Source organism: Oncorhynchus mykiss, chromosome 5, assembly GCF_013265735.2.
Source record: "Oncorhynchus mykiss isolate Arlee chromosome 5, USDA_OmykA_1.1, whole genome shotgun sequence".
NCBI lineage: Eukaryota > Metazoa > Chordata > Actinopteri > Salmoniformes > Salmonidae > Oncorhynchus > Oncorhynchus mykiss.
The window spans coordinates 31,615,390-31,687,478 of NC_048569.1; positions in this window are offsets into that span (position 1 = coordinate 31,615,390).

The following is a 72,089-nucleotide window of genomic DNA, read 5'->3' on the forward strand; positions in this document are numbered from 1 at the left end:
ACTGCCCACCCAACTCACGCCCTGACCATACTACATAAATACAAAACAGAAATAAAGGTCAGAACGTGACAGGTTAGAAGTTTACATACACTCAATAAGTATTTGGTAGCATTGCCTTTAAATTGTTTAACTTGGGTCAAACATTTCGGGTCGCCTTCCACAAGCTTCCCACAATAAGTTGTGTGAATTTTGGCCCATTACTCCTGACAGAGCTGGTGTAACTGAGTCAGGTTTGTAGGCCTCCTTGCTCGCACAAACTTTTTCAGTTCTGCCCACACATTTTCTATAGGATTAAGGTCAGGGCTTTGTTATGGCCACTCCAATATCATGACTTTGTTGTCCTTAAGTCATTTTGCCTCAACTTTGGAAGTATGCTTGTGGTCATTGTCCATTTGGAAGACCCATTTGCGACCAAGCTTTAACTTCCTGACTGATGTCTTGACCTCCTCATAATGCCATCTATTTTGTGAAGTGCACCAGTCCCTCCTGCAGCAAAGCACCCCCACAACATGATGCTGCCACACCCGTTCTTCATGGTTGGGATGGTGTTCTTCGGCTTGCAAGCCTCCCCCTTTTTCCTCCAAACATAATGATAGTCACTATGGCCAAACAGTTATATTTTTGTTTCATCAGTTGAGGACATTTCTCCAAAAAGTACACTCTTTGTCCCCATGTGCAGTTGCAAACCATAGTCTGGCTTTGTTATGATGGTTTTGGAGCAGTGGCTTCTTCCTTGCTGAGCAGCCTTTCAGGTTATGTCGATATAGGACTCGTTTTGCTGTGGATATAGATACTTTTGTACATGTTTCCTCCAGCATCTTCCCAAGGTCATTTGCTGTTGTTCTGGGATTAATTTGCACCTTTCGCACCAAAGTACGTTCATCTCTAGCAGACATTGCAGATCATGCAGGCAGAACTAGGGACTGGACATATGAAAAGAAATCAGCCAAGACCTCAGAAGAAAAATTGTAGACCACAAGTCTGGTTCATCCTTGGGAGCAATTTCCAAACGCCTGAAGGTACCACGTTCATCTGTACAAACAATAGTACTCAAGTATTAACACCATGGGACCACACAGCCATCATACCGCTTAGGAAGGAGATGCTTAATACTTGAGTACTATTGTTTGTACAGATGAACGTGGTACCTTCAGGCGTTTGGAAATTGCTCCCAAGGATGAACCAGACTTGTGGTCTACAATTTTTCTTCTGAGGTCTTGGCTGATTTCTTTTCATTTTCCCATGATGTCAAGCAACGAGGCACTGAGGTTGAAGGTAGGCCTTGAAATACATCCACAGGTACACCTCCAATTGACTCAAATGATGTCAATTAGCCTATCAGGAGCTTCTAAAGCCATGACATAATTTTCTGGAATTTTCCAAGCTGTTTAAAGGCACAGTCAACTTAGTGTATGTAAACTGCTGACGCATTGGAATTGCGATACAGTGAATTATAGGTGCAATAATCTGTCTGTAAACAATTGTTGGAAAAAATGACTTGTATCATGCACAAAGTAGATGTCCTAACCGACTTGGCAAAACTATAGTTTGTTAACAAGAAATTTGTGGAGTGGTTGAAAAATGAGTTTTAATGAATCCAACCTAAGTGTATGTAAACTTCAGACTGTTCTTCAGAGAGATAATCTTTAGTCGAACATTATAGGACCTCTAAATAGTCCCTTTTCATGTAGGAGCATCATTAGATCTCGTCTCAAGACTGTTGACTACAGTAATGACTTTTCCATTCATATTTAGTATTTTAAGGGTTTATTGAACATCTCCATCATTTCCAATCGTTTATACATTGTCTAAGTGTTGATTTAGGCACACGTCTCTCTTGGCACATATGTCCAGTCCCTAGTTCTGCCTGCATGATCTGCAATGTTCCACTATTAGCATATAGAATAAAAGAAGAAGAAAGTGGTCATTAGTTTCATTTATACCCATAATGCAACTCTTCCAGTTGAGAAATTGATTATGCTTGATATATTGGATTAATATTTCCATAATTGACTCTGAAGTCAACTTGTGTTGGTGGATGTTAATGTAATAGAAGTATTTCGAAGTTCTTTGAAGACAAATCTTGCAGAATCATCGGAAAATTCCTGTCTTGACTGAATCGTTTTACGATTATAGTAAGGAATCATAGTACAGTAGCTTCAGACCTGGCATCCCGCGGCTATTGTTTGCCTTGACAACTGGGTGTCAAAACACATTGAATTTAAAAACTTCTTTGGTATAAGCAGCTTTGAGTGTTTACTCACTTGCAATGTGTTTGTTGGCCAAGCTGTCAGTTGTTTTAATTTCACCAAATAAAACCAACCCAGACAATTATTGTCTGGAGGTGAGCTTTCATCAAACATAGTTTATAATCCTCATTTTTGGGTTGAGAAAATGAACAGATAATTGGAATCTGCAGTTATTTCTCCCTCACTCTCTCTCCTTTTCTTTGTGCCATTTTATCTCTCTGACCTAATTACATTGAAAAGGAGAACTTTGACAAATGGAATTGTCATAGCCCACAATGTCATGAGCTACATTTACATCAATAAGAGCGACGTAATCAGTGATTGCACCAATATATAATAATAAAGTACAATAGAGTAAACTCAATGAAGTTACAGATAAGTTTATTTGGCTTTAAGCCTAAAATACAACACACTGACAATACATAAAACTTTATAATGATCTAGATGAATGTATCATCACGTTCCCACTTTTTATTTCCGTCATTTTTCTATTGGCCATTGTCATACTAAGTGGGTCTGTCTTAATGCAGCTGTCTGGCAGTGTGCCTCCAGGCTGAGTTGTTGAGTGGCAAGGTCAGAGGCCACAAAGGAGCATGTCATGCCACTCATGCTCAGCTGTTCCTCTGCCCACTACCATCTCTCTCTGAGGGTATAGTTAGCTTTGATTAATCCCTTTCCGTAACAATTGACTTGGGATCAGCTTTTTCTAAGTCTGTTTGAACTGCAACTATGATAAACTAAGAGCACTGGCCCTGTTGTTGAGGGGATACAGTAGCCACAGGGGCTCTGTTAACACTCAGCAGTAGTGTATCCATTTGCCCTCTGGTGTCCACCCTGGCCACTGTGGAAGGGCATGTTGAGTCAGGATCTGCTCCAGGGGTGCTAAAGTGCTCCTAGAAATCTGTCCAACACTGAGGGGAAAGGCACATCTCTTGTCCTGCAGAGTCATTTCAGTAGATCGAGAGACAGAGAAACATTAAATTTAATCACAGAGATTTTCTTCTTTATAAAACGTATTATTTCCCTTATTTAGCTATTATAAATGATCCCTGAGTCACATACATGGAAAAGTATAAGATGTATGTAGAAGCAATAAACTCCTCGCCCAAGCCTTTGGGTTTCTTTTAATATCACAAAATTGTCTACTTTGCTCAATTCCAGCGGGTTTCTAAGGAGCAACGGCACATTTGGTTAATAAAGTGAGAAAACGTACACATAATTGTGTGAAGGTAATTCGTTGCCAAGCAACTGTTTTAAAGCTGCCATGTTATATCATACTAGGTGTGTTAGACATTAGACTTTGGGGTAACTCACTAACAAAAGGTATAAAAAGGGAAAATGACTTGTGTACCACCAATATACAGTAGGTGCTTAACTTAAAGGGTAGGATTTAATGGTTACACTTATGTAATTGTGAGGAAACATGACATGTGGTGATGAGCTGATGGACCATCATTTCTAGTATGAATTTACAATAATTGACACATTTACAAACTGTCACTTACTGTAGCTTCTTATGTTAAAATATAATTATCTAGAGTCTAAGATGTGTGTGTGGGGGTGGGGGGGTTAAGGGGGTGGGGGGATTATATTGGTTTTAAGAAGTCATACTATGGTTCATTTAGCTATTTGATTTAGAATTGTACGACCCTTTAGGTATCTAAAGAAAATCGAAACAAATTATTTGATAAAATATTGAATTTGCCATTTAGTACAAAATCCCTTTGAAACGCATTGAATAACACATTCATAAATGGCAAAAAAAAGACAGTCATAAATGTATTTGAAGTCTGTCCTATATCGATGAGATATAAGAAAGCTCAGGAAATATTTGTGTTTTTTGGATACATATTAACCCCATCTTCTGGGTAGGCACAAAACTACTTCCATACTTCCATTCGTTTTTTTAAAAACTGGTACCGATTACCTTCAGACGAGTCCTGTGACACTTGTGGGGGTCATGGAGCAAAACGTAGAACACCATCGTGTGAGTTTGTAGGCCAAACAGTTCGGACACTATAGCCATTGTTGTGAGAAGACCGATTTTCAGGATGTCTCATGGTCTGACAAACACCGCTGTAGCTCGGCCACCTTCCAACGCAGCTGCGAAAGGCCGCCATGCGTTAGATTGAGACTCAGCCCATCTTTAACTGACAGATTTTTGATGGGGATTGTTTTATTGTGTTACTTATATTGACGCACCGTCAATAGACTTGGAGGTTTAAAAACAATAACAGGCATGGTTTTTGGAATGACCGCATATAATTTACAGCAGTAGAGGCTGTATTATTTTCCTCACCTAAGTTAGCCTTACTCTACAGCAATGCTTTTTAAGCAGGTTAACCCTCCCCATATGAATTCATTATTTTTTCTACACTATGAAGGAGTGAGTAAGGAATAATGGCCCGGGATTCTTGGCATGAATGGGAAATGACTGGATTTACATAACCAGCCTAATTTAAAAACATGTAACGTAAATCCACCTAATGCATATTGCATTTACACATAAATATAAGCAGGCTCAATAGTCACAGATCACAACACTTTGTTCTAATATGGCAGCATGGTATTTTCCTCAGCTTTCCCGTGTGTGGGCTAGTCAATACTAATAGTATGAATAACATATTTATGATATTAACGAAGTGAAGTGGATATCTATCCCCAACTTTTTGCCCATCTTAATATTGTGTCAGTTTACTAGTTTGTCTAGAATAATTAAAGCAGGCTAAGGCACTTCAGTATTTCTAAAAGCATTTTTTGTATATCCATGTTGCTCTTCAGTTATTTCATTCAAGTTTAGTCACACACTCTTCACTACCTCTCTGACAATAGCTCTTTGGTCAATAACATAATTGGTTTGGAAGCAGAGGTACACACGTTTCATTACTTTGCATAATAATACAAATGTCATGTCATTAGAATGATTAATATTAAGATACTGTGCATTCTTACCCCTCACAAGTAATTTCGCTACACTCACATTAACATCTGCTAACCATGTATGTGTATGTGACAAATACAATTTGATTTGATTTGATTTGCACACATCCCCATGTTTCCTGTCAATAGACCGTGGATAGGACTTATTTCAGTCAGTTTTTGATCTTAAATTGCAAACCCCTGTGTATTTTCAAAGAGCTCATCTGAAGTTTAACACACAAAAAGAGAGAGGGTTACAATGGGTCAGGAAGAAATATGTCATAAGCGTTAAGCCTCAGATCAAAAGGTAACTTGGGTAAACTCCGGATCTGACGACATACTTAAAAAGTGTTTATTTCAGTCTTGCAGCATTTGTAAAAAAAATATTTAAAAAACACAGACACAGACAAAAAAAAGAAGAAGATTGCAATCCCAATATATGTCTGGGCATTCAATACAACTCATTCTGAATGGAAAAATGTTTAGATTAGTTACGTAACTATTTTTAGATAACTCTAAACCCTCAAGTCAAAGCCAGCTTTCATCCAAAAATACATTGAGTCAACTGTCAGATTGAAAGAAGAAGAGTACTTTTTTCTCCACTCTGCATGGTGGCGCCAACCCTAAGAGGAAAGCCTGTCTTGCTGTCTTGTACTTCGGCTGAGATAGGCAGACACAGCATGAGAGTTGGCAGAATGAGTGAGATCTTGCTGAGCTTTTGAATATGCATCTGCATGTGACTTGTCGTTTCCCCCCATGTGACATTGACTGTCCGATTCTCAGTAAATCCTCTTATGCGAAGGGACAAGACCCTCTCTCCAAGTATCATCTGTCGTGAAACCTCAGTAGGCTAACTGCTGGAGAACGTGTTGACAGGTGGAGCTTGGGATTACTTTTAGTCACCAATAACTGTGTCTTGCTTTCCTAATAAACATGGACATTTACACCATAGCCAGAAGATTTGAACCACATACCATGGTTCAAGGATTGACCGTAGTATGGGGTCTACATGGATTATAATTGAAAGCAAAGATGATCCATAAAAATATCCAATATGAAAACAGTAACTGAAAGCTAACTATATCCACTCGCTCCACTCATACTGCTTTCCTCTATAATTAAAAGTTGTAAAAACAAAGTGGTGGAACTTTAAAGTGTTTGTGACTGAGAACCCTGCACAGTTCACCAGGCCTTTAATGCTAACAGCTGTTGATTAATCACATTGGGGGTGAAGTGCTGGCTTGCTTTCATCTGCCGATGGAAGAGGAAGCCCAGTGCAATTAGACCTTCCTTCGCATGTACTTGAAAACAATTATGGTTTATGGGCCATGTTCTTCTGGTGTCTCTATATTAACCTCTGGAGTGTAGCTGTGTGTTTATGCTATTGTTGGGATTAGTGTTGTCGAATCAAGGTCAAATCAAATCAAATCAAATTGTATTTGTCACATACACACGGTTAGCAGATGTTAATGCGAGTGTAGCGGAATGCTTGTGCTTCTAGTTCCGAACAATGCAGTAATAACCAACAAGTAATCTAACTAACAATTCCAAAACTACTGTCTTATACACAGTGTTAGGGGATAAAGAATATGTACATAAGGATATATGAATGAGTGATGGTACAGAGCAGCATAGGCAGGATACATTAGATGGTATCGAGTACAGTATATACATGAGGTGAGTATGTAAACAAAGTGGCATAGTTAAAGTGGCTAGTGATACATGTATTACATAAGGATGCAGTCGATGATATAGAGTACAGTATATACGTATGCATATGAGATGAATAATGTAGGGTAAGTAACATTATATAAGGTAGCATTGTTTAAAGTGGCTAGTGATATATTTACATCATTTCCCATCAATTCCCATTATTAAAGTGGCTGGAGTTGAGTCAGTGTCAGTGTGTTGGCAGCAGCCACTCAATGTTAGTGGTGGCTGTTTAACAGTCTGATGGCCTTGAGATAGAAGCTGTTTTTCAGTCTCTCGGTCCCAGCTTTGATGCACCTGTACTGACCTCGCCTTCTGGATGATAGCGGGGTGAACAGGCAGTGGCTCGGGTGGTTGATGTCCTTGATGATATTTATGGCCTTCCTGTAACATCGGGTGGTGTAGGTGTCCTGGAGGGCAGGTAGTTTGCCCCCGGTGATGCGTTGTGCAGACCTCACTACCCTCTGGAGAGCCTTACGGTTGTGGGCGGAGCAGTTGCCATACCAGGCGGTGATACAGCCCGCCAGGATGCTCTCGATTGTGCATCTGTAGAAGTTTGTGAGTGCTTTTGGTGACAAACCAAATTTCTTCAGCCTCCTGAGGTTGAAGAGGCGCTGCTGCGCCTTCTTCACGATGCTGTCTGTGTGAGTGGACTAATTCAGTTTGTCTGTGATGTGTATGCTGAGGAACTTAAAACTTGCAACCCTCTCCACTACTGTTCCATCGATGTGGATAGGGGGGTGTTCCCTCGACTGTTTCCTGAAGTCCACAATCATCTCCTTAGTTTTGTTGACGTTGAGTGTGAGGTTATTTTCCTGACACCACACTCCGAGGGCCCTCACCTCCTCCCTGTAGGCCGTCTCGTCGTTGTTGGTAATCAAGCCTACCACTGTTGTGTCGCAGTCGTGGGTGAACAGGGAGTACAGGAGAGGGCTCAGAACGCACCCTTGTGGGGCCCCAGTGTTGAGGATCAGCGGGGTGGAGATGTTGTTGCCTACCCTCACCACCTGGGGGCGGCCCATCAGGAAGTCCAGTACCCAGTTGCACAGGGCGGGGTCGAGACCCAGGGTCTCGAGCTTGATGACGAGCTTGGAGGGTACTATGGTGTTGAATGCCGAGCTGAAGTCGATGAACAGCATTCTCACATAGGTATTCCTCTTGTCCAGATGGGTTAGGGCAGTGTGCAGTGTGGTTGAGATTGCATTGTCTGTGGACCTATTTGTGCGGTAAGCAAATTGGAGTGGGTCTAGGGTGTCGGGTAGAGTGGAGGTGATATGGTCCTTGACTAGTCTCTCAAAGCACTTCATGATGACGGAAGTGAGTGCTACGGGGCGGTAGTCGTTTAGCTCAGTTACCTTAGCTTTCTTGGGAACATGAACAATGGTGGCCCTCTTGAAGCATGTGGGAACAGCAGACTGGTATAGGGATTGATTGAATATGTCCGTAAACACACCGGCCAGCTGGTCTGCGCATGCTCTGAGGGCGCGGCTGGGGATGCCGTCTGGGCCTGCAGCCTTGCGAGGGTTAACACGTTTAAATGTCTTACTCACCTCGGCTGCAGTGAAGGAGAGTCCGCATGTTTTCGTTGCAGGCCGTGTCAGTGGCACTGTATCCTCAAAGCGGGCAAAAAAGTTATTTAGTCTGCCTGGGAGCAGGACATCCTGGTCCGTGACTGGGCTGGATTTCTTCTTGTAGTCCGTGATTGACTGTAGACCCTGCCACATGCCTCTTGTGTCTGAGCCGTTGAATTGAGATTCTACTTTGTCTCTGTACGGACGCTTAGCTTGTTTGATAGCCTTGCGGAGGGAATAGCTGCACTGTTTGTATTTGGTCATGTTACCAGTCACCTTGCCCTGATTAAAAGCAGTGGTTCGCGCTTTCAGTTTCACGCGAATGATGTCATCAATCCACGGTTTCTGGTTAGGGAATGTTTTAATCGTTGCTATGGGAACGACATCTTCAACGCACGTTCTAATGAACTCGCACACCGAATCAGCGTATTCGTCAATATTGTTATCTGACGCAATACGAAACATGTCCCAGTCCACGTGATGGAAGCAGTCTTGGAGTGTGTAGTCAGCTTGGTCGGACCAGCGTTGGACAGACCTCAGCGTGGGAGCCTCTTGTTTTAGTTTCTGTCTGTAGGCAGGGATCAACAAAATGGAGTCGTGGTCAGCTTTTCCGAAAGGAGGGCGGGGCAGGGCCTTATATGCGTCGCGGAAGTTAGAGTAACAATGATCCAAGGTTTTTCCACCCCTGGTTGCGCAATCGATATGCTGATAAAATTTAGGGAGTCTTGTTTTCAGATTAGCCTTGTTAAAATCCCCAGCTACAATGAATGCAGCCTCCGGATAAATGGATTCCAGTTTGCAAAGAGTCAAATAAAGTTAGTTCAGAGCCATCGATGTGTCTGCTTGGGGGGGGGATATATACGGCTGTGATTATAATCGAAGAGAATTCTTTTGGTAGATAATGCGGTCTACATTTGATTGTGAGGAATTCTAAATCAGGTGAACAGAAGGATTTGAGTTCCTGTATGTTTCTTTCATCACACCATGTCTCGTTAACCATAAGGCATACGCCCCCGCCCCTCTTCTTACCAGAAAGATGTTTGTTTCTGTCGGCGCGATGCGTGGAGAAATCCGCTGGCTGCACCGCCTCCGATAGCGTCTCTCCAGTGAGCCATGTTTCCGTGAAGCAAAGAACGTTACAGTCTCTGATGTCCCTCTGGAATGCTACCCTTGCTCGGATTTCATCAACCTTGTTGTCAAGAGATTGGACATTGGCGAGAAGAATGCTAGGGAGTGGTGCACGATGTGCCCGTCTCCGGAGTCTGACCAGAAGACCGCCTCGTTTCCCTCTTTTTCGGAGTCGTTTTTTTGGGTTGCTGCATGGGATCCATTCCGTTGTCCTGGGTGAAAGGCAGAACACAGGATCCGCGTCGCGGAAAATATATTCTTGGTCGTACTGATGGTGAGTTGACGCTGATCTTATATTCAGTAGTTCTTCTCGACTGTATGTAATGAAACCTAAGATGACCTGGGGTACTAATGTAAGAAATAACACGTAAAAAAACAAAACACTGCATAGTTTCCTAGGAACGCGAAGCGAGGCGGCCATTTCTGTCGGCGCCGGAAGTAGATCACCAAGTCAAGTTTTACAACAGATATGAGAATGTATGTTCACTTCGATATGTTGTTATGTTGCTCTGGTGTCTGATGGATTCACATGCTAAGATTACCATGTCCAATGCCCAAAGTGCCCCTACCCCCCATTTTTTTTTAAATTGCTCTTTGTTGCATATGATACCACAGATATCATGTCCAGACTGACAGTCACACTGTGAATTCAATCATGGTAGACAGAGTGTTATCTCACATACAGCTGTGTATCTAACATGCAACAGCATGGGCTGCTCAAGATAAGGACCACATTTTGATAAGATAATGTACATAGCAGGGGCTTATGTATTGAGGTAAGATATTCAAGATTTTCTACATTTGATGTTTACAAACTGTCTATCGTCAGTTTCCAAAACAAGATTTGTTCAGGATGCCAACACCATATGTTATTGTCCTTCAGTTTCCTCTGCTGAAATGTGAATCTGGTTGAAGATATACATTCAGTATAAACAGTGCAATTTATTTGATGGACAAAGAGAGGAGAGTGTGGCGATAACAAGTCTTAACCAATTGTGGCACACCTGCACCATCAAACACATGCCAATGCCAGAGAGATATACAATTTATTCAAATCACCTATATCAGTTGGGGTTTTACACAGCACTTCATAAAAGGGTTGGAGAATGATCTGATAAACGTGCAAGTCTATCAGAATAGGGTTTCACTCTTATCTGGTTTAAGGGGACACCACTGGCCAGAGCCCTGGATGGAGCAGACATCTCACAACACAGGAGATGAAAGACATCCGAGTTGTTAAAGTGACAGTGTACTTTTCAGAGAAACAGACTGATAGGCATATATGTGGATAGCATTACACTCCTGTGTTCGAATTACAGTATGTATGGGTAATAAGGTGTAAACTGGGAATGCTGGTGCGAACAATGATTGGTCTTCACCTGTTGGCTGCAGTGTACTGTGGCAGTCGAATGATGATGAAAATTTGAGTATACAACCTCAAATCAATTAAACAAAATGCTAAGCAAAATGCTTATGTTTCTAGCTCCAACAGTGCTGCAATACTTAACACACACAAATCCCAAATAATGTAAAGAAAGACATTAAGAAGTCCAGGCTCTGTCGCAGCCGATCTCGACCGGGAGACGCATGGGGAGGCGCTCTCCCGAGTCGGTATGGGAGTTGCAGCGATGAGACAAGACGGTAACTACCAAGTGGATACCACAAAATTGGGGAGAAGTGGGGTAAAAAAAATAAAACAAAAAGACATTAACCTTTTAACCCCTGAGTTCCAAATCTCTCTAATGGTCGCCCCAGCGTGAGTTGTTTTACACACGTGATGTCAGAATGCACTCACTGTTCCAACAGGACAGTAAACACGCGCTGTGTGCTAATTATCTATAGGCTATGTTTTAACTTTAAAATAATTTTCTTATAAGGCCACAAGGCGAGACCCAAATGCAGACACAGGAAGCAGATGGTCGAGCTCCGATATTTATTATAACAAAGGGAGTAGGCAAAAGAAGGTCGGGGTCAGGTGAGAGTTCATAAACCAGGTCACACCAAACAGTAACAGGCAGTCTCGAAGTCAGGCCAGGAAGGGGTCAGAAACCAGATCTGAGTCCAAAACAGTACAAGGGGATAGGCAGGCTGGTAGTCAGAACAGGCAGAGTGGTCAGGTAGGCGGGTTCGGCGTCAGGACAGGCAAGGGTCAAAACCAGGATGACTAGAAAAAAAACAGAGACTGGGTGAAAATAGGAGCAAAAGGGAAAACCATTGGTTGACTGGGCCAACAAGATGAACTGGCTAAGAGATACAGGAACCACAGGGATAAATACACCGGGATAAAAAGCGAAACAATCACAAGGACAGGTGAACCAGATCAGGGTGTGACATTTCTAACAAGTTGTATTTTCTAACAACAGTTTGAATTGAGGTGTGTTCCGCCTCCTCATTAATTCACATAGAAGTAGTAAATTTCAGCGTTGCGGACAATTTATCCTTTAGGCTTTACTGAGGCTTTACTGAGCTGGATACACTTCTCTCTTCTCGGAGTACCCACCGTACTTCACTCATGTTTGCGCAGATCAAGTATGCTTGTTTGTAGGTGACCAAATACTTATTTTCCACCATCATTTGCAAATAAATTCATAAAAAATCCTACAATGTGATTTTCTGGATTTGATGAAATGATGGAAATTATGAAAATTACAGGCCTCTCTCATCTTTTTATGTGGGAGAACTTGCACAATTGGTGGCTGACTAAATACTTTTTTTGCCCCACTGTATGTGTATATATATGTATGTATGTATGTATATGTATATATGTGTATGCTTATATATATATATATATATGTGTATTTAGTTATATATATATATATATATATATATATATATATATGTGTGTGTATGTATGTGTATATATATATATATATATATATACATATATATATATATATATATATGTATGTGTACGTATGCGTATATATTGTATTTATGTATGTATGGAGCATAATATTCTAACGACCCTGGGTTTATAAGCGAGGAAATTGACCCTGCCGCATGAGCATGCTTTTGTGGCACAGTCGATAGCGTGCCGGACCTCGGGTCGTTACAATATATTTACAGTTTTAATAAAGTTTTCAATTTCTGGTGTCAAATAATACATTCCGATTATTGCATATATTGTAATGAACGCCTATGATATGTGTAAAATACTTTTTTGAAGGTTGTACTGATTTTAATGAGCTAAGCTATTTGCCAGCTATGTGTGGTGCCATGTTTGTTGACATCATACAATGCATTCTGGGTGTCACGTAATCTGCCAGACCAAAAATGCTATAATGAGGTGAAGGAATGGTTCACTCATCTTTTGGGTAAACTTCCAGAAGTGAATGAAGGGAAGTGGATGATTGCAGATGGCACATCCCCTTCAACATGCATACTATACACAGACCAAACTCACCTTGTCTCCTCTTGTTATCTTTAGTTGATGCAAAAAAAACACTTATGGTGGTGCGCACAAACTACCCATCGTCAGATTACTTTTGATTCCTAGAAAGTGTATTACTCAATTATTTCGATCAATGGTGAGCTCACACGTTTTAAATAGTATTTTCTATTCGCTAATTCATATTGTAGTTCCAGTCAGCCGAGAATTATAAAAATATGACCACTTGTGTTAAGTCAATCTTTCCTCAGTCAGCGTTAGGACAAATGTAGCCTACATTTTCCGGTTTGGATGATTGTGTTATGCTCTAGTTACTTCTGTGAATGTCTGAACATTGCATCCAAAAATTAACTGGTCACCTTCTGGACATACCTTTGTAAGGACTGTGTTTGTGCAAAATGTTTCTGTGAAAAAAGTGTGGCCAGCTCAAATGCGGATTGTTGCGTCATTCAAAACGGGACTTTCAAAATATGCATTCTAATCACACTGGTTTTGTTGTATGCTACAGGGACCACGGTAAAATCTCACAACTTTGTGTTTGTACTTGTGAAAAGGTTAAGAAATATCAGAACAAGCAATGTCAGAGTACGGAATATAAATATACGCTGACCAAAAATATGAACACAACGTAAAGTGTTGGTCCCATGTGTTATGAGCTGAAGTAAAAGATAGCAGAAATGTTTCATACGCACAAAAAGCTTAAAATGATGTCGACAACTTTGTTTACATCCCTGTTAGTGAGAATGTCTCCTTTGCCAAGAGAAATCATCCACCTGACAGATGTGGCATATCATGAAGCGGAATCAACAGCATGAACATACCACAGGTGCACCTTATGCTGGGGGAAATAAATTGCCACTCTAAAATTACAGTTTTGTCACACAACACAATGCCACAGATGTCTCAAGTTTTGAGAGATCATGCAATTGGCATGCTGACTCCAGGAATGTCTACCAGAGCTTTTGCCAGAGAATGTAATGTTAATTTCTCTACCATAAGCCGCCTCCAACGTCGTTTTAGAGAATTGGCAGTACATTCAACCGGCCTCACAACAGCAGACCATGTGTATTGCATTGTGTGGGCGAGCGTTTTGCTGACATCATTGTTGTGAACAGGGTGCCCCATGGTGGGGTTATAGTATGGGCAGGCATAAGCTAAGGACAAAGAACACAATTGCATTTTATCGATGGCAATTTGAATGCACAGAGCTACCGTGATGAGATCCTGAAGCCCATTGTTATGCCATTCATCCGCCACCATCACCTCATGTTTCAGCATGATAATGCACGGCCCCATGTCACAATTCCTGAAAGCTGAAAATGTCTGTTCTCCATGGCCTGCATACTCATCAGACAGACAATGTTTGGGATGCTTTGGATCGACATGTATGTCAGCAAGTTATACAGGAACTTGACAGAACCATTGAAGAGGAGTAGAACGACATTCCACAGGCCACAATCAACAGCCTGATCAACTCCATTCGAAGGATATGTGTCACGCTGCATTAGGCAAATGGGGGTCACACAAGATACTGACTGGTTTTCTGATCCACGCCTCTAACTTTTTTTTAAAGTTATCTGTGACCCACAGATGCATATCTGTATTCGCAGTCATGTGAAATCCAGGGCTTAATTGTCTGATTTCCTTATACAGTATGAACTGTAACTCAGTAAAATCTTTGAAATTGTTGTGTTTATATTTTTGTTCATTTATATGTCTATGAGGGAGTTTCTAGACAGTATGGGTAGTATATTAACAGAAAATGTGTGTACAGCAGTAGTTATATAGACAGCCTTGACTAGAATACAGTATATACACTTAGTTGCCTATTTATTAGGTACACCCATCACTCTTTGCCTCCAGAACAGCCTGCTATCACGGGACCTAGGGTGTGCCAGGAAAACATTCCCCCACCATTACACGACCGCCACCAGCCTGTACTGTTGACACCAGGCAGGATGGGGCCATAATCATGTTGCTTATGCCAAATCCTGACTCTGCCATTAGCATGATGCAACATGAACCGGGATCCGTTAGACCAGGCAATGTTTTCCACTCCTCAATTGTCCACTATTGGTGGTTGCATGCCCACTGGTGCCGCTTCGTCTTTTTTTTAACTGATATGAGTGGAACCCGGTTTGTTCATCTGCTGCAATAGCCCGTCCGTGACGAGGAACGACAAGTTGTGAGTTTGGAGATGCCGTTCTGCACGCCACTGTTTTGCTGTGCCGCTATTTGCCTGTTTGCGGCCCGCCTGTTAGCTTGCAGATTCTTGCTATTTTCACCAACAGGACTGCCACTGAATGGAGGTGTCTTGCTTGTCGCACTATTCTTGCTAAACCCTAGACACTGTCGTTAGTGAAAAGCTCAGGAGGCCGGACGTTTCTGAGTCTGGCGTGTATGGCACCAATGATCATACCATGCTCAAAGTTACTTAGGTCACATGTTTCGCCCATTCTAACGTTGAATCGAACAGTAACTGAATGCCTCGATGCCTGTCTGCCTGCTTTATATAGCAGGCAGACAGGTTTATATAGCAAGCTACAGATGGGTGACTCACTGTCTGTAGGAGTGACCCACCAAGGTGGTGTACCTAATAAACTGTGTACATATGAAGTGGGTAAAACAGTATGTAAACATAATGCTTGTCCACCGCTGTTGTGGTACCTGGAGGAGAGCCCGGTCGGCCCTCCTTAAGACCATGTTCAGGTATTGATGACAGGCAGATCGCCATCGGACCCCGGCATCATCTCGGGCAGAAGGTATGGCTATCCACCCGGGATCTGCCCCTCCTGCAAACTCTCCCCCCGGTTTATCAGCCTATTTCCCATCTCCAAGATTATTAGCCCCTCTGCTGTTCGTCTTCTGTTGCCCCGTACCCTTCGTATACATCCCACCTTTCATGTGTCCAGAGTCAAACTTATGTCTCACAGCCCTTTGTCTCCTGTTTGCAAGCCCACATCTCTTCCCCATCTCATCGGTGTTTACAAACACTACAGGAACAAGATCATGTTTTGATCACCTGTATTGCGCCATGTAGCATGCTTCTGTCTATAATGAGCGGCTCAGTATGTGTAGGTAATCCTTTCTAACGCAGATTTTTTTTAAAGATAGCTCTCCACTTTCTGGAGGACCGAGTTTAAAATCAGTGAAATGCCCGGTGCAAGCAGAGTATGATAGCTAAGGAGATAGAGAAACTTCAGGCGTATGATTGCAAATACGGAGGGAGTATGAAAAAAACCCCAAAGGCTGTTGCATAAAACACCTGTCTCCGGGTTACATGTTAAAACTAAGGGCAACCTTGGCATAAGAAACATAGAGGGAGAAGCATTCATTCATGTATACTGGTTAACTACCTTTTCAGATATTATACAATTCAAATTTTCTCAGAAAGTAATTTTCATTGCAAGTTAAATCATACTGTACTTAATGATCTTGTTATGAGTTTATTTTCCTTTAATAATGAATGACAAGCATTTCAAATGTTGCTACATAAGACCGAATCGAGCCGGTCGGTCACATGTAGTGCAAGTAAACAGCGAACCTAGTTAAAAAAATAATAATTAAAGCAGCACCTGAAGGCACAATGCCTCTCCCCCATGTGACCTACTTGTTGTGTGTATGTGCTGAAATGTATGTGTAACTGATAGATGTGCACACACACATGCTACATGTTAATGTTTTTAAATGTATGTCAATTGTAAAGTATTTTGTCTATAATGTATTTTTCGTGTCGGACCCCAGTAAGACAAGCTTTTGCCATTGGGGATCCTAAAAAATAAATACAAATCTACCCTGCTAACAACAATGTTATTATGGTTTGTTCAAACAAGTGTGGTTTTCAAACCTTTTAAACACTTGCTTCAGCATCTGGCATTGTTGAGCCCAGTGTTCCAACTAGTCTATTACATGTCACCAATCTGATCACTGAAACCATTTTGAACAGTAGGTTGGCAGTGCTAAAAGTCTCCATAAGGACAGTATGGAGAGGTGTGACAAGGATGTGCTCATAGACTCTGAGGTGGCAATATCGGCACACCATCTGTAGTCAATCCACAGGAATTTAAGCAGCACCATTTAATGCAAATATGATTATGGGGAGGCATGCTGTTTATTTTACAAGCCATCTGCTCAGAAGAAGCTAGAAGAGATCTTGTATAAAGAAAACAGCCACAGGGATGCTTGACACAACATTGTAACACATAAACCTTATTTATAACTGCATTTAACACATGATATCCGTACTACATATCTAGTATACCTTTTGTCTTATGACAGTATTGCAACACTCACTAAGGAACTGTCAATTAATTTGCTACACTCTAGCGCCAGGTGCTTACATCTGACCCATAACACTAACATAACACCATTATGTCAATCCAAATGTCTTTAATATGATTTCATCACTTTCTGGAAATGTGCCTATGCACATTTCCAGTTGGTTGAGGAAAGGAATAAAAAGGAAATAGTGAAAGAACAATGTGAAACCGTCTGACAAGAACAGATAAAACCCTTTATGTGTCTTCTAATCTGCCCTCCACCCGGGGCAATCTGTCATGATTGACATTGTGTGTTCAGTGCAACAACGCAAACATTCAATCTGACTGCTGAGGCCCCCAAAGGTATTTAATTTCCACCAAATTGCAGGCTCGGGAGACAACTCAGTGATTACAGGTGCGACAGAGTTCAAGTTCAGCGCAGCAGGAGGTAGCTGTCTGGTGATTTCCCCCCATTAACATCCAAGACACCCAGACGATGTGAGCACTGTCAGCACTTTGAAAACTTCACACACAGGCGCCGGGACAGGCATTCTGATCTGGGGCCAGGGGGCTCACACCGCTTGCACATTCTCTCTGTCAGATTTGCACGCTGTCAACCTTCAGCATTGCTATTAGTGATGGGGCCCGCTTCCTTCAGCATTGCTAATAGTGATGAGGTCTGGTTTTTGTTGGTCTTGAATGAGCTAGAAATACATTTTTGTTATGGTTCAGATTACTCTAAGGCCGTGTTCTAATACCCATATTCTTGCAGTCTAAATAGTCAGCTTTTTGGGTATGCAAAAACAGAACGTTTTATAGTTCTCAGAACTCAGGATAAGACCCAGATCCAGACAGCTAGAGTCACAAATGTTTACTGACCCAAACAGGGGGCAGGCAAAAGACAGGTCAAAGGCAGGCAGGCAGGCTGTAATCTGTAATCCAGGGCAGTCAATAAGGTACAGAACGGCAGGCAGGCAGGCTCGGGGTCAGGGCAGACAGAATGGTCAGAACCAGGAAACAGAACTTGAGAAAGCAGGGAGACAGGAAAACATGCTGGTAAGACCTGACAAGGCCAACAGACAAACAGAGAACACAGGTATAAATACACTGGGGATAATTGGGAAGTTGGGCGACACCTGGAGGGGGGTGGAGACAATCAGAAGGACAGGTGAAACAGATCAGGGTGTGACAGGTAGGTAAGTTAATAACCTGAACCTGATTACAGACACTGGTTACAGTGAGAAGCTTCCTCTTGAGCGGACAGCTTGATGAAAACCAGTCAATATTCAGGTCCCCCAAAAAGTACACTTCTGTTTACATCACATACACTATCAAGCATTTCACACATATTATTTAGATACTGACTGATAGCACTTGGTGGCCAATGTCAACTCCCAAAAAGGGATATTGAGGAAGATGGGCAACACCTGGAGGGGGGTGGTGATAAGCACAAAGACAGGTGAAACAGATCAGGGTGTGACAATAGTATGTGAAATTCTGAAAATTGAGTAAGCTTTTCTTCAAGTAGCACACTATTGAGGAAAATAATAATATTTTAATAATCTATTTAATACTATTTGTACACAGTATGTAGTTTAAGTAGTAGGCAACACATATTTTGGACACAGCTTACGACTATATAAGATGATGTTAAATAAAGTCACTGTTAACACAGCCAAGGTCTCTTTACAATAGATCATGTACAGAAATTATAAAATTGATTACATTTCTGAAATGAACAATTATCACTATGAGACACCATTATCCTCCCTTGTACAATATATATTTCTCACTTCAGCAAAGACATGTCTCAAGTTTTTAATGTCACATGCACAAGTACAGTGAAATGCCTCTCTTGCAAACTCTGTGACAGGAGGGATGGGAACAGAGTTTACTCAAAATAACAAAATGTATCTGTTAAGTGCGTCATTCGCTATTTCAGCAGTGGTGAAACATCCCAGAGCTATAATACAACACTGAATCAAATGAGGGCAATTAGGATGATTTAAGTACACGCTGCCCTTCCAGTCTCCTTCGCTGACTCGACCTTTCAAGATTTTGGAGAGCGACTGTGTCCCTAGACCTGTTGTGATAAATGAGCTTAGCATTTTTTATAAATATGGATGGATGGCTGACTCAAGGGACAATGTTTATGCAAATGTGACCGTAACCTTTCGGTTTGCAGATAAAGCCTACAGCTTTTCTTTCTCTTGTTTTATCCTCTACTCTCTTCTCTCTCATCTTCATGCTCATCTTTCCCCAATACAAGAGAGCATTGAAAGAAAAGAGGGACTATTCTTGTTTGTTATTTTCGTCACCTCATCTCACATTCGTTAACAGACTAGACTAATAATACTATTTTAACACTCAGGTTGTTCACACTGCTACCATCTAAAAGGCAGAGACGTTCCAGGTGCATCAAAGCTGGGACCGGAAGACTGATAAACAGTTTCTATGTCCAAGCCAACAGATTGTTAAATAGTCACCACTAGTCATCCTCTGCCCAGTACCCTGCCTTGAACTTAGTCACTGTTACTAGCTGGCTACCACCCGGTTCTCTACCCTGCACCTTAGAGATTGCTGCCTTATGTATACAGTCATTGAACACTGGTCACTTATGTTTAATTATGTTTACATACTGTTTTACCCACTTCATATGTACACAGTTTATTAGATATTATACAATTCAAATTTTCTCAGAAAGTAATTTTCATTGCAAGTTAAATCATACTGTACTTAATGATCCTGTTATGAGTTTATTTTCCTTTAATAATGAATGACAAGTGTATACAGACATGTCGATAGACAAAGCATAAACCAACATTTAGATTTGAAATCTAAATCTAAATCTAATCTATCAGTTACGTTCTGACCTTAGTTCCTTTGTTTTGTCTTTGTTTTAGTATGGTCAGGGCGTGAGTTGGGGTGGGCAGTCTATGTTTGTTTTACAATGTTGTATTTTGCGTTTGGCCTGGTATGGTTCTCAATAAAGGCAGGTGTCGTTAATTGTCTCTGATTGAGAATCATACTTAGGTAGCCTTTTTCCACCAGTGTTTCGTGGGTGATTATTTTCTGTTCTGTGTTTTGTATTTCACAGTTCAGGACTGTTTCGTTTCGTTCTCGTTGTTTTTGTTTTGGGTTCATGTAATAAATACAATATGGATGCTTACCACGCTGCGCATCGGTCCTCCAATCCTTCTTACTACTATCTCCTCAGAAGAGGAGGACGAGAATCGTTAAAGGTTGATTAGTACACGACTGCACTATTTATTTACACATGGCCTCACATGTGAATCCTTAAAGAAGAGATGGGTGGGGCTAAGGCTTAAGTGTGTGTGAAAATATTCAAGGGGAATTTCCTCAAAGGTTTTTAAACTTTCAAAGCAGAATTACTTTCCCATTGTTCCTCAACTGTAGTGTATGATATACCATTTTCTAGCTCAGGGTCTCTTTTATTCAATGTAAAAAATAAAAAAAATCAATCTGGGCAGAAGGTACGCTTGGGGAAGAGCGCGGGCTGGTACCTCAGGGAATACTCAAACAGAGATAGGCTCGTGGCAGAGCAGGGAAGGGTGTTGCGGAAGTACTCGACGCACACCAGCTGATGGCTCCAGGAGGTGGGGTTGGTGGAGACCAGGCAGCGCAGAGTAGTCTCAAGATCCTGGTTGGCTCGCTCTGACTGGCCTTTGGACTGGGGGTGGAGCTCAGAGGACAGGCATGCCGATGACCCATTGAGGGCGGAGAAGGCCTTCCAGAACCAGGATGAGATCAGAGGCCCCCGGTCGGAGACCATGTTCACAGGCAGTCCATGGATCCGGAAGATGTGCTGGACCATGAGCTGGGCCGTCTCCTTGGCCGAGGGTAGTTTGGGGAGAGGAATGAAGTGAGCGGCCTTGGAAAACCAGTGGACCACAGTCAGAATGGCAGTGTTGTCCTCAGACGGGGGGAGACCTGTGACCATTCCAGGGATATGTGGGACAAGGGATGGTGAGGGATAGGCAGTGGCTGCAGAAGACCAGCCGGAGCTTGCCAAGGAGTCTTATTCTGTGCACAGACCATGCAGGCAGAGACAAATGTGGCGACATCCGGAACCATCGTAGGCCGCCATAAAGGGGGGTTACAGCCACCATGCATGTAACCCTGGATAAAGCAGCGATAGAAGTTGGCGAACCCCAGGAAGCGTTGCAGCTGCACCCTGGTAGTAGGCTGGGGCCAATCCACCACAGTTCTCAACTTCCAGAGATCCATTTGCAAACTCCCTGCGGCAATGATGAAACCCAGAAAAGGGATGATGGAACGATGGAAATCTCACTTCTTGCTTTTACAAACAGCTGGTTCTCCAGGAGGCATTGGAGAACCTATCGGACTTGGAGTAGATGTTCTTGGGTGAAACGGGAGAAGATGAGGATGTCATCTAGGTAGACAAAGACGAACCGGTTCAACATCTCACGGAGAACATCATTGACCAGAGCCTGAAACACATCAGGGGTGTTGGTAAGAACAGATGGTATGACCAGATACTCGTGTTGGCCGTGTTGAAGGCGGTCTTCCACTCGTCCCTTTCTCGTATCCACACCAGGCGTTCTGTAGATCCAGCTTTGAAAACACGGTGGCCCCCTGGAGCGACTCGAAGGCCGAGGAGAGGAGTAGTAGCAGGTAGCTGTTCTTCACTACTATGTCGTTGAGACCCAGCACGGGTGCAGGGTCTTGTCCTTCTCCACAAAGAAGAGCCCTGCACCGATGGGAGAAGAAGAAGGACTGCAGCAAGGTATTCCCCGATGTATGTCTCCATCGCCTTGGTCTCCAGTCCCGACAGAGAGTACACTCCTCCCCGGGGCGAAGTCGTGCTAGGGAGAAGGTCTAGGGCACCTACCGATCCCCTGGAAAGACGTCCTGGCGCAGGTTGTGCTGACTTCAAGCAATGGGCGTGGCAGAACGGGCTCCAGCCCATGATGGCACCAGTAGACCAGTTAATGAGTGGATTGTGTCGCTGTAGCCACGAGAATCCCAATACCATGGGATTCGATGAGCAGGAACTGGATAACCTCGCTGTGGTTCCTTGACAAATGTAGGTTGATGGTAGTGGTGTTGTGGGTGACTCAGCCTATAGAACTCCCGTCCAGCGCTCTATTGTCCATGGGAATGGAGAGGGGCTGAGTGGGGATGTTCAGCTCGGATGCCAGGGTAGCATCCAAAAAGCTCTCATCGGTCCCAGAGTCAATGACAACCAGGACAGATTTGGACTGGTCTCCCCACAGCATAATGGCATGAAAAGTTGTGTGAGTATGGGAAGTAGGAACATTCTCCATATGGCCCACCAGTGTACTCGCTCATACCGGTGAGCCTGTTTTTTTAAAGGACAAAAGGACGACGTGACTAAGAGTCCCGCAATACAAACAACTCCTCGTGTCGATCCGGTATTGTCGTATTGCTGGCAATAGCCCAGCTCTGCCTAGTGGCATAGGCTCAGGAAGTGGTGGCTTGGTCGTATTCGGCAGCTCTCGGGGCAGGTCGGGAAACCTCGGGTTCTCTCGGCAATGAGACCGTCGGGAGCTTCCGGGATGACTTGGAGGCAATGTGGGATCCCTGGGCGTGCGAGTGAAATTCAATTTCCTCTCCCTCTGTCGTTCCGGTTGCCCATTGATACGGATAGTAAAAGCGATGAGGGAATCGAGCTCCGTAGGTAACTTCCGGGCTGCAAGCTCGTCCTTGACCTCCTCCGAGACGCCGTGTAGGAACATAGCGAACATTGCCTCTTGATTCCAAGCACTCTCCGCTGCTACGTGCGGAAATCCACCACATAATCAGCTACACTGTGGGAGTCCTGCCGAAGCATCAAAAACCAGCTTGATGAAAACCAGTCAATATTCTGGTCCCCCAAAAAGTAGTTTACATCACATACACGATCAAGCATTTCACACATATTGTTTAGATACTTGCTGTTAGCACTTGGTGACCAATATCAACTCCCAAAAAGAAAAGGCTTTAGATGTGCCAGGTGAACCTGCAACCACAACACTTCAATAACACTTTACATAAAATCTCCTCTAAGCATTACAGGGATATGGCTCTGAATATACAGTGGGAAGAACATGTATTTGACACACTGCCGATTTTGTAGGTTTTCCTACTTACAAAGCATGTAGAGGTCTGTCATTTTTATCATAGGTACACTCCAACTGTGAGAGGCGGAATCTAAAACAAAAATCTAGGAAATCACATTGTATGATGTGATACCTTGTCCTTGAAGCTACCTTGTCCTTGAACCTCAGGAACCTGACCACTATCGGCCTGAGCCTGTCACCTGGGCCTGTGGTGGATTTTCCAGTCCTGTTGGCTCACTCCACCTCAATCTTCCTGTGGTCCATATTCAGTTTCTCTGCGATCATTTCCCTCCCTTTGTCGCCAGACTCCATCCAGATCTCATGTGGAGATTCTGCAATTCCATCCACAAACCATATTGTTCCGCCTTGACTGTTACACAATGAATGGTCTTTTGTTTGATAAAATCCATTTTTATAGCCTAACACGAAACATTTTGTGAACCACTTGTGTCGTGAATTCCGTCTTATTCAATTTTCGACGACACATTCGATGTAAATACACACACTAAACGTGACTTTTCCAGTCATGTTTGGTTTCATTGTAATCAACTGGTTTGTTTGTAACACAACCAAACTTCATGGGTCATTTCGCGAGACCTATTGACTGAAAGAAACCGATTTGAAGACAACAAGTAATGACATCATTGTGCACCAATGATATGACCGCTGTTTCGTTGATTGACTGTATTTTAACCCATTGACCACTGATCGTCTTGAAATCTACCTGGGTAGATAGCCAATGAGCTGAGGTAAACGGCAATATGTAATGGTTATGTGTTGGAAGACCAACCCATGTAGTAAACTCCGGCGTAAAGAGGGTCATTGAAGATTCAAACTGGAAGGAGCGCACTTTTTTGGTAAAGCACATCTTCAGCTGTTTATATACAGTATCAATCAGTATGGCGACTAAGTCAGGGAAAGCTAAATCTAAGTCTAGATATACATATGTACACACAATTTTAGAAGAAATTGATCGGGAAAGTGAGACAGAGATTGTTGGAGGATGATTCATCTAGCTAGCATAGCTTTGATTCCCCAAATGGAGGAATACGAGGAACGGAGGACATCGTTTTGGACTGGTAAGTTCTTATCATGCTAATGCCGTTGTTTGAAATTAACAATATAAAATATTAGTTGTGATTTTTGAAAATTTTAATAGCAATATATAAAAATTTAATGAAATGTGTAAAGTACACGTTGGCTATACATTGTGGGTGGGGGTATGTTTGTATGTATGTTTATGACCCATGGCCTATGTTTGTGTGTGTATATATACATATTGTGGATTAGAGGGAGCATGGCCGAGATGCGTGTGTCTGCCGCTCCATCCCACCCCACCCCCACATGAAATAGCCTATTTGAGGCTGTTGAGGGGTGGGCAGGCCCACAACAATGGCCAAACCTGTTCCCTGTATGTCTTGTGTTCCCTGTACTCTATATATATATGTTTATTATACCTGTTGATACAAGGCTCATATGTGAAACTATTCTAACTGAACATTTTCTTTCACAGTGACACTGACTCCGAATGGGAGCCCCCAGTGCCAAGGTGTCCATCCCCCACTGAAGCTGGTTCATCTTGTCGGACACCTGTTGTCTCAGCACTACTGGGGCATGGACCACAAAAAATGTCCCCATTCCAACTGCAATAAAGGTCTACAACAAGAGCATGGGAGGTGTGGACCTGTCAGATGCGCTGATAGGCTTTTACAATGTTCTCCATAAGACGATGAAATGGTACAAGACCTTCTTCGATCATTTCATCGACATTGCTGTGGTGAATGCATTCATCCTACACAAGGAAATGGCTAAGAGTTGTGGAAAGCCCCCCATCTCACAGCTAGCCTTCAGAGAGCTGCTCATCAAGGAGCTTGCTGACTACAGCACCACAGCACCAGTGCACCACGTTATCTGCATTTTCAGTCGTGAAATCCATACATTATGGGCTAATGCATTCATTTCAGTTGACTAATTTCCTTATGAGCAGTAACTGTAATGGTATTCCTGTGGTGAAGTAGAGGCGGACCAAAATGCAGCGTGGTTTCTTTGATTCATGTTTAATAACAAAAAGATAAACAAAATAAATAAATAAATACAAAACAAAGGAAATAAAGGTCAGAACGTGACAGTAACTCAGTAAAATCTTTGAAATTGTTGCACTTATATTTTTGTTCGGTATTCATATACAATTATATAGATACAGACACATTACAGACAAAAAAAACATGCTAGACATACAAATGAGTATGAGGCGGGAGTTTAAGTACAATTCTTCCAAGCTTGTTTTGGCTGGTCTGTAGCTGTTTCTTTAAGTTTGAGGCTGCTGGTGAACCGTGATGTACAGGCACAATCCAACTGATACTAGACTAGTGCACTTGCGAGAGTCTTTAGTGTGTCTACAGTATAGTTAAGTTTCCAACCAATTGGGGACAGACTTTTATGCATAAAAACAATTTCCCATCCTAGTTGTGTTTCCATCAAATTGTCCTGCTGCGGATAAAAGTATGTGTGTAAATACGTAGTCCACCAAATTTAAAATATATAAGTTAATGGGTTAATGGGTTTCCATCACATTTTCATGTCTAGGCCTACTGATGGTTTTGTCACACAAATGTTTGTCTAGGTATAGCGAATGTGCCCACTCTAGAAATTGGCATGTGTGCTTTAGCAAACAGCTTGCATATACAGTACAGTGCGGGTATAGCCTACTACATAATGAGATTATTATGGAGAAAATCAGCCAAGCATCAATCATGACATCACCAGAATAATACTCTCAATATTTATTGAATGGAGCATCAAGCTCATCTCCGTGCACTTTCACCACCCTGTGAAATTAATATTTTTGGACGAACATGCACATGCCTACAGGAGACTTTTAAAGTAATCTAATCAGATTAAAACATTGTGACTAGTTGTGTTTATGCCACATATGAATGGTAATACATGCTAAATTATAAATATTTAGCCTATGTTGACGTTAGGTTCTAGGTGCATGAGCAGCCTGGTCTCATAGACTAAACGTAAAACAGTAAATGTAAATCAGGGACCCTTAAATTAGTATGATATGTTACGGTTGATATGGTTAAATAAGACCGAAGGTTACTTAAGGCAAAGACAAAAGGAGATTGGGTGAGTGTATAATGCACACGTCTAGCAACCCAAAAGTTGTGTGTTCCAAAATGTTGTGTGTTCGAATCTCATCACAGACAATTAGCAAATACCCCTAACCGTAACCCAGCAAATTAACATCTACTTACTACTTAGCAACTACTTAGCATGTTAGCTAACCCTTCCCATAACCTTTACTTTAAACCTTTAACCTTATTTCTAACCCCTAGCCTAGCTAATGTTAGCCAGCTAGCTAACATAAGTGTTTATTTCATCTTTATTTAACTAGACAAGTCAGTTAGGAACAAATTATTATTTACAATGACGGCCTACCCCGGCTAAACCCTAACCGGGACGTCGCAGGGCCAATTGTGTGCCGCCTTATGGGAATCATGGCCAGTTGTGATAAGGCCTGGAATCAAACCAGGTTCTGTAGTGGTGCCTCTAGCACTGGGATGCAATGCAATGCTGTGCCACTCGGGAGCCACAATAAATTGGAATTTGTATCATAGGTTTTGAAAATTCATAACATATTGTAATTCGTAACATATCATACGAATTATAATTCGGAACATATACAGTGGGGCAAAAAAGTATTTAGTCAGCCACCAATTGTGCAAGTTCTCTCACTTAAAAAGAAGAGACAGGCCTGTAATTGTCATCATAGGTACATTTCAACTATGACAGACAAAATGAGAAAAGAAAATCCAGAAAATCACATTGTAGGATTTTGATGAAAATTACAGGCCTGTCTCATCTTTTTAAGTGGTAGAACTTGAACAATTGGTGGCTGACTAAATACTTTTTTGCCCCACTCTACAAAATGGATGATTGATATCCACAAACTAATACAAACCATACAAAATGTAACATATCATACTAATTGGAGTGTCTTGGATTTACCTATAGAATAATATGAAATGCTCTGAGACCAGGTTGGCATGAGGAATAGCCGCTCAGATTGGAGAAGAGGCAGAGTGCGTGTTTGGCTTTCCTGAATAACTGGGCCTGCTTGGAGCATTATTAAAGGACGACTTGAGAGAATGATGATCTCTAAGACTGACCTGCTACTGTGCCTATCTAGACCTTATAAACTGTTGAGAATAGACCCACAAATAATCCAAATGGAAATAAACATTCAAATCACGGCTTTTGTTTTTTAAATGAAATTTTCACTGCAGCCTAGAGTATAATTTTGTACTCACTTGAAAACAATAATGCAATTATTCATTGCATTGTGGCGTTGTAGGCTTGTGGTGTTGAAGGCTTGTCTAGGTAGGATAATAGTGTTGTCCCTAATCAAGATCAATAGGGGAGCTTTTTGAGCTGTAGATCTCATGTCTTCACTGTTGTTTCATGCACAAGGATGCACCTGGTTGCCTATTAGCTATTCCTATTTGTTTTTGTGGATTCATATTGAAAATGTATGCAGCTTTGAATGCTTTTATGTGTGGTATGATTCCTAGTTAGCCTTTTGCAAATCTTGCCAAACGATCCACATACCACTTTTGTTACTATGACTGGTGTATAGAGGGCAGGATAGAAAGACTGGTAGACTATATTGACCTGTGGTATAGTAAAAGTTAGAGTGTGGAAAAGCGTACTGCTTAATTAAGGGAAGTACCAAAACACCTTAATTAATATAGGCGAGGCGCATGCAAGCAGATGAGGAGATTTAACTAGGATGAAAGAAATTATATAGTAAAACCTGCAAAAGAGTGAACGTAGGGACCAGGGAACCAGGGAAAAATGCACTACCCTCCCCTATGCCAAATAAAAAACTACAGAACCCTCCCCAATACAAAACTCTCCCCTATTTTCTAACTTTAATTACTGAGCAAGTAATTACATTATTGCCCCCAGTCAGCAGAATTGCGACACCGTGTATACTGTAGTATCGTGAAATAGTAGACTTAACATGAGAAAATGACGACCAAGTAGGCCTACCAATAAACATGGATCCATTAGCTACAGCAAAGCTATACATGTTCTGGCACCAAAAATCATATTATTGATTAGATAGGCATGCAGCCCCATAGACATTTTGCCATTTCAGCACCATGGACAGCGATTAGTAGTCTATACTTTATGAGTGGCTGTCCGGCTGACACGTAAAAATAGAGAGAAATATAGAGAGAACTGCGTTAAGCCAGTGTTTGCCCTCTGCCATCATTGTGAAATATGCTGATTTTCACATAGAGTTCAGTTGGATCCAGGTCATATGCGATTGAGGTTAGCAACATGGTCAATTTTAGCTATCTACATAGCTAATAGAGCAATGCATGCAGGAAATAAATGAGGTGTAGTCTCTGTTCTGACCTTCACTGGACCGTGCCTAATAATAACTCACAGTTGGGAACTCTAGCAGTTGGGGGCAGCATCAACCCATCATTAGAATGCACAAGCGCCATTAGAACACCAAGAGCTAAATATGATGATCAAATATATCAAGAATTCAGCATCAGTAAACTGGGGCTGGGAATAATAGCATTATTTACTGTTTTCAGTAATGCTATTCAGCATTCAGTTTCACTGCAGGATAAAATATAACACACAGAAGCCCACTTCGAATGATAACATACACTTTACCATGTCATTTATGTTATGGACTATTTTCAGAAGTCCTTGTACTGTATGTTATCGGCATTCTTTTACCTTCAGTGGTGACAGTCTTGACCCCAAAAAGCACCTACAGGGGTCAATTTTGACCCCAAGGGTTAAAAAGGTCATAATACATACACACACATTTAAAAACAATTTACCTTGATTTCTGTAATAATATGAAGGAATTAAAATAAATCTAAATGTTGTATACTAGGAGTGCTGAATAGTGGACTTAATAGTAAACTTTGTGATAAAATCAGTCCGTGTGTTTCTGGTGGGTTGTATGTTAGAGTTTGGGTGTGTGTGTGTGTGTCAACACTGGCCTTGATTGGGGTTAAGATGCAATGACACTGTGTAGCCCTGTTATCAGCATGACACACACACACACACACACACACACACACACACACACACACACACACACACACACACACACACACACACACACACACACACACACACACACACACACACACACATACACACACACACACACACACACATACACACACACATACACACACACACACACACACACACACACACACACATACACACACACACACACACACACAGGACAGACTGACTGACCCATTTTCATCTGGGAAGCTGCTCCTTTCTCAGCTGTCTATCCGATATTTGGCCAGTCACTAAATACCCAACTGACCAATGAGCCATTGTTTCCAATGCCACAGACATAGGTTTATTCATGGATTAATATGCTCTATGTATCTTAAGTAAAAAGTGCATGCCAGAAATGACTCAATAACACAGGCCCAAATGTTGCTGTTGCTATTTTGTTTGGTTCACATAACATACCTTAATGGAGTGATACGTATTATTGAGGTCAATCCATAGTGGTATACTACAACGCTTGCTAGATCTACTCTTCTAAAGCTTGCCAACTTCAGTTAGCTCCACAAGCCGCTAACTATATCAGGCTTATAACTGCACGTGCATGTCGCACGTGGCTAGTCGAACTCTGAACTCTTCATTGAGACAATGCTACAACATCAATCCATGGGCGAGTCAGTGCAACATAAAAAAAAAAGAAATCAACATGAAAGAAAAGTTATATTGCACATTCAGCAGGCTATGGTGTGAAATAGGCTTTCAGAAGTGCTGTCTTTATTACTTATCGTTAATGCCGTCTTTGGTGTGCTTTTGTGTGTTTATCAATGCACAAGCAGCTTTTTTCCCACTCCCATCGATCAAATAATTGTTTTAAGAACAGGCACCACAGGCAGAAAATAAATTTTTCCATCTATTATTCATATTTTTTTTAAGTAAACATTCAAATGTAAAAACTTGATAAAATGTATATTTCCTTTAGTTTATCATACTACCGTCATCAACATTTAAAGCATTTTAACCACTTTAAAATGGATATACATCAATAGTTTCAAAGATCACTAAATTAAATAAAACATAACTTAAAAGCCCATTTCAAAGCGAGTCTTTAAAAACTGGACTATATATAGAAACTTACTTTGAAGAGATGGTGATTGGGTCTAAATAGGCATTTTATGTTTGGTAGTCTAAATTCAGTACAGTAAATTCAGTAAATTCTTTAACTTCCATTTCCCGAAGGTCAGACTCTTCTCACACGGCAACACATTTTTCTCAACTTCAAAGGCATATGCATTCACAAAATTTTGTGTGGTTCTCCGTAGATATATTCTCCAAAGTTGCTCTGGGGGAATTGTTAATATGATGTACATTTTTTATTCTAGATAACATTTTATTTGGAAAAATGTGCCAAAAATAATTCATCCACAATCAGCTCTGAGCAAGTCCGGTCCTGTAGAGTCTTAACAAAATAAAACCAAGATATTTTGTCTGACTTCATCCAGTGTCCAGAAAAATGTATTTGCACCGTTCAGGAGTCTTATGGTTTGGGGGTAGAAGCTGTTTAGAAGCCTCTTGGACCTAGACTTGGCGCTCCGGTCGTGCAGTAGCAGAGAGAACTAGAACTTTGACTAGGGTGGCTGGAGTCTTTGATAATTTTTAAGAACTTCCTCTGACACCGCCTGGTATAGAGGTCCTGGATGGCCATACCCTCTGCCATACCCTCTGTAGTGCCTTGCGGTTGGAGGCCGAGCAGCTGCCATATCAGGCATTGATGCAACCTGTCAGGATACTCTCGATGGTGCAGCTGTAGAACCTTTTGAAGATCTGAGGACCCATGCCATATCTTTTCAGTCTCCTGAGGAGGAATAGGTTTGGTTGTGCCCTCTTCACGACTGTCTTGGTGTGCTTGGACCATGTTAGTTTGTTGGTGATGTGGACGCAAAGGAACTTGAAGCTCTCAACGTGCTCCACGTTTCCCTGACGACGTTCGTGACACTACTGACAACAATATGTGATGGGTTTTGTAGACTAGCAAGTGATTGCCTTTTAAATATTTAACTTCTAAGCAAAATCCAAACAGAGATATTACATACTATGATAGGGATGGTGTGATTTTCTAACTGTAAATAGAAATTAGTAAATACATCCTACAAGTTAAATTACCAACTAGGGATAAAAAGGGTGGAGACCTTTTAAATTACTGAACCTTAATAACTAAAGGTTGAGTCACAATTTTTGTCAATGAGGATTTAAAATGAAAATGATCTGGTGACAGAGGGGAAAAATAAATATCCCTGAGCAAACTAGTTACTAATATAGCTAAGTTGTGCTATCAGGTATTAACATTTCTGGATTTAGTCCACAATTTGCCAGTGAGATACATGGTGTTTGGAGTCCCCCCGGGAAGTTGGATGTGTAATTGCATGGCAGTAAGGAACCCACTTTGGTTAAATTATTTTGGATTACGTCTGAATTAATATGGCTAATAGGGGAATATATCTTCTGAGGTTATGACACGCCACTTGTCTCTCACACTTTCATTTATCTTGGCAGACATTGGTCGACGCATGCCAAAAAGTAACACATATTAAATAGCTGTAGAGCAGATACAAGTGAGACACAAACAAGAACAATGTTACACTAGAAGCCACAAGCAAAAGTTCCCTAAACGTAAATCACCAACAAATTAAGTTATATCCGGTAACACTTTACTGGCGGTGTCCTTATTAATGCATTCAGAAAGTATTCATTACAACTATGTAACACATTACAACATTTGTAGTAAGCTGTCATAAGTTGTTTCAAATAGTTATGAGGTATGCATAAGACGTTATAAAACTAGTTATAATGGGTGTTATAGATGACAGTAATGGTCCACTCCCATCATAACCCATTCGGCAGTTTCTGCACAAATCCTTCAGCCTAGATAGGCAAACATTAATAACATTGTATGACAGAGGTTGTTGTCTAGTTAGCCTAATGTAGTGAGTGGTATTCATACCTCCCATACTTGCATTGCATGGGCAATGTTACAATTCCTGTGGACATTGCATGTGCAAGATGCACACAAGACTGCCTCGATGCCACAGTCTTGACACCTCTAGATGTCCAGTGTCTCAAAGGTATCCTCGCAAGTCACCCAGCAGTGGTTTTGTGGTGGGCAGAGGGACTCCACTGTTGGGACATGCAGGCTCTCCCGGATATCAAACCATGCCTGCACATCTTACTGTTTCCTCAGGTGGATGGATTTTTGTGGTGACTTCCTCTGTGATGACCACTGTAACTGGGTTTACTTGACTGAGTCTGGTAGGTCTGGGTTGAGAAATGTCATACCTCCCATTCTGTTTTCCTTTTCCCAGGCTGGGAGGTCTTATAGCCAACGTCTGTCAGTCTTATATATTGGTTTTAGGGATCATAGGGTAACCTACTGTACCCATAAGAAATCCAAAATGCTACTTGAGCCAGAAAATAGCTACATGAAGGTACGGTCTATGAATCAAAACTCAAAGTAACATTTTGTAGAAGTACTTGGACATTTGGATTGGTCTCATGTACTAAACTGTGATGATGTTGATCAAGCTATGTTTCTGTCTGCACTTGACACTCTGGCTCTGATGAAACAGGGAAATGGATCACTTCCGAGATCTTAGACCTCAAAAGAATAAGGGATCGCTACCTGGCAAATTCAAAAGGATAAATCTTCAACAAGATTATGATGGTTGTATTAACTGTAGAAACCAGCCAAAATGGATAAGGCCAAATCTGAACATTACATAGATGCTGTTAATGACAACTTACATTAGCGTTGTAAACCGTGGAAAAGTTAAAGGACATTGGCTCAAAATCTCCCCATGAGTTAAAATCCTGTAGTATTGGCCTGGATATTGATGATGTTTTATGCTATGACCAGGAAAAGGTTGCAAATTATTTGACCACATATTTTACCATTTATAGCTTAATCTCTAGGTTAAGAAGTTACCGATCTGCTCTGGACACTATGGCTAGTCTTTCATTAACAAGTTTTACCATAGCAAAGGTATCACAAATTATTTTTTTGAGCTGTGCATAGTAACTGAGGACAATGTTTCCAATCTACTATGCTTAATGAGCACAAACAAAGCAACTGGGCTGGAAAACCTTCCTGCAAGAGTCATGAAGGACAGGGCTTGTGTCACTGCTGAAATGATAATGCATATTTTAAACCTTTTCTATAGTGGTACATTTTACAATGATCTCAAAACAGCCAGGGTGGTTCTGCTCCACAAGAAGAGCAGTAAAGCAAATGTAGGAAACTACAGGCCTGTGTCGATCCTCAGCACCTGATCCAAATTTCTTGAGAGATTTGTTTTTAATCGACTTGAGGGATACATTCTACAGCACTTTATGAACTCTAATCTGGCTTTAGAACAGCTCATTCCGCTGATACTTGCTGTATCCACCTTTTTGACCACATCAAGCAGGAAATTGAGAAGGAGAACTATACAGGTATGGTCATGTTAGACTTGCAGAAACCTTTTGACACTGTGAACCATGATATTCTCCTGATGAAACTGAAATGCACGGGTCTAAAATGTGGCCGTGAATTGGTTTAGATCTTTATCTGAACAACAGAACACAAGTATGTAATGTTGGTGATGTTCTGTCAGAGGCCAAAGAAATATCCCATGGAGTACCGCAGGGATGAATTTTAGGGCCTCTCTTATTTCTTATATACGTCAATGATATGCCACATACATTTAAGTGCAAACTCCTGCTTAATGCTGATGACTCAGTCATACTGGTATCAGGGAAGAATACGGCTTACATAGAGGAGACCCTGAATAAGGAATTGCATTTTGTTAGAGATTGGTTGACTGACAAATCGTTGCTACATTTGAAGAAAACAGAATCGATTTTGTTTAGAACAAAACATAGATTGCTTAGGGCTGACAGGATAAAGGTAAACTGTGCAGGCAAGGTGATTGAATATAAAACAAGTGTAAGTTGTTTTGGTGTGTCCCTAGATCAATCCCTTTCTGGAGACCTGATTGCTACAAAAATGATTTCAATAATGGCGAACAAATTGAAAATTGTATATCCTAACGCTAGATATTTTAACATCAAAGTTAATAAACTGCTTGTCTCAACCTTGATTCAGTGTCATTTTGATTATGCCTGCTCTGCTTGGTATAGCGGGCTATCAAAAAAGCTGAAAAAGAGAATGCAGGTAATGCAGGTAATGTTATCAGGTATCTGCTTAATGTCCCGTCTAGGACCCACAGGGGTACAGGAGTTCTGGGATGTGGGCTTGTTGCCTTTGGAGCCCAGAGTGGACCAACTTAAACTTAATCAAATGTTTGACATCTTAAATGATCAGGTTATATGAAAAACTACATTGATATGGTCTATAACCAGCACAGTTACTGTACAATACCAGAGCTAGTGTTATGTCATGTAAAATCCCAAGAGTAAACTGTACTCAGATGAAAATGTTTTTCTCTACAGGAGATCAAGCAAAGAAAAGGTAGAAATAGCTTTATAAAGTAGACAAAGGTTTTCATTTTGACAAGGTTGTCACATTGTCTGTTACCCAAAATAAATTCAATTAAATTCCATTCAACATATTTTCTTCTTACACCAGACTGGCATTATCTCTGCTGACAAAAATACAAACGAATACAATGTTAATCTGTTCCTATGTATTAAGGGACAATACATTTGAATGAGTTACTCTAGATTACTTGATAGCAGAGTAAAATATAAATTCTACAGATTTTGATTTGGAAGTGAATTGCTACAATTAAATACAAATAGGCTTAAATAAGAACAGCTTAATGGGCCGAGATCTACGCCTACTCATGTCATTTAAAGAATAATGGGTGACGTTTCAAGTGAACAATGGGTATTTGGGCTCTTTCTCAATTTGTCTTATGAACTCGTTCTATATCTTCACCTTCTTTTCAATGTATTTAAGAAGGTCCATCCCTCCCCTCAGACATTCTCTTAGAATACCTTTTGAGAACAAAGCGAGGAGAAAGGATGTGAGGAATGGGGGAAAGATGAATTAAGAAAGAGCCAAGTTTGCGTTTATTGACATAAGGGTTCTTATGTCCCTCTTGCAAGATTCCCCCTAATGAGTTTAAAACCCCAATATGAGGCCATCTTCACAGATCTCCCCCCAGATCTCTATTTACATTTAAAAAGTAATACTAAAGTACATACAGTATTACTGGCAAAACATGTGTGTGTGTGTTGTTTTCTCTTGCCAGCCACATTTAATATGAATAAGTTAATGCTGCAGGCAGTTTTAAAACTACTAGTGGACCGTAATTGGCCTGTGAGCTGTATGGACATCCCTGGCTGAACTGGTCCAGTCAGGTTTTATATCTCTCTGTGGTTGCACATACAGTCACCTGAGAGCCTCAATGACCATGAAGTTGGGCCAGAGACCAAGCATTATTTTATTTTGCAGCTTCTTTGTGGCCCACGTACTGATATCACCCCCATTCCAACATTCCCACACCCCCCATTCCCACAATCAACTCCAAAAATACTCACACACAAATAGATTTTACCCCCAACCTGTAAACCCTGATTGGCATATCACTTGAGTGTTTGTGTGAACAAGTGTGTCAATAATGCAATGAAGCATCCGTCAACCAATTGAAAACGTAGAACAGCTTTTTTACCGAATTACTAATCTTTTCCCGTGAGACATGCGTTTCATGCATTTTGCTTAAGAGTTGCCCTAGTGAAAGGAAAGTGAGAGCAGCATGGCTTACCTCTTGGAAAAGTAGAAAAGACATTTAGCTAAGTAGCAGCGTGCAATTCTTGTATAACAGTAGCGAGTGAATGCAGACCATTGCAGTGAATGCAGACCTTTATTCATCTATTTCGGTTGTTGGGTTGGACACTCTGGACCATGTGAATTGGTGCACGTGTGACAATCTCTCACCATTGAATGGGTGATTCAAGATAGATCGGGTGACCGTTTGGAGATCAAATGAAAAGTTATTTAGAGCTTTTGAACCAATGAATCATATCGCGGAAATTGGAAGAAGAAAAGTGGGACTAATAACACGGGAGAAGACAGATGTCGGCTAAAGTAGCAAACCTAGCCAAAGCAAATAGCATGGATAATAACAATAATAATAATGTTAGCTGTAAGAGTTAAAGAGATGAAAAGGTAATTGTGTTTCGAGTAAAATAGGATGTTAAAGGGATACTTTAGGATTTTTGGCAATGAAGCCTTTATCTACATTCCCAGAGTCAGATGTACTCATGGATATCATTTTTGTCTCTGCGTGAAGTTTAAAGGATGACGCTAACTAGCGTTAGCACAATGATTGGTGGTCTATGGTAACCGCTTGTCATTGTGCTAACGCAAGTTAGCATTGGCTTGCAAAACTACCTCTAGCATCCTTCATACTGGATGCAGAGACTGGGGAAATAGATTAAGGGCTTCATTTCCAAAATCCTGAAGTATCCCTTTAATGTGCAATGTGCTACCTTGCCACCTTTAGCTAGCTAGTAAAGTTAGTAAAGTTAGTGAGTGTACACAACAGGCTGTGTAAGGGCTATTTGACCAAGAAGGAGAGTGACGGCGTTCTGCATCAGATGACCTGGCCTCCGCAATCACCAGACCTCAACCCAAATGAGATAGTTTGGTCTACTTTGTAGAATCTAAAATATAACATGTACAACCTCTCCCTCAACGTGAGCAAGACAAAGGAGCTGATTGTGGATTACAGGAAAAGGAGGACTGAACATGCCCTTAGCCATGGTATATTGGCCATATATCACAAACCCCAGAGGTGCCTTATTGCTATTATGAACTGGTTACCAACGTACTTAATATCACTTTACTTAAGGTGTCTGTGCCCACTCTAATACAGCATATGATTTGATATCATTATTATTTCATTCAATGTAATAATGTGACACAGAGTTTGGTAAATTATATAACACCGTGGTATAACATATGGTATGTAAAACAGTTATGAAGCATGTAATAACATGCTCCCGATGAATAATAATAACTCCCGAGATGCGCAGTGGTCTAAGACACTGAATTTCAGTGCAAGAGGCGTCACTGCCATACCTGGTTCGAATCCAGGCTGCATCACATCTGGCAGTGATTGGGAGTCCCATAGGGCGGCACACAATTGGCCCAGCGTCGTCCGGGATTGGCCGGGGTAGGCCGTCATTGTAAAAAATAATTTGTTCTTAAACTGACTTGCCTAGTTAAATAAAGGATAAATAAAAAAATAAAAACATTGGACATAAGTCATCGTACAGACTGTGTAATAGCAGTTGTATTTAACCGTTGACAAAGCATATGACTACAGGATGAACAGTTATCTACAGTATAACACCCATTAGAACTAGTTTTATAACATATTTACTGACGTTACTCATAAATATGTAAAACTACTTATGAGAGCTTATGACAAATGTTGTAAAGTGTTATATAACTGTCATAAAGACTTTTAATGCATGAATACAGTGAAGTGTTACAGTACATTATATCCTCCCAGGAGTTGCTTCATCCCACTTTTTGCTTACTAAACTCACATCCCACATAAAACCTGATGCTGTTGGCTTGATGAGTGAATCTAATAGGCCATCTGGCAGTTTTTGTTGTTGTTGTTTTGGAGCCTCGGCTTCATTGCTTGAAGCTATATTCTTCCATATGTGTACATAGATAAGGAAAATTACACTGTAGTTTTTAAAGGGGCATCCAGCAGTTGAAACCATAACAAACCTCCCACCCCTGTTTTGGTATTTAAAAAAAAGCTGTGCTGGAGAAATGTAACCACTCTCAAATTAATAAACAGAGCTATGGACACAAGGACTGACCATCCATGATATCAAAATTATAATTTTAACCATGTTGAAGCTAATGTGTTTACATTTACTTTGTTTACAAACATTGGGGTAAAACAAGCTATATTTGGGGTTTTGATGGGGTAACGACAGTTGAACTAAGCTCATGATGCAAAGTAGTATTTTCCAAGAATCAATGGGTATATATAAATTATTCATAAATTGCAAAATGGAGGTAGCAACAGCAGATTGCCCCTTTAACTCAGACAAATACTTTATTATGTTTTCCTTAATTCTGTGTGTTTTTCTTGGTCAATATAATTGTCTCCTCGAATGTTATAGTGGAAAGATCCTTAAATGGTACTGAGCTCTTATTGGTAGTTCAAGATGAGCTTGGCTCACAGGTTAGGCTGGGTATGGAATGAATACATTTAGTGGAAATTCCCAAGATAAACAACGTTTCCCAAACGTTTAGCCTGTTTCCTTTATTTCCCTACTTGTGGCTTATTTAGCCTACTCTCACTCTTATCTAGACGTGGTCGGCCATCCTGATTGGACCAAATGTAATCTGTCCTTGGACTACCTGCGCTGAAAGCGGATATCCCCTCCATTACTCTTCATTAACTGGCTGTTTGTCTTCATTGGAGACCCTAGCCTCAGCCTCTGATTCAATTAAATGTGTATATTGGGCTTCTGCTTCAATTGTGGCCCACAAGAGTGGGATTAGATCATAATCTTTTCCACTGCAGACAATGCTGCCAGTTACTTTAAAAGCTCCATTTACTCACCTGGATTAGGCCCTGGTCAATCTGGAAATATAAAATGAGGTAATAATCACCGATGGGCTACTGCTAGAGAACTGCTGGTGAGTCCTTCTCAGGGACATGTATGGAGTATCTGGTCAACTGTCCATTTAACGTGGCTGCAAACTTTGTTTTAAGTCACAAGACATGCAGTACATTAGTACAAGTTAATTTCTTCCCCCGATTCTATGTTGAAACATGCCACTGATTATTTACAATAATATTTTGTTTCATCATGTATTAAATAGTTCATACGTAAATTCAACATAATATCATACTGCCAAAATAGAGGAAACACCAAAATAAAGGGCATTGGGCCACCACGAGCCAGAAGAACTTTAATGCACATTTGCATCGATTCTACAATTGTCTGGAACTATTAATTAACTCAGCAATTACACCTGTGTGGAAGCACCTGCTTTCAATATACTTTGTATCCCTCAAGTGTTTCCATTATTTGCAGTTACCTGTATGCAATACAGTGTATCCCTACTTTTGTTTGTATTTTTATAATATAAAATATGTTTCTGCAAAGGGCACTAACAGAAGGTCAATAAATGGTTTGATTCCAAAACGTGATAAACGGCAATTTTTCACCTTTTCATTTTTTCATCTGAAATGAATGCTCATGGGTCCCTTTCTAGGTGTATGAATCATGGCTGTTCTCATGCTTTTAAAACATTTACTTTAGATGTGTTTTAGTTTTTTTGCTAAACGTGATATCTGACAAACCTGTTTCATACCAAAAGGTGTGTGTTTAGAGAGTTGGGACATTGAGGTTCCTGCATTATGATGCATTTACAAAATGACAAAGTTCTATGGCAGCCATGTTAGCTCCTATTTACAGAATGAGCATTGTGATACATTTACATGACACTTAAACAATTTATGGGAACCATGTTAGCACCCCATGAACATTACAATGTCTATATAAAAAAATGGTTTCCATAGAATTTTGAAGTGTCTTGTAAATTCACCGAACCCCATTTGCCCCCAGAAAAAACTCAATTGCACATTAGGGATACTTCAGGATTGTGGAAATCAAATCAAGTTTTATTTGTCATGTGCGCTGAATACAACAGGTGTAGGTAGACCTTACTGGGAAATGCTTACTTAAAGCCCTTAACCAACAATACAGTTCAAGAAAGAGCTAAGCTAATACAATTAAAAAGCAACACAACAAAGTAATGATGTCTATAAACCCGTTTCACTTTGTAATTATGGGGTATTGTGTGTAGATTGATGAGGAAAAAAACACAATTGAATCCATTTTAGAATAAGGCTGTAATGTAACAAAATGTGGAAAAAGCCAATGGGTCTGAATACTTTCCAAATGCACTGATAGTTCTTAATTTCTGGGGGGGGGGGGGGGGGGGGGGTATTATGTGTGTATTATTTTGTATAGCTAGGTATAACTGTACTGTTGGCGCTAGAAACACAAGCTTTTCGCTGCATCTGCGATAACATCTTCAAATCTGTGTACACAACCAATAACCTGTGATTTAATTTGCTAAAGAAAATCTACATCATGAATGCCCATAACAAAATGTCTACCTATTCACAGTATAGCTTTCACTGCTATCAAGGATTGAATGCTTCAATAGTTTACTAAAAGTAATGTGATCACACATCAACAGGAGGTGAATAGAATGCAGTGATTGCTTGATACATTTGGCACTGTCAACAACACTAAGTATTCTGCTATACTGTATGTGTCTTAAAAAATGTCAGTCTTAAAAATCATTCTTGATTGTGCTGAGGAAGATGATGGGTTACGTAAGGTGGAGATGGGGATACAGGGTGTTTGAGATGTAAACATTGAAGAATAAAATGATTAGGATCAGGGTAAATATTAACTCAGTGCAATACAATCCCCCATCTATCCTTGTCCACACACAGGACATTTACCTGTGTTAGTGGATTTCAAGGTCTTTAATAGCTTTTGATTCATGAATTTTTGGTGACTCCTTGTTGAGTTTGCATTTAGGTGAAAATAATGAATATTTTCAGTAGACTTATTTTGAAATGAGTGCCCTGAGAATGTTATCCACCTTTAAATTCTCTTCCTAAGTAAAAAAGGGAGAAAAAAACGCCCAGACTTTTTATTTATACAAATGTTCTCTCTAGAAGTGTGTCTTGTAAAACATTGAGTGTCCCAAACATTAATCTGCTTTCCTTCCCTCTGTTCCAAGGTTGTATTGGCAATAAGCACATACAGTATAGTATTTCCATATAAACATCACCTAAACAAGCCACCGAGGTCAGCGTCTGACTTTTTCATGTTTTTCATCTTCATCTGTATATTTCCACTCCCCCCTGTTATCTTTGATCATTGCTGATGCGAAAATGAAAAAGCCGGATGCCCAGGAGACCTGAGTTGCTTTACACACCACTGCTCGCTTTATCTCCGGATGTGTTGTCTATGTGTTGTTCAGACCCCTGCTTGTCTCCTGAAGATTAAACTTTGATAGCAGAGAGGGAAGAGGAAATAGGTGTGAGATGTTTGGTCAGAGAAGCAGCTGACTGGAAGTGCCCCAGCTGGCCAAAGGGAGACCATTTCACATCACGTCTGGATGCCACCCACTAACCCATGGGTCTGAATTTTGTGACTGTGGTTTTATGTTTTAGTCCTGTTGTCTGTATCACTACACAGTAGAGTATTTCATGGTTGTATTCCTGACAAAAGAAGGATAATAGAATAATTATGTTATTTGAATTGTTATGGTAACTTGTAAAGTGTCTGAAAGTAATCTGCTGGACATGAAAGAAAGGAAAATGATGGACAGACATCAACTTGAAAACAACCCAATGGTTTTTAAAAGTTTTGTGCTTCCGGAAAGTGTTTCATTATGTGTGCCCTCATTACGTGTTGCACATTGGTATAGAACATGAGCGGTCCATTTTATTTCTGACACAACACAGCTCCTAACCCTGCTCCCAGTTGCTAAATCAAATCAAATCAAATGTGTTTATATAGCCCTTCGTACATCAGCTGATATCTCAAAGTGCTGTACAGAAACCCAGCCTAAAACTCCAAACAGCAAGCAATGCAGGTGTAGAAGCACGGTGGCTAGGAAAAGCTCCCTAGAAAGGCCAAAACCTAGGAAGAAACCTAGAGAGGGAACAGGCTATGTGGGGTGGCCAGTCCTCTTCTGGCTGTACTGGGTAGAGATTATAACAGAACATGGCCAAGATGTTCAAATGTTCATAAATGACCAGCATGGTCAAATGATAATAATCACAGGCAGAACAGTTGTAACTGGAGCAGCAGATCGGACAGGTGGACTGGGGACAGCAAGGAGTTATCATGCCAGGTAGTCCTGAGGCATGGTCCTAGGGCTTAGGTCCTCCGAGAGAGAGAAAGAAAGAGAGAAAGAGAGAATTAGAGAGAGCATACTTAAATTCACACAGGACACCAGATAGGACAGGAGAAGTACTCCAGATATAACAAACTGACCCTAGCCCCCCGACACAAACTACTGCAGCATAAATACTTGAGGCTGAGACAGGAGGGGTCAGGAGACACTGTGGCCCCATCCGATAATACCCCCGGACAGGGCCAAACAGGAGGGATATAACCCCACCCACTTTGCCAAAGCACAGCCCCCACACCACTAGAGAGATATCTTCATTCACCAACTTACCATCCTGAGACAAGGCTGAGTATAGCCCACAAATATCTCCGCCACGGCACAACCCAAGGGGGGCTGCCAACCCAGACAGGAAGATCACATCAGTGACTCAACCAACTCAAGTGACGCACACCTCCTAGGGACGGCATGAAAGACCACCAGTAAGCCAGTGACTCAGACCCTGTAATAGGGTTAGAGGCAGAGAATCCCAGTTGAAAGAGGGGAACCGGCCAGGCAGAGACAGCAAGGGCGGTTCGTTGCTCCAGAGCCTTTCCGTTCACCTTCACACTCCTGGGCCAGACTACCCTCAATCATATTTACATGGTAAACTCATAGCTGTATGCTCATCTGATGAAGTAAACTTACTATACTACTGAGTAGCTTGACGTTTATATATTTATTATACAATCAAACATATTATAATCCTGAACTGTTTTCAACATAAAGTACTGCATTTACTGCATAGGCACATATTACTTGACAAAGCATTTGAGACAGTGAAGAACAACAAACAACAAAAGCATTACACCTACATTTTTCTCAATACATAAAACAATAGCAAAGCACTTAGCTTAAACAAACAACTGAGGCTGAGCGGCAATGCTCTCAAGTACATAAAATATCACCTACTTTCCGGTGTGCTGCTCCCATTTAATACCTTCTGTAAAATGGCTTTGTTGACGTCACCCCAGACTTTTGAACTGAATCCTGACATTGAAGTTTAGTGCATTGCCCCTGATTAACCAAATGTAATGATATGCAAACTGTTCAATATTTTTCACTTTTAGCTACAAAGCCATTACCAGTGGAACTAGCAACAGTGTCGGTGTACTGAGGTAGAGCTAGCAACAGTGCTGGCAGAGAGATAGGACATTTTACCAGATGAAGTTGGGGCCATACCAGTTGGGTCACTGCCCTCCACATTACCCAGAGTAGTTGTTTTGTCTGTTGAGACTGGGAATTGTCACTCGAAATACCTTCATTAAGTGGTCACTTTTTAGAAGATAGCCTTTTCGAAAGCCTAACAACCACAGACCACGTGTAACCCTGCCAGCCTAGGACCTCCACATCCGGCTTCTTCGCCTGCGGGATCGTCAGATGAGGGGGAGGGGGGCTGCTGGGGAGTTATTCTGTCTGTAATAAAGGCCTTTTGGGGAGAAAAATCATTCTGATTGGCTGGGCCTGGCTCCCCAGTGGGTGGGCCAGGCTCCCACGTGGGTGGGCCTCTGCCCAGTCATGTGAAATCCAAATATTAGAGCCTAATTAATATATTTAAATTGACTAATTTCCTTCTATGTACTGTAACTAAGTAAAATCTTTGAGATTGTTACATGTTGCGTTTTATATTTTTGTTCAGTATAATTGTGAATGCTAATCTAGTCCTTTGGTGAGAGTGAAAGATAGCAACACTGTTAAATGAAGCAATGTTAAATAAAGCAATATGATCACATGCTGTTGTTGAAGCAAGAGGCAAACACATGGTCTGGGATGCTATTCATGTAAGAGGATGCTCTGCATTGTAAGAGATGAATTAGCCTACAGTATGGAGGTCTCCTATATTGTGATTCTTCATCATTTGCTGCTTTATGTAGTTGACACAGCACCAACAGAAAAGGCTCTGTGTAATATAGAATGGTTCAGGGAGGAGCATAGTGAAATTGGTGGGTATCATCACCTCAGCAAATGGAAGGTATGTATTTAATTTGTATTGATTTCCCTGTGCTGTGGCTGTCGTGTTATTCTGTTTGAAGTGATCAAGTGAGAATTAGTAGTTCAATTAGTAAGTAAGCTTTGATGGGAGAGTCAGTGGAGGTCTACAATTTAAGTAAGCCCCATTGAGTCATTCGACAAAAGCAGCATAACCTATATGAAGTAATTTGCTAGCAACAATGTCTAAGATACAGTGCCTTTGGAACATATTCAGACCTCTCAACTTTTTCCACACTTTGTTAGGTCACAGCCTTATTCTGAAATTGATTAAATAGTTTTTTCCCCTCATCAATCTACACACAATACCCCATAATAACAAAGCAAAAACGGGTTTTTAGACATATTTGCTAATTTATTAAAACATTAAAAACTGAAATATCATATTTCCATAACTATTCAGACTCTTTACTCAGTACTTTGTTGGCCACCTCCCTGCCCAAGGCCCTTCTCCCCTGATTGCTCCGTTTGGCAGGGCGGCCAGCTCTAGGAAGAGTATTGGTGGTTCCAAACTTGGAGACCACTGTGTTCTTGGTGTAACAGTATAACTTTAGACCGTCCCCTCACCCATACCCGGGCGCGAGCCAGGGACCCTCTGCACACATCAACAACAGTCACCCTCGAAGCATCGTTACCCATCGCTCCACAAAAGCCACGGCCCTTGCAGAGCAAGGGGAACTACTACTTCAAGGTCTCAGAGCAAGTGACGTCACCGATTGAAACACTATTTAGCGCGCACCGCTAACTAAGCTAGCCGTTTCACATCCGTTACATTGGGGACCATCACTTTGGTATATATATATATATATATACACACATTTGCAACATTTCTTAAAACCTGTTTTCGCTTTGACATTATGGGTTATGTTTTGTAGATTGCAGAGGATTTTTTATTTATTTAATCCATTTTAGAACAAGGTTGTAAAATGTGGAAAAAGTCAATGAGTATGAATACTTTCTGTACCTCTGTCACATTTACAGTAAAATGTGAAATTACCACAAGTTAAGTATTTCAAGAAAAATACCATGGCTGACACCATTAATCAGAAAGCTAAATGAGTTTCATGAATTAATTACACACTCATTCAATTGGTGCTTACATATCAAAAGTATACTAAATAAACTAACAGTTGTCACTGTATAAGATGACTATCAAGCAACATGAAGTTAGAAAAATACTAGATTGCCTTCTTATCCCTTAATCTGATTGACTCATATGTTTCAGGGTCAAGATCTGCACTGACAGATATGGAGCAAACAACTCTGCAGACCTCAGGATATTGCTTCAGTCTGTTTTGTCTCCCCTTTCCTTCTTTCTGTGTTTGTTTGGCAAAGTTGTCAGAGGGTTTCAACACATTATTTCGCAGCTGTCCTCCTAGAACTGCCAAATACACACTGCCCTGACAGGGCGAGTAATCAGTTACCATGGAGACAATGTATGACAGCGCATGGTCTGTCGAGAATGGCTCGGCGTCTACCAATCTGTCTGGTGAAAAATAATATTTTACTCCTTTCACCCTCCTTACATTTCCACACTTAACAAAGTAAACATGAAACTGTAGTCAGAAACCTGATGAATAATTAATAATTTATCAACATTGAGGAAAGAAGATTGGCATGCTTCGAAAGTCAGAAATGCTGACATTTGAAATGGGATATGCTAAAGTTGTACATAAAAGCACATACAGTATTTCATTTTAGCAGAGATAACTTGTAGCAAAGTATCAATATGCTTATTTTTCCTTGAGGAGGACTAGTGGCTCTATTTCAAATACTCGCTTCGATGTCTCATATTGGGACTTGCTCAGCGGATCGTTGGGATCGAAGAACAAATCACTCTGTTGGAGAAAGACAGGTCAAGTGGTGAATGAGGTGAGCCCCTCTCTTCCTTATAAGGCGCCTCTCACCACCCACTGGTCATTCTCACCTCTCTTCCTTGCGGAAGAGACTACGCTCAATGATCTCAGCATGACTAGATCCCTGTCTTTCTACTGAACTGTCCTCAGGCAAACCGTGAGGTTAACGCTGCTGAATGTAGGACCTCACCTCATGTAGATAGTGTTGAGTACAGCCAAAAGGAACGTTTTTGCTTTGAGTACTATTTATTTTCTTCTCTTCAGTTTCCGGTGATAGCTAGCGTCACACGGCTGGCTATCGAGACTTGGTTAGCCCAGGCCATAAAGCTTTTTCTAACTTGGCTAGCTAGCTGCAAAGCAAGCTAACAACTATAACAAAGTGCTAGCTCATGATGCAAGGCTTAATCTAATCTGGCTAGCTAGCGTCACACGGCTAGCTATCGAGACTTGGTTAGCCCAGGCCATAAAGCTTTTTCTAACTTGGCTAGCTAGCTGCAAAGCAAGCTAACAACTACAACAAAGCGCTAGCTCATGATGCAAGGCTTAATCTAATCTGGCTAGCTAGCTGGAAAGCAAGCTAACCACATTGTCTTGCCTACTCCGTCTTCCACTCTCCGGCGCTCAACGCCACTGGTCCACTAAACACCGGTCCAGTTACTATCATTACGCGCACCTGCTCCCTATCATTACACACACCTGGACTTCATCATCACCTTGATTAATCTCCATTTATTTAGCTCTCAGTAGCTTCAGTCATCAATCAGTATTGGTTTTGTTCACTTTCAGTACGATTCTCCTGTTTTGGTTTTCTGCCTTGTTCATGTTTATTAAATTCACCTTCTGCACATGCTTCCTGACTCCAACGACATACATTACATACACCAACATTACTACCTGCAACACAGTAATATTGCTAGCTCCCTTCTCTCATCTCATTGCCATCCGTTAGTCGTTTGTGTTAACTAGACCGACTGGTTAACCTGGGAGAATACCTACCCTAATAACTGCCTAATAACTGCCCCCACATGGTTCCCTTCAGATAGCACTGTGCTAGCCAAACAGAACTAGTTTCAGGTCTTGCCATAGACTTTCATGTAGATTTAAGTCAAAACTGTAACCCAGCAACTCAGGAACATTCACGGTCTTCTTGTTAAGCAACTCCAGTGTAGATTTGTCCTTGTGTTTTAGGTTATTGTCATGCTGAAAGGTAATTTCATCTCCCTGTGTCTGCTGGAAAGCAGACCGAACCAGGTTATCCTCTAGGATTTTGCCTGTGCTTATCTCCATTCAGTTAATGTTTTATCCTGAAAAACTCCCCAGTCCTTAACGATATCAAGTATACCCATAACATGATGCAGCCACCACTATGATTGAAAATATGGAGAGTGGTACTCAGTCGTCCTTCTATCTAAGCCGTTAAACTCTGCAAGTGTTTTAGTAACCATTGGCATCATGGTGAAATCCCTGAGCGGTTTCTGCCTTTTCAACAACGTATTACGAATGTTGCCTGTATCATTGTAGTGACTGGGTTTATTGATACACCATCCAAAATGTAATAACTAACTTCACCATACTCAAAGGGATATTTCATGTCTGTTTTTTACCTATAGGTTCCCTTCTTTGCAAGGCATTGGAAAACCTCCCTGGTCTCTGTAGTTAAAATCTGTGTTTGAAATTCACTGCTCGACTGAGGGACCTTATAGATAATTTTATGTGTGGTGTACAGAGATGAGGTAGTCATTTAACAATCATGTTAAACACTGTTATTACAGAAAGTGAGTCCATGAAATGTATTATGTGACTTTTTAAATAATTTCTTACTCCTGAACTTATTTAGGCTTGCCATAGCTGTTGCTATTAGATATGTTAATTTCTCTACCACAAGCCACCACCATGCTTCATGGTGCTGCCACCACCATGCTTCACGGTTGGGATGGTGATCTCTGGCTTGCAAGCCTCCCCCTTTTTCCTCCAAACATAACAATGGTCATCATGGCCAAACAGTTCTATTTTTGCTTCATCAGACCAGAGGACATTTCTCCAAAAAGTACGACCTTTGTCCTCATGTGCAGTTGAAGCAGTGGCTTCTTCCTTGCTGAGCGGCCTTTCAGGTTATGTCGATATACGACTCGTTTTACTGTGGATATAGATACTTGTGTACCTGTTTCCTACAGCATCTTCACAAGGTCCTTTGCTATTGTTCTGGGATTGATTTGCACTTTTGGCACCAAAGTAAAGTTAATCTCTAGTTGACAGAACGCGCGCGTCTCCTTCCTGAGCGGTATGATGGCTGCGTGGTCCCATGGTGTTTAAACTTACGTACTATTGTTGGTACAGATGAACGTGGTACCTTCAGTTGTTTGGAAATTGCTCCCAAGGATGAACCAGACTTGTGGAGGTCTACAATTTTTTTCTGAGGTCTTGGCTGATTTTCCCATGATGTCAAGTAAAGAGGCACTGAGTTTGAAGGTAGGCCTTGAAATACATCCACAGGTACACCTCCAATTGACTCAAATGATGTCAATTAGCCTATCAGATGCTGTATCGGAATGAAGGATGAAGGATGTAGGTAATGTTGTCAGTCTGGTGTAGAAGGATTGTTCAACTCAGTTATATCACCATCACCAGCTGGGTGTTCTGTGTGCAAGGCGTTTTGAATATTATTTTATTTCGTATAAACATTTCCTATACCATGACATAATTTTTGGGAATTTTCCAAGTTGTTTAAAGGCCCTGTCAACTTAGTGTATGTAAACTTCTGACCCAGTGGAATTGTGATACAAGTTAAATAAGTTAAATAATCTGTCTGTAAACAATTGTTGGAAAAAGGACTTGTGTCATGCACAAAGTAGATGTCTTAACCATCTTGCCAAAACTATAGTTTGTTAACAAGACATTTGTGTAGTGGTTGAGAAAATAATTGAAATGAGTGTATGTAAACTTCCGACTTCAACTGTATGTAAACTGGGTGTTTGGCAAATGTTGAACTTATAATATAGCTACTAGTACTGGAAAAGCTGAATCTAAGTCCAAGTATACTGATTTGACGATATTCTTGCAGAAAATTGTAATGTGAATGTAAATGTCTCCTTCGCGATTTGCCCAAATGTACCTGGGTGACTTCACACTAAATGTCATGTAGTTATCCATCTGAAACTTTGCACATACACTGCTGCCATCCTGTGGGCAACATCGTAATGGCTAGATGTTGGACCTTTCTGTTTCATTTCAAAGATGGTGGTAGAAAAAAGTGTTTTTTTTCTTTGTATTTTCTTTTACCAGATCTATTGTGTTATATTCTTCTACATTCAATTCACATTTCCACAAACTTCAAAGTGTTTCCTTTCAAATGGAACCTAGAATATGCATATCCTTGCTTCAGGGCCTGAGCTACAGGCAGTTAGATTTGGGTTTGTCATTTTAGGCGAAAATTGAAAAAGAGGGGGCTGTACCTAAGAAAGGTTCACCCATTTTGTTTTCGGGCTGGAGCACAACAAAAGGTGGAAAAAGCTAAGGGGTGTGAATACTTTCTGAACCGCTGTATCTAAACCCAGGGCATACACATTGTTTTTTTCAACAGGCATCTCGGCATCAGCTAGCCCTGTTTTATACAATGGCTTCTGCTGACCAAAAACAAGATGAGCCAAACAATGCACCCAAACCCCCATGTTCTTACACTTGTGGATCCATGATTGCGGGGAAGGATTTTCACCTTCTATGATTTGATTCAATTACCAGAGATGGGAACATGCTCAGTAAGCACTCAACAACCCAAGTCCTGTAAGCATTGTAAATTGCTGTCTAAAGCTGGTTTGAGTAGGAGGCTAAAACGCTCCGCTATCTCTCCCACCTCCATCACCTCGAAGCCACCGGCCAAGTTTGTGGCCTAGCCCCACACAACCGAGCCCAGCTGGGGTAAGGTTATGTCTATCCTCGATTCCCTCTCCTCACTGTCCTGACGACTTAGTGCCAGGGGAAGGCAAGCTAGGGGATGATGAGGATGACAGGATGAATCTGTCTCTTTGACTTTGAGACTGAGATGGAGGGCAAAGATGCAGTTTTTTTCCCTCTCAAGGGGAGTTTGGGCTCCTCAGCATTTACAAGTGGCCGGCTCCCTTGGGGGGGGGGGGGGGGGGGGGGGGCGCCAGAACCCTGGAAGGGACCAGTACAATGGGAAAAGACACACCCTGCATATCTCCCGCTGAGCAACTGCTTCAGTCCCAGGTTGCTTCAGGGAGGCGAGGAGCCTATCCCTTTGCCAGAAAGATCCTGGCTAGGATCTCTCCTGGCTTGTACATGCAGAATATGGAGGAATCTGGGTTTTGCAATCTTTCCATGGTGGAGCAGTCACTGGCTGATCACCTCCACCCCACACGCCGTGCTACTAGCACTTCCCTCCCCGGAAATACAGAGCGTTTTTCTGTCTCCATTTTTCATAAGACGTGCAAAATCTCTTTATTGATGGCTTAACAGGCAGAGTTACTGGAGGAGGTGACTAGGCAACTGGATTTGTATAGCCTGAATCAAGATGCTTGGGATGAGATCTGTATGATTACAGATCTAAACCTCTGTGCCTCCCGTAGCATAACCCAAGGCTGTGGCTGTACCATTAACCTGATGGTGGGAGAAAGTTCACTTCGGTGAAGCTTGTCTAGCCTTTTGAGGGCATGGCAGATTTACGCCCCTTTGGAGAAATTGGGTACCCCTAGTAAACTGAAAAATGTTTTATCAAAAATTGCTAATATATGCATATAATAATTATTATTGGATAGAAAACACTCTAAAGCTTCTAAAACCGTTGGAATTATGTCTGTAAGTATAGCAGAACTCACAGGGCATGCATTCTTCCAAACTAGTTTTTGTGGCCATGAAAGTTGGAGCAACTTTGACGTCATGGCCCCCACCCTTCCCGACCACTTATGGATCTGGGGACACTTTCCATCTCTTCCACTAGATGTCCTCTTTCTTTAGAGCGTTCAATCGTTCAAATCGCACGAGAATTGGCCCTATAGGAGTGATTGGAGTAAGTGTCGCGAGAAAAAAACCTGTGCGTTAGGGCGCGAATTGGTCACAGCCATTCCTTTGTTCCAGCACTCCTGGGAAGAGCAAACGAAGCCCGGTTGAATTGAAATTTGTTTTGTGTGTTAAAAACATCATAAAGCTTGCTTCTGCACTTAGTTTGACCTGTTTAGTCGACATATAATATGTAATTTTGAAGTTTTGATGCGCAACGTTTCCGGACCGGAGGACGTTTTGGGTGCATTTCAGCTGATGTTATTAGCAGTAGCTAATACAAAGACGCAAGACTTGAAACCAAACGATGTATTGGGTAAGTATGAACCCTTCCAGAACATTCTGAACGAAGACCATCGAAGGTAAGGGAATATTTATGCTTAAATCTGTGTTTCTGTTGACTCCAACATTACGTGGAAATGTAGCTTGGAACTGAGCGCTGTCTCAGCATATGGAATAGTGTGCGATTTCTGTAACGTTAAAAATAAATCTAACACAGCGGTTGCATAAAGAAGCAGTGTATCTTTCTAACTATATGTAGAACATGTATATTTAGCCAAAGTTTATGATGTCTATTTACGTTATCTTGCCGAGCTACCTAGATTTCCTGCGGGCATTTTTGAGTAATTTCTGAACATGAGTACATTGTAAATGGACATTTATGGATATATATGGCATATTATTGAAAAAAATAAATGTACTGTGTAACATGTCCTATCACTGTCATCTGATGAAGATTTTCATAAGGTTAGTGAGCGATTTATTTTTTAATCCTGCTTTTATAATTTTATATTTTCTGGGACAAAATTGCTGCCGCTTGTCTTGGTTTCGGTGGTGGTCTAATATAAATGTGTGGTGTGTTTTCGCCGTAAAACATTTAAAAAATCTGACATGCTGGGTAGATGAACAAGGTGTTTATCTTTCATTTGAGCTATTGGACTTGTTAATGTGTGGAGGTTAAATATTTCTAAGAATATTTTTGCGTTCCATGCGCCACGGTTTGAGCTGAACGGGGGGGGGGGGGTGTTCCTCTAGAGGAACTCCTGGCATCAACAGGCTAGCTTGACAGAGAGAGAAAAAGTGGACTTCCTGGATGCCCCTGTGATACCCAAGTAGATGTTTGGCCCTGGTTTTCAGCCTGCTCCGCAAACCAGATCCCTGTGCCAGCCCGTTGGTCACTGCAATTCGCCCCAGCCACAGCGGGGAGGTGGCAACAAGCTGGCGCCACAGCAGACTGCCAATACCCAGGTTAAGCTCTTGAAACAGAGCGGCTGCAGCAAGGTTCCACCCTCTTAACCTCTCTGCAGGAGTCGGCCAACCTAGGGTACAACCCTAAGTGACAGAGGAGGAATTTCTGTGTAAAAAAAATGACCTATTCCCTGTTTTCCCGGCACTTTAGTGACATTCGTCACATGGGAAAATGGAGGATATGCACTCTTACCCCCAAGAGTCATCCTCCTTTGGACTAAAACAGGGGAACAGGTTTAGTGGGCTCACTATGAAGACCCCCTTAACCAACCAGGTAATCTTCTGGCATGTAAGGATGCTTAGGATTAGGACATCTGGGTAACCAGCATGTTTCCTTCTTCCTTTTACCTAAACTGGTTGACGACTTATGTCATTCTGTTGGCTGCTCTCTCGTGCAAAGCCCTGCTCAGTGACACGGTATAGCCAATGCCTTTGCAACTTGCAGCCCAAGAGGATCACACATGTTTTGCAAGAATCACTTTGCTCTTCTGCCTCCGACGCATTGCGAGGTATCCTGGTAGCCTAATTTTTGCATCTATTCAGACGGACGCAAGAGGCTGTTAAAAGTGATCCGTACATGGTGATAAACGCACCACCAGGTGGTATGCATTTTCTCTCTCTTTTTTCAGAAGTGGTGTGACCTACACAGATCATTCCTTATATGCTCTGTATCCAAGGTTTGTGCAGTCCACTCACTCCAAGGTTTGTGCAGTCCACTCACTCCAAGGCGAGTGAGTGGACTGCATGCACTGTCAGTCCGCCATTCTTGCCTACAGTTTGCTCCAGGGTTCTCTTAGGACGTTGTAACCCAAACCCCACCTTTATGCCCAAGGTCAGCGGAAACTGTGGTTGTCGTGCCCTAGAGCTTGTGGTTCCCACCCACCGCTGTGCTTTCTGTGTCCAGTATGCATTTTTGCGCATTTGCCTGAATGAAGCGAGAGTATTGCGCTAGAGCGGCAACAACCTATGCCCTATTTGAGCGCCTCCCTGCAAGGTGGGTGGCCCTATCTCGTTAACAGCTATCCCTTGGGATATTAGAGACTATTGGAAATATGATAGCAAGGGAAGGGCTCATTCCACAAGAGGTATGGCTACCTCGTTTGCAGTGTTCTAAGGCACCTCCTAATGAGAGATTTGCATCAATGCATGTTGGGCCACCCTTTATACTTTTATGAGGTTTTTACCGGCTGGCTGTCACTGCACCTTCATTGTTGTGTACTTACTCAGTATCGGAGCCTCTGAGGGGTGATGTTGTTGGGACTACCCTGGCTTCGGAGAGCATGTCTGGGATACGGGAGTTGGCCTTATCCGTATGTGAGATATAGAAATTATTATTTGAAATAGACATTGGGGTTACTTGCAGATGCCTGGTTCTATGATAATGAGTAAAATATCACACAGCGTTTCCCTGCTCGCAAGAGCACAAGGAAAAGAGGCATGCTTGAGAATGACCGGTGGACTGGTGAGTTTTACAGTATAAGGAGGAGAATGGCTCACCTCATTCGCACTAGACCTGCCTGTCTTCAACAGACACTGTGTGATTGGTTCTTCAAGACCAGTGATCTGCCGAGCAAATCCCAGTGTGAGACATCTCACTCATATTATCATAGAACTGGGGTTACCCAAGTAACCCTAAGTTTCATTCTCAAGCAAAACTATTTCAAAGACAGCAAACATTTGATATTGTTCCATAGTGATAGCTAGATATCAATGCCTTGATGTGAGTAATTTTATCTAACACTTTCCAGATCCTCTCATATCTGCTCACAGAATATTTCCTGACCATTAAATGGAAGTGTTTATTGTTTGAAAGCTAACATCAGGCAATGTTTTACATGGGCTAGCACAAAGTTTCGATAATGCCATTATGTTCTGTGGATACTGTCAAAGATGGCTTGGATATTGGGAGTTTGTTTGTGCTTCATAACCTCCTGGTCCACCTTGCAATCTTAATGAAATCTCCTGGATGTCCAACTGCTGTCCGCTGTGCAACCAAATCTTATCAGACAGAAACTCAAGTTAAACACTGTGCAGTGGAGGCATCCTTCAGAGCTTAAGGGAGAGGCTTGCACACACACACACACACACACACACACACACACACACACACACACACACACACACACACACACACACACACACACACACACACACACACACACACACACACACACACACATACACACACACACACACACACACCACAATAAATAGATATAGTGCTCCTTCTCAATAGTCTAACATACACTGCCAAAAGAAAGTAATCAATAACATGACATACAGTATGACATTTAAAACAAAACATTCCCTCACCTATTGTCTTTCTGAGCAATGTTACAGAGGATCCCATATCAGTTGACCTCATGAATAAGTTAAGGCCTGAACATATAAAGAAAGTTTCTCCCAGCATACATGCTCTGAACAGACATCCCAGCAGATTTCAAGGGTTAAGCGAAAACTCTTTATTTGCCGTTAGGAGGTTGGCTTTTCTCCAGTAAACATAAAACCTTAGCAGAGTGTTGAAGAGAGCACCAACAAAGGAGAAACCAGAATACGAAAAGCAACAGACAGACCTCTCCACAACTATTCAACTGAGTGTGTACTGACCCACATGACAAAATACTACAGTTTACTATAGAATACTATAGAACTTACCATAGCGTTATGCAGTAAACAACAGTATACTGTAGAAAACTATACTGCACACTGTAATATTCTTTGATCATGTGTAGTACTTACTATACAATTGTGTAGTATACTTTAGAATACTATAGTAAATACTACAGTATTATCTGGGGAAAAACACTGTTGTAAATACTACAGTAATGTCACAAAAACACTACAGACCGCAAAAACAAGACAGTTTTTTTTACTTTTTACTATAGTAATACTACAGTATTTAATTTGCATATCCCCTGCCCACATTTCAATTTGTGCCACAGGTAAATGAGAAACCTACATTCCTAGTATAGACCATATATTGTGTTCCCTATAGGTTATAGAAAAGAGCAGAAGTTCTGACCCTATCTGTTCAGACATTAGTCCTACCTAACTAGGTTATGGAAAATGTGCTAATGTAGTATTTGCCCCTTTGTTTCCTCAAGGAGAAAGCCTCCATGTCAAAGATAATAAAACAAAATCAATATAGTAAATACTAGTTGTAACGGCTGTCGTTGGTGGAAGAAGGTGAGGACCAAGGTGGAGCGTGGTAAGTGTTCATGATGTTTAATAAATTAAACAGAACACTAAATGTCCAAAAACGACAAAGAGAGTGAACGACACGAAACAGTTCTGTATGGTAAACACAGACACAGAAAACAACTACCCACAAAACATAGTGGGAAAACAGGCTACCCAAGTATGGTTCTCAGTCAGAGACAACGATCAACAGCTGCCTCTGATTGGGAACCATACCAGGCCAAACATAGAAATACAAAACCTAGAACAAAAACATAGAATGCCCACCCCAACTCATGCCCTGACCACAGTAAAACAGAGACATAAAAAAGGAACTAAGGTCAGGACGTGACAATAGTAATGTCCGGAAAACCATTAAATACTATAGTCCGCAAAAACACTGTAGTAATTACTATAGTATATTTTACTACAGTATTTATACTACAGTTAACTGTCAATACTACAGTATACAACAGTAAACTACAGTAAATACTACAGTAAATGCTACACTGACTCTAGTCCTCAAAAACACTAAAGTGAATACTATAGTATTTATTCCATAGTATACTATAGTATGGTGAGTCATACCTGTAATTGAATTATTGTAATCATACAAAAGGCCGGATGCACAATGTGAACAGAAACATTAACAGGACAGATCAGCCTTTTGTGCTACAATGGCTTTAACGTTTTACCTACCCCCAGAGTATAATACAGTTCCACAATCTTTGCTTAAGGGAATTCATTAAAACAGGGTTTGGTTTTTATCGCTGAATGTGTTCTGATTTTAACCTTCATTTGTTTCTGTTTGAGGTCTCCTGGAGAGTACACTGATCTAATTAAGGTTGCTTGCTGATGGAGGCGTACGCCCTCCTGTGAGATCATGATGACTGGTGAATGTTACCCATCTGCCAGCGTCGACTGCAGTGTCAGCGAATGTGCCGCCCCATTGCCTAATGAGGGCGGCCTGTGACGCCACCGTACAACCTGTTAGGAGGGGAAGGTCACCATAGGCCCTGATCCTGCAGCAGTATGCTGTTGTTCTATCTGGACAAATAAGGTATGTTACTATACACATTATTTTTCATGATTTCACTTTGTGTTTAAGACAATTTTTGACCCAATATAGTAAATATAGCCATACAGCTGTCATGAGATTGACTGCAGAGCATCCTCAAAGGTTGTAAATGTTGCATTTTAAAGGTCTGTATTTTAGAAGAGCCTTGATATTAAATGAGTTGCTGGGTAAGCAATTTCGTATTTGCTGTCAGCTCCCAAAGACAACTCCCACAAAACCCAAGAGCCATGAAGAACTTTGCCTGACGCTTCTCTCTTTCAGGAGCAGGTCTTCAATAAATATAGAGTTTTGTAGCCCTGGAGTGCCAATTGACTGTGAAATGAATCCACTAAGAGTTGCAAAGGCTGTTGGATTCTGTATTTATTGCCAGCATTAGTCTTTTCCTGGAGTGAAAATAAATAAGTTAAAGTGTTTGAGCCACTTCCTGACTTCAACCAAGCATCAGCATATATCCCAGCGTCTATCCATCCCAGACTCCAATATCGGTGTAGCAGGGAACCTTTTCTCAACTACTCCAAACACTCTTTCTTCAACTTTGTCTAGAAGAAAGTTGGTCAAGAATCCCTTCAGCATTATGCAAAATGTCCACCAATCACCAAATTCTGTCTGTGCAGCTTCATTGATGGGAGTTGAAAATATGAAGTGTATACTAATAAAAGTGTGTACGAAAGAGATCAAAGAGAATTCTGAACCTGGCTTTGAAATATTTTTACAAAAACTACTTCAGAGGCAATGCTTTTAGAAGGGAACAAAATTGTCTAGAAAACTACTAATTGATATGCGCTTGTGTTAGAAAACAAATGTTCTACCCTTACAAGTAGTTAAGTAAACTGCATTTCATAAAAATGATCTATTTCCATAAAGTTTTAAAAGCGTATCTATTTCCATTAAGCCTGCAATAATTATTCTCTTGATGTATGGGTGAGTATTTTCACCTGGTGCTGCAACTAAGATTGTGTACAGCTCAACTCTGCATTACCGTAGCACGTTTTTACTACCTGCATGTTGGGACACATCTGTGGCCATGCTCCCCCATCCAGATCCTCCATGGCAACCTGAGGGCATTAATTGCTCGAATCTATGTGACTCCAGGGATGGTGGGAGTGGAGGGCTCTGTATATCTGACTGTGTGAGCACTGCAGCCTCTCGCCTACTCATCAATCGGGATTGATTTTCATTACTTCTGCCATGGAAGATTAAGATACTAGTAATAGTGTTGTCAACCATGTTGTGTCAATATGCACGGTACTATTGCAACGTATGTATTATCACAATGACGGGGACATAATATCATGACATTGGCATATTCTTTCTGTATCCATGGCATATTCTTTCTGTATCCATCTCTTCTTATGTAACACATGCTTGCATGCTGTGTGTTGTTTTCCAGAGTTAGATTTCCATCTCTTTGAAGTGCATTTGTCAGCTGTAGCAGACAAGCGGCAGTCTCTTTTCAGAGTTACAGAAACACTGCCTCACCCTATATCCATTGTAGGAAATATATGAAAGTTACAAAATATTTTTTAGAAAGTTTTAGCATTGGAATAATAAAAACATGCCACACAAACTGTCTGCCTACTTCAGTGTTGACATTTACAGCTTTCACATATGCAGTTACACCAGCAAAGGGAAACTGTTATTTTCCCACATGAAGTGTATGTTTGAGCTAATCCTAACAAGAGAGTGCACCTTGGAATAGTTGCACGGTGAGACTGTGAGATAGAATTACAAATTCCCCCGGTAGCAGCACACATTCCCTAAGGGGAGCATTCAACACGCCTACATTTCATGGGGATTTGATAAAAACACTTTTTGGGTATTGAGGATATTTCAGACCGTCTTTGTTTATCACACTTTATTTTTAACATCAAGCAGAGCCCTCTTTTTGTCGACCACACCTAGGGCTCTGGCAGTCAAGACAGTTTGTCAGCTGGTGATTGTCAAGTAAAATAACTGTGGGTCTCATGGTAATTGTCTGATAATTAACATAAACATGTGTAGCAGCTCCTGGCTTCCACTGATGCAGACCTTTGGAACAACTACATTTTAAAAAGTCTAATAAATCCGTGTGATATGGCCTACACCTTCACAATAAATCCATGATTTATTTTAGACAGGTCTAAAGAAACATGATATGAAGAAAATGTAGTCTATTTCAGAAGAACAGAATAGCATGATCTGAGTTGTCCTTATGTTAGGTCCTGATCTGACTGTGCCAAATGGCTTTGGGTTACACTAGTTCATTTAGCAGACAAGATTTGCTTAGAATTCTGTGACATTATTATATATTATATAGTATGAATAGAATTGAACAAAGTTGAATAAAAAAAAATATATATATATTTTCTCCAAAGATATGAGGGGGTGAACGTACATGCGCTATTCTGTGTTGAGCGGTTAACAAATAAATAGGTATTCCTATAGGCTCAATTTAGAGATATTAATGTAACTTTAGTTGTTCTACAAACGTTGGGCTACAGTGTCATTGGAAAGTATTCAGACCCCTTTACTTTTTTTTCATTTTGTCATGTTACAATTTTATTCTAAAATGGAATAAATAAATAAAAATCCATAGGTTTTTAGAAATGTTTGAAAATGTATTAAAAATAAAAAACAGAAATACCCTATTTACATAAGTTTTCAGACCCTTTGCTATGAGACACAAAATTGAGCTCAGGTGCATCCTGTTTCCATTGATTATCCTTAAGATGTTTCGAAACCCTGATTGGAGTAAACCTGTGGTAAATTAAATTAATTGGACATCATTTTCGAAAGGCACACACACATATATAAGGTCCCAAGTTGACAGTGCATGACAGAGCAACAACCAAGCCATGGGCTCGAAGGAATTGTCCATAGAGCTCCAAGACAGGATTCTGTCGAGGCACAGATCTGTGGAAGGTTACCAAAAAATGTATGAATAATTTAAAGTCCCCAAGACCACACTGGCCTCCATCATTCTTAAATGGAAGAAGTTTAGAAGCACCATCATTTTTCCTAGAGCTGTCCGCCCAGCCAAACTGAGCATTCGGGGGATAAGGGCCTTGGCTCTGTAGGTCCTCTGTGGAGATGGCAGAACCTTCCAGGAGGACCATCCTCTCTGCAGCACTCGACCAACCATGCCTTTATGGTAGAGTGGCCAGACGGAAGCCACTCCTCAGTAAAAGACACATAGCCCGCTTGGAGTTTGCCAAAAGACACCTAAAGACTCTCAGACAATGAGAAACAATATTCTCTGGTCTGATGAAACCAAGATGGAAATCTTTGGCCTAAATACTAAGCGTCACGTCTGGAGGAAACCTGGCACCATCCCTATGGTGCAGCATGGTGGTGGCAGCGTCATGCTATGGGGATGTTTTTCATCGGCAGGGACTGGGAGACTAGTGAGGATCGAAGATGAGTACAGAGAGATCCTTGATGAAAACCTGCTCCAGAGCTCGCAGCACCTCAGACTGGGGCGAATGTTCCCCTTTCAACAAGACAACGACCCTAAGCACAAAGCCAAGACAATGCAGGAGTGGCTCCGAGACAAGTCTCTGAATGTCCTTGAGTGGACCAGCCAGAGCCCGGACTTGAACCCGATCGAACATCTCTGGAGAGACCTGAAGATTGCTGTGCAGCAACGCTCCCCAACCAACCTAGCAGAGCTTGAGAGGATCTGCAGAGAAGAATGGGAGAAACTCCCCAAATACAGGTGTGCCATGCTAGTAGCGTCATAGAAGAAGACTCAAGGCTGTAATCGCTGCCAAAGGGACTTCAACAAAGTGCTGAGTAAATGGTCTGCATACTTATGTAAATGTGACATTTTCGTTTTTTTATTTGATACATTTGCTTGAATAAAATACAAACAATGTTTTTGCTTTGTCATTATGGGGTTTTGTTTGTAGATTGATGCGGGAAAAAAACAACAATTTAATATTTTTTTGATTAAGGCTGTAAAAAGTCAAGGTGTCTGAATACTTTTCGAAGGCACTGTATGTTATATTGTACTACCTCCACAACGTGGAAAAGCATGTAGAGTTTATAGGCTGATTAAATAAGTTACAATGACCTTCCTGAACATAAACTAAAAAAGTTGTCTATTATAAATTGTGGAGTTCAGATACACAACATTACCAAATGTATTGGGACACCTACTCGTCAAACATTAAATTTCCAAATCATGTGCATTAATATGAAGTTGGTACCTCTTTACTGCTATAACAGACTACACTCTTCTGGGAAGGCTTTCCACAAGATGTTAAAACATTGCTGCTGGAACTTGCTTCTATTCAGCCACAAGAGCATTAAGTGAGGTTGGGCACTGATGCTGGGCGATTAGGCCTGGCTCGCAGTCTGCGTTCCAATTCATCCCAAAGGTTTTCGATAGGGTTGAGATCAGGGTTCTGTGCAGGCCATTCAAGTTCTTCCAAACCGATCTCGACAAACCATTTCTGCATGGACATTGCTTTGTGCACAGGGGGATTGTCATGCTGAAACAGGAAAGGGCCTTCCCCAAACTCTTGCCGCAAAGTTGGAAGCACATAATTGTCTAAAATGTCATTGTATTATGATTTCCCTTCACTGAAACTAAGGGGCCTAGTCCAAAACATAAAAAAACAGCCCCAGACCCTTATTCCTCCTCCACCAAACTTTACAGTTGGCACTCTTAATTGGGGCAGATAGCGTTCTCCTGGTATCCGCCAAACCCAGATTCGTTCATCGAACTGTCAGATCGTGAAGAGTGATTGATTGATTCATCACTCCAGAGAACACTTTTCCACTGCTCCAAAGTCCAATGTTGGTAAGCTTTACACCACTCCAGCCATCGCTTGGCATTGGGCTTGATGATCTTACACTTGTGTGCAGCTGCTCGGCCATCGAAACCCATTTCAGACGCAGTTTGGAACTCGGTAGAGAGTTTTGTAACCTCTTCAGCACTCGCGTGTCCCGTTCCGTGAGCTTGTGGCCTACCACTTCGCGGCTGAGCCGTTGTTGCTCCTAGCTTCCACTTCACAATAACAGCATTTACAGTTGACCGGGGCAGCTCTATCAGGGCAGAAATTGGACAAACTGACTTGTTGGAAAGGTAGCATCCTATGACGGTGCTGCGTTGAAAATCACTGAGCTCTTCAGTAAGGCCATTCTACTGCCAATGTTTGTCTATGGAGATTGTATGGCTGTATGCTCGATTTTATTACACCTGTCAACAATGGGTGTGGCTGAAATAGCCAAATCGACTAATTTGAAGGTGTGTCCTCATACTTAGGTGTATATATTGTATCAGGAACATCGTCTTAGCTGAAATAATCTTAGCCCATTAAATGTTAGTGACAGATTGAGTTATCTCGAGGCATGGTTTTGGGCTTTAAATACATTCAATTAGACAAACTCAAGTACTTTGTGGTTTAACCACAGCTCAAGTATGATGCTCTCTAGGGTTGTTATGCGGATGCCAACATGTTAAAGTGTGATCTAAATATTAAATGGAGCCCTACTCGTTCATTGAATCCCAGGTGGAAAGGTGCCTAGACATTTTTCACTCCATATGACTTGCTCTCTTCACGTTCTCTACCAGTCTTTGCCAATACATGTTAGTTTGCAGTGCAGAGTAGCTTTTCACAGAACAATGCACTAAATCTTTGATGTAATTCCTCCCTTTGAAAACTTTTAATCTTGCATTCACTGGCACCGCTCAGGGCCAAGGGGGAGTTGGAAGCCTCACTCTGTTCTTAATAGTTACTTCAAACGAACATCAAGTATTACCCTAAACTGTTTTCCATTTCAATGGTTCTTTGACATGTACTGTACTTATGTCTACAATTTCACCATCACTGAATACAATGGGAACAAACCAATTGGAGTTCAAATAGAGTAATGTATAGTGCAGGTCTATTAATCATAAAGTAGATCAACAGTAATTTGCTTAAGGGAATAAGACAATGAGTTATGATCAAACTACTTAGTGTATGTGCAAAGTAAAATTATAAACCGGTACAAATTAAGATTGCATTAGGAAAAAAAATTATACTTGCATGCAAAATTATTATTCCATAAAACCTTGAACAGGAGGAGTGATAACATTTCAGATGTAGAGTAAGTGCAGTAAACATGCTTTAAAATGTTATTTTTAAGGAGCCTGATGTTGAATCAAAACCCAGTCTCCAAAACAGCTGTTATGTCAATGACAAGTTTCCCAAACTCTTCCTTGTTGTTTCTATCCTTTATTTGACAACTTTACTTCGCTCTGCATCTTACTGACGTGCCAAGACCTTGATGCTGTCAGTTAGCTGTGGACCCAATGTTCTCTCAACCTCCACCATGTTCCTTCACATTAGAGCGTGGGTATTTGTGACAAGCAAGTAGACTTCTTCTTTGAGAGCTTGTCAAGCACCAGTCACAACAGATGTAGACAGTTGAGCTCTGTTTTCTGGGTTAGCGATTTGATAGAGCATTTTATAATGAGTCCTGATAGTTGCTATTTTAGGTTCTATATTGCTTTGTGTTGCTGTTACCTACTTCCTGTTTTGCTGTGCTCTGATTGTTCCCATGCTGTAGTATTGTAGAACATCCGTTGTGTCACTCTGGGTAACAGTCACAAAAAAACAAGTGTCAAACTTGTTCTCAACTCTGCCGTTGATGGCTTCCAGGAAATTTCAGGTAACGATACACTTGACAGACGCTCTTTTCCAGAGCATCTTACAGCACATTGACAGATTTTTCACCTAGACTGTTCGTTGATTTGAACCAGCAACCTTTTGGTTACTGGCCCAAAGCTCTTCACCACTAGGTTACATGCCACCCTACATGAAGTAAAGTAACACTCTAAAGTGAATAGTATAACATCACAAGTTGTGTAACAAAATGTTTGTGGATACAACAAACAGCAATGTGGAGCCATGAAATACTTTGACACATACACACACACACACACACGCACACACAGGTGTGGTCATTCTACTGATGTCCCTGCAGCATACACTCAAACCGGTGTGATTAGAACATTCATTTAGAACATCCAGTTACGATTGACTCAACAGTCAGCGTTTGAGCTGGCCACACTGTTTTTTTTTCACAGAAACATTTTGCACAAACAACGTCTTTGTAAAGTTATATCCTCAATGTGAGCAGTTAATTTTGAGATGAAATGTTCAGACAATCCCATAAGTAGCAGCAGCATAACACAATGAAAATGTAGGCTATATTAGTAACAGCACTAACTGAAGAAAGAGTGATCTAACACAATCTGTCATATTTAACTAACTCTCGGCTGACAGAAACCATAATATGAATTATGAAAATAGCAATTACTATATACAATTCACCACAAAACAGGTGACCTTATCTGTGATCAAAATAATTTTGTAAAAAAATGTTTGTTCTTTCACCTCAACCAAAGATAAGAGGTTACAAGAGTTGGGTCTGTTTGCAGTATGCATGTTGAAGGGGGGGGGGGGGGGGGGGGGGGGTGTTCTACCATCATTCACTTCCGGATGTTTACTCGAAAGAGGAGTGAACCATCCCTTCACCTCGTTTTTTTATAACATATTTTATCTGACGGATGTTTACATGACAACCAGAAAGCATTGTATTATGTCAACAAACATGGCGTCACACATAGCTGGCAATTAGCTTAGCATTAGCTCATCATAATCAGTACAACCCTCAAAAATGTAGGTTACCCACATCATATGTGTCCATTACAATCTATGCAAGAATCAGAATGCTTGATTGGTCACCTATACTTGAAAACATGAACAAAACAGCAAATTCATTGTGCTCCATAGCATGGAACCCTGTATTATCAGCATATTCAACAGCGTTTAAGAAATATAATACCTTCAACAGCGTTATCTTGTGATCAAGCCATTAATGTTTTGTGATTATTGGTGTTGTAAAAATGTTAGCTAACGGGTTAGCAATTAACATGTTTGACATTAAAGTGGACATACTACTACTATCAGCTTTTCGATAAGCGGTTTAGCAAAAAATTATGTCCCGCATTATCGGCATATGGTTCCCAGTTATTTGCCACCTTACTATTTTGTTCAATTACTAGATATATCCATTTACTTTTGTTCAAAAAAGAGACACCAACCTCGTATCCGAAGTGTTTACTAGATAGTTGACTAGTTGGCTAGCCTTCCAGTAAAAAAATAAATACTTGTCTGTCAACTTTTTATTGTGCAGTCCGGTGCTCCCTCCTGTGGACTCTTAAAAATGGCTCTTCTCGTACGTCTTCTTCAGTGTTGTATCCAAATAATGACTCATCATTTGTTTAACAGATGAATCTTATGTTTTAAGAAAGTAGAAAACAGTTTAATACTAAAATATGAATGAGTATGAATGACTTTTATCAAATAAAACTTTAATTTCAGTAATGTGCATTGACATAAACAATGAAAAACACTTGGAGTTTGTGTTGAGACGCACTTGGAAATTAAAGGAAGACATACTCAAGATGGGTTGAATAAATATCCTGTCTCAGCCTCCAGTATTTATGCTGCAGTAGTTTATGTGTCGGGGGGCTAGGGTCAGTTTGTTATATCTGGAGTACTTCTCCTGTCCTATTCGAATCTAAGTGTGCGTTCTCTAATTCTCTCCTTCTCTCTTTCTCTCTCTCGGAGGACCTGAGCCCTAGGACCATGCCCCAGGACTACCTGACATGATGACTCCTTGCTGTCCCCAGTCCACCTGGCTGTGCTGCTGCTCCAGTTTCAACTGTTCTGCCTTATTATTATTCGACCATGCTGATCATTTATGAACATTTGAACATCTTGGCCATGTTCTGTTATAATCTCCACCCGGCACAGCCAGAAGAGGACTGGCCATCCCACATATGCTCTCTCTAATTCTCTCTTTCTTTCTCTCTCTCGGAGGACCTGAGCCCTAGGACCATGCCCCAGGAATACCTGACATGATGACTCCTTGCTGTCCCCAGTCCACCTGACTGTGCTGCTGCTCCAGTTTCAACTATTCTGCCTTATTATTATTCGACCATGCTGGTCATTTATGAACATTTGAACATCTTGACCATGTTTTGTTATAATCTCCACCCGGCACAGCCAGAAGAGGACTGGCCACCCCACATAGCCTGGTTCCTCTCTAGGTTTCTTCCTAGGTTTTGGCCTTTCTAGGGAGTTTTTCCTAGCCACCGTGCTTCTTCACCTGCATTGCTTGCTGTTTGGGGTTTTAGGCTGGGTTTCTGTACAGCACTTTGAGATATCAGCTGATGTACGAAGGGCTATATAAAATAAATTTGATTGATTGATTGATTGATTGATATATATATATATATATATTATATTTTAGACATGTCATTTTTTTTTACAAATAAATAACTTCATATGAAAACGAACAGTTAAATCTCCACCTCCATTGCTATATTGTCACAAAAATCACAATAAAAATCCATCTCCACTGCCACCTCTGGATCCCACTGCACACACCTGCAGAGGAACCAGTGCTGGCAGAAGTCACAACACACCCATGGCACTTCGGATCTCCTGTGGGGAGCTTGCAGGCAGAACCGCTCCCCGCAGTGAGCGCAGCAGGTGGTGTCTTCTTTTATTTGAAAAAATAAATAGTTGATTAACATGCTTTGCAAAATGTAGAAGTACTACAGCAACAATAGTAATTGATACAACTGAGAGAGAGAAAACCAACAAATTATGAAGTACCTGAGGGTGGTGCCATGGGTGGTGGGACAGAGGTGGCCAGTGGAGCTTTTGTCTTTTTTTCTGTGCTGCAGTTGAGAGAAAAAGTAGTGTTAAACAACTTTCTACATCAATACCTCTGGAAAAAGTTGCAGAAGTTTTGGAGGCGGTGGAAGTGCACAGAGGGCTGGTGCTATGAACTGTAGAGTCATTGTTTTTTTAAACATTGCATTTTTATAAAACATATAACAATCAGTAATTCATAATTTAACATGTGTTTGGGGGTGGGGACTGTATTTGAATTGCAGTGGGCAGGGACACCAGACAGTGCTGCTGTGGTGGTGTGACCAGGGGAGACGGAGGAGGCAGTTGGTCCAGAGGAGCCCAGGGTCATCGCAGTTATGGATTTCTCTGTGTTTCTCCCTAACCCACTCTCCTCCGAGCGCTTCTCATAAGAAGTGAAGGTGTTCATCGTCGGACGTGTGGCACACTCAGCTCTCCCCCTGTCCAGCTTCCTCATGCTCAGGTTCTTGTGCCTCCTCATGAACATTTCCCACCACCTCTTCCTCAGTGGTGGGATTGTTTCCTACAATAGAAGATAAAATTGTCCATCCAGGATGAAAATTTTTATTTTGGCATCACCACACATCCACATTTACATCACACATATTGAGAACAGTCAGTCATGCATACATGTATTTTGTCAGCGTATTTCATTAGCCTCTGTCTGGTGAAGGGGAACCCATGGCTGGCGCAGTAGATGCAGTACTGCACAAGATAATTTTCATCCTCTCTCTGGTGTAAGCAATGTGGGTAGTCCGCTATGACAACCATGGGTCACCCGGCCGTTCAGCCTGTCCACCACGGTCTGCCGAGGTACACCATGCACGTTGGTAGGTAAGAAAAGCAGATACAATTGGTAATCTCCTAAAAACAAAAGATACCTATCCTTGGCAGCCTGGCAGACAACCATCCATGCCCCGCAGTCCTCCATGGTATGGAACATGCCCACCTCACTCAACTGCTTCCTCTTGACTTTCTCCACACTGTGGTGGGGAATACATGTGGCTAAATAACTTGGCATACTATACACATTTTAAAATGATTACTCAATCTGAATATGCATAAACATTTACATATCAAAGCTAAGGCATTGAAAGGTGATGATGAATGTTTTCACAATAATTGAAAGTGTACCCACATTTTTTGTTTGATTTTATCTGTAATGAAAATGTGTGTCCCAATTAGTTTAATAATGATGCATACATTGCAACATTTGTCTAAGTACTGCTTTTTTGTAGCTGTTGTAAGATGAAACATAGCCAACAGATACATGGTTCAAAGTTCAAAATACTTTTTGAAGATTGTGCAAAACACCCAGAGGACTCCAATTTTGATATGATAAAGCCTGACACATTCAGCTATTTCATGATATGTATTATCTAAGACTTACAATTTCTTTCCTTTTTGGTTACTTAGCAGTTCTATCAATATTTAGCAACTAAGCTAGCAATATTAACAAATTCATTAGCTAGCTAATTTTCCCCCAACATCGGACATCCCCTAACTTCGGACACTGTCTAGCGGTTGAACGATTAAATCACTTAGAGCTCAAGATTTAAATGGCCTGGAAAATAAAGGTACATTTTGTGACTAAAGACACCCTTCTAGCTAGCTGAACACCGATTTACATTGTAGTTTCTGTATATTAAGGTAGGTTTTGAGAGTTTTCAAAAAAGTTATATACAGTTGAAGTCGGAAGTTTACATACACCTTAGCCAAATACTTTTAAACTCAGTTTCATAATTCCTGACATTTAATCCTTGTAAAAATCCCTGTTTTAGGTCAGTTAGGATCACCACCTTATTTTAAGAATGTGAAATGTCAGAATAATAGTAGAGAGAATGATTTATTTCAGCTTTTATTTCTTTCATCACATTCCCAGTGTCACGCCTGCTCCCGCTCTTCCTCCCCCTGGCACTCGAGGGCGCCAGGATCCCCAGCATTACACACTCATTACACACTCAAGCCACCACCAGCACACCTGCTTTCCCCCATCACGCGCATCAGTGATCATTGGATTCACGTGGACTCAATTACTTGTGTCATTACCTTCCCTATATCTGTCTGTTCCCAAGCTCTGTTCCCTGCTTCGGGATTATTGTCTCATGTCCGTGTAACCCGTGTTCTGACGCTGTCCCTGTCTTTCCTTGTCTGTTCCCGTTTAAATGTCTGACTCCCCATACCTGCTTCTCCTGTCCGGCGTCGGTCTTTACACCCAGTGGGTCAGAAGTTTCCATACACTCAATTAGTATTTGGTAGAATTGCCTTTAAAAAACTTATTCGGGCTAGGGGACAGTATTTTCACACCTGGATGAAAAGAGTGACCAAGGTAAACTGCCTGCTAGGATATGCATATAATTGGTGGATTTGGATAGAAAACACTCTGAAGTTTCTAAAACTGTTGGAATAATGTCTGTGAGTATTACAGAACTGATTTGGCAGGCGAAACCCCGAGCACAATTCATCTAGGGAAAAAGTTTTTGAGGTCATTGTGTTTTCCAATAGTTTTCTATGGGAGACCTAATTTATTAGGGCACAGATTGCAGTTCCTATAGCTTCCAATAGATGTCAACAGTCTTTAGAAATTGTTCATTTTTCTTTTGAGAAATTAAAAAATAGTGCTGTTCTTTGTACATGTCACTCTGAAGGGCTTTAGTCTTACGTTGCGAGTGAACAGGAGCGAGCTCCGTGTTATTTTTCTTCGGTATTGGAAATAGATTATCACATCTTAAATTGTTTCATTTATTTACCTTTTAGGATACCTGAGGTTGGATTAAGAACGTTGTTTGAAATGTTTGGACCAAGTTTAGAGGTAATTTATTAGATACTTTGTAGTCATGTTGGAACCGGCATATTTCTGAATGAAATGCGCCAAATAAATTTACATTTTGGGGATATAAAGAAGGTATGTATCGAACAAAACGACCATTCATTGTGTCACTGAGACATTTGAGATTGCAAAAAGAAGATCTTCAAAGGTAAGGCATTTATTATATGGCTATTTCTGACTTTTGTGTCGCACCTGCTTGGTTGGAAAATGATTTTCATGTGTTTGTATGCTGGTCGCTGTCTTCAGATAATTGCATGGTGTGCTTTCGCCATAAAGCCTTTTTGAAACCTGACACAGCGGCTGGATTAACTAAGCTTTATTTTGATGTATTACACTTATATTTTCATAAATGTTGAATATTTATATTTCTGTAGTTTGAATTTGGCACTCTGCAATTTCACTGGATGTTGTCAAATCATTCCCGCTAACGGGATTCGAGCGGGATTCGCGCTTAAAGGATCCCTAAGAGGTTAAATTGTTTAACTTGGGTCACACGTTTCGGGTAGCCTTCCACAAGCTTCCATAATAAGTTGAGTGAATTTTGGCCCATTCCTCCTGACAGAGCTGGTGTAACTGAGTCAGGTTTGTAGGCCTCCTTGCTCACACACGCTTTTTCAGTTCTGCCCACAAATTTTCTATAGGATGAGGTCAGGGCATTGTGATGGTCACTCCAATACCTTGACTTTGTTGTCCTTAAGCCATTTTGGCACAACTTTGGAAGTATGCTTGCGGTCATTGTCCATTTGGAAGACCCATTTGCGACCAAGCTTTAACTTATATTGTAATATTCGATTGCGCGACAGACCACACATCATTTAATATCCAACTTTTTAGAAAATGTTCTATATAAATACAGTGTGCTACAGTAGAAATGACAACACAATATACAGAAACTATAATGATAGCGTAATAAGGCACTTACTGTGATAGGAATGCGAACATGTCCAAAGTTATTATTAATAGCCAGCTCAGTAATGCCTCAAACATAAATGGTCTGCAACAGTGAAATGGGCTACTTCTATGTGAATTAAGAACACACCTAATTTCAAACTGTTGTCAGGTAAGTAAAACTAGAGGGCAGCGTGGGTTAACTGTCCTGTTGTGTAACAATTGCATTTTGGAACACTGAGTCCATTTTGACATCACGCATAAAAAAAACTCACCCCGGGAGCGACCATTAGAGATATTTGGAACTCAGGCGTGAAAAGGTTAAAGAAAGACAAGAAAGTCTGCTTTTTTAAGGTGAGGTACCACACCCTAATTTGTTTTTTTAATTATTTGTTTTACTTATTCATGTCACGATTAACTTTTACCAATTGAATATAGACACCTAAATAATACTTGTTTGTACTACAAGGTTTTTGAAATATTGTATACAAATATGCAAATGAGGTGACATCGAATTTATGCATATACCGCAAAAACATTTTTGGGGACATTGGATGAAGTCACTTTTGGGAAATCACAGTTAAAGACAAGTACACAAAACTATGCCTAACAATCGCCAATCGACTATTTAGACCCAAAGTAAGATACTACATACATATATACCAGTTTGTAACATTCTCTATGAAATGTAATGTTAAATGGTGTATTAAGGATTTATGTCAATTTGAATGTTTTTAAAATTCAATACATTTTAATGACAGTAGTATGATAAACAAAATAAAACATACATTTACATTTTACTTTTAGTTTTTGAAAGTACTAAATTTAAAAGACCAAAATACCCACAAAGTATTGTTATTGCGGGTGTAGCGAAATGCTTTTTCAAAATGCTTTCTGGGTTCTCCCGTTCTTTCAAGAGGGATCTTCCAAGAAAACCTGAGAGTGCATACTGTCTAGTATGGGAGAACACAGAGCACTTAAATTCGGTTACATTTGAAATGTACTTAGTCATGACCTCTAACCTAAACAGGAAACTGCATTATTGCGCAGCTGGCATTAACGAAGCTAGTGTTTACGCTAGCTAGCTACGTCTGTTTACATTGTAGCCAATGTAGAAGCGTGAGCAACCAGTGCTAGTGATTCTGTGAACAACTATCCCAGAATGGAAATATTTAACACAAAGTAACAGAATCAATTTTCCCAGTACCTGTTAGTGTATTAAGCTTTTAACACCAACCAGAATAATAATGTGGGGTCCTCTCTGCTTCTACATTGTTGTGATCGAATTTCAGGTAAGCTTGCATGCATGGTACAGAGGCTGATTTTTTTTTTAAATAGCGAAATAATCTATTTTGCTTGCAGTTAAAGAATTAAAATTGCCAGAATAGTGGTGTTTCCCTGTGAAGCTAACATTGCATTGCATTAGGACCACTGGTGTTTTATTTCCAATGAGCAGGCTTGCGTTGTGACAAATTCATACAACTATAACACCCATGCATATTATTAAATTACACTGATGTTGAAGATAGCTTGGTTTTATATATTCACCTCATGCATTGACAACTAATATTGATACAGTAGGCAACATGATTCAATACAACTAGTTTAGAAGGCCTATGGTATTTCTTCCTATGTAAGTACCCGACTATCCCACCTGGTGGAGAGTTTGAACACCAGTACTCTTAACTCTTAAAACCTCTCCGGGATCGGTCTTCCGTACACAGAACAGTTGAGCAAATGTAGGCAAATGCGATTGGCATGAAGTTGTAAAAAACTAAAACAAATCCCAGGACATAGACATACACTACCGTTCAAAATTTTGGGGTCGTTTAGAAATGTCCTTGTTTTTGATAAAAAAGCAACTTTGTTGTCCATTAAAATAACATCAAATTGACCAGAAATACAGTGTAGACATCGTTAATGTTGTAAATGACTATTGTAGCTGGAAATGGCTTATTTT